General features: G+C 41.1%; 2 protein-coding genes across 2 annotated transcripts in view; one reads left to right on the top strand and one right to left on the bottom strand.

Moving 5' to 3' along the window:
- nop9 (NOP9 nucleolar protein) overlaps nucleotides 1-9,224 on the top strand; it is a 10,251-nt gene extending 1,027 nt beyond the window's left edge. The window contains exons 2-12 of the mRNA XM_006802731.3: nucleotides 502-727; nucleotides 2,835-3,071; nucleotides 3,236-3,445; nucleotides 5,336-5,443; nucleotides 7,471-7,612; nucleotides 7,703-7,895; nucleotides 7,986-8,126; nucleotides 8,299-8,418; nucleotides 8,541-8,753; nucleotides 8,854-8,959; nucleotides 9,056-9,224. Coding sequence (XP_006802794.2) covers nucleotides 511-727; nucleotides 2,835-3,071; nucleotides 3,236-3,445; nucleotides 5,336-5,443; nucleotides 7,471-7,612; nucleotides 7,703-7,895; nucleotides 7,986-8,126; nucleotides 8,299-8,418; nucleotides 8,541-8,753; nucleotides 8,854-8,959; nucleotides 9,056-9,210 — 1,842 coding nt within the window. The 5' untranslated portion in view covers nucleotides 502-510 and the 3' untranslated portion in view covers nucleotides 9,211-9,224. The remainder of the gene's footprint in view (nucleotides 1-501; nucleotides 728-2,834; nucleotides 3,072-3,235; nucleotides 3,446-5,335; nucleotides 5,444-7,470; nucleotides 7,613-7,702; nucleotides 7,896-7,985; nucleotides 8,127-8,298; nucleotides 8,419-8,540; nucleotides 8,754-8,853; nucleotides 8,960-9,055) is intronic.
- Nucleotides 9,225-18,272: 9,048 nt separating this feature from the next.
- Nucleotides 18,273-51,953, bottom strand: rem2 (RAS (RAD and GEM)-like GTP binding 2). Its single transcript, XM_006802730.3, has 5 exons — nucleotides 51,454-51,953; nucleotides 48,477-48,813; nucleotides 45,849-45,922; nucleotides 31,719-31,896; nucleotides 18,273-19,922 (listed from the first exon to the last, which is right to left on the bottom strand). Exons 1-5 carry the CDS (start codon nucleotides 51,463-51,465, stop codon nucleotides 19,594-19,596), a joined length of 930 nt encoding a protein of 309 aa, XP_006802793.1. The 5' UTR covers nucleotides 51,466-51,953; the 3' UTR covers nucleotides 18,273-19,593.
- Nucleotides 51,954-59,145: the final 7,192 nt, after the last annotated feature.

Raw genomic sequence — 59,145 nt, 5'->3', positions numbered from 1 at the left:
CGTTATCTTTAGCAGCTGATAATGAAATGTAACCTGTGTAAAACTGATTCTCTGCTAAGTTGTCTTTTATGTTTAGACACAGCGTTGGTTCAACCCTTAAGTTAGGTGTTTTTTGTTTTGTTTTTAATGCTTGAATAACTTGTAGGTCAGTGTTAAGTGTCTTCCTCTGAAAATGGTGAGGTACGAGGACAAATGATTACATAAGCAGCCAGTGTCCAAAAAAAACTTTGGAAGACCTTCAAAGAGCCTGAAGCCCAAAGAGCCTTCGCTCAAGAGCTCTTTAGAAATCACAAGAACATCTGGGTCTGTGGAAGCAAAATATAAAGAAATGAGGGTTTGATCAAGACTTGTGCACAGTACTATATATCTATTGAAGTATAATAATCTGTCTTACTGATAGCAAACATGCAGCAGTGTAATAAGATATGTTATGTAGTTAATTGGTTCACATCTGCTTTTAGAAACTAGCTTTATATTTCACTTGTATCCTCATGTTTAAAGGTTCAAGATATGCTGTCAAAAGCAGAAGAAAAGAAGCCACAGAAAGGCGGAGGAAAGAAGAGGAGGCATCCCGGAGAAGATGGAGGAGGAGAGAGGAAGAGGAGAGAAAGTCCAAAAGGAGAGAAGGGTCAGGGTGGCAAGAAGCGCTTGGACGCCCTCAGTGTGGGCTATTTCCGCCGTGTCGGAGAAAGGCTCAGTGAAGGCTTTGAAGATGATGAGGAGAAAGGTGAGAAAGGTCTTTTTTTCTGGGGATCTGAGTAAAGCACAGGACTGGAACTTTAAATAAGGGGTGCAGCAGAAGGTCACATTACACAGCATGATTCATAAACTTTATCTTTTGAACTTGGCTGCCATAGGGAACAGAAAATCACAGACTAGTGATATGTGGAGCATCCTCTGCTGGCTTTGCTTGGATGAGGTCTGCTGTAGCAGACTTAGACTGTAGAGAAGAAACACATAAGCTGACAATTCATTAAATGCATTTTTTCCCAGGAGTACATTTACTTATTCCATCTTCATAAATCGAATCATTTTTTCACATTTCTTAAACTGCGGGATATTGAGCTGGTCGGTCAAGTATCAGAGGGGGCTGTTAATCAGTTTTAGCTGCTTTGGTGTTAATGGCATTAACAACAGGTGCACTAGAGGGGGAACAATGAGACAAGCCCCAAAACAGGAATGTCTGTACAGGTGACATTTTTCACTAGTTTTGCTTTTGGCTAGGGTCAGTGTCACTGCTGGTAACATGAGGTGATACATGGGCCCTACAGAGGTTACACAGGTAGCCCAACTCCTACAGGATGTCACATCAATACGTGCCATTGCCAGAAGGTTTGCTGTGTCTCCCAGCACAGTGTCAGGAGCATGGAGTAGATTTCATGCGACAGGCAGTTACTCTAGGAGAGCTGGACAGGGCCATAGAAGGTCCTTAAACTATCAGCAGGACCGGCACCTGCTCCTTTGTGCAAGGAGGAACAGGTTGAGCACTGCCAGAGCTACAAAATGTAATTAATTATTATTTTTTGAGCTGTTTATGTATAGTAGATTGAATATTTGTGAGTTTTGAGCACATAATCTGTGCACTGTACACACATGAATTTGGCTGCTTTCCCCTTCAAGGTTGTGTCCTTAAAGTGACCTCAGCATTCATGCTACATTTACACTGGCTCACTTCTTGGAAGTTTTTTTAACCACTTCTACTAAGAGGTTCAGGTTACAGGGAGCCAAATCTTTGTGTAAGTACTGTCTTGGCTGGCCCAAAACCTCCTGTGTTTCCAGTGTTTACTCAGGATGGCACGCACCTCAACTGTTTATGCCAAATGTCCTGTCTCAGCATGTCACAGCCGAACTCCTCTGAACTCTGCTCCTTGCCACATTAGTTTGCTTTTTATTGGTTGATCTCACCTGGTTTACATCACCAGGATGTCCAAAAGAGGATAACAGGAAGTTGAGCCCCACGTGGAGCAAGAACAACTAAAGACAGCTCAAACTCCCCAGATTCACGGTACACTGGTGCCATGAATCAGGGCCCAAAACAAGAGAGGTTTGATTATTTAAATAACAAACTAGAAGATAATTGGTGGTGGGTTCAATAAGTTAATTGAATGTATTTTCACACAAAGCTTGGTCCAGACTGTGGAGGTCGCTCAGAAGCTGTGTTCTTGTGCTTTCTGACTGATTAATTTCTGCATTCCCACAAACGACCATCTGTTGGAGGAATTAGCTGACCACCATCAGTGCGAACATCTTCAGCTCTGCTCTGCCACAGAGCCGATGGTGAATGCGACACATAAATCACCTCCAGCCTTTCCAGCTGCTTATGTAGCGAAGCAGATGTCAGGTTTATTTACTAGCATTAGATCTGCTGTCATGTGTATATAATAAAGAAAAAGAGGAGAAAGAAGAGAGAAGCCTGAATTGGAAAATGGTTTCAATCTGTGATTGATCGCCCTGTCCGTTTTATTTTTATTTTTTAATCTCTATTTAATACAGTACCCACCACTACTTCATACCAAAGATGCCCACTGTGTTTTATGCTAATTAATTCATTGTGTTGACAAGTGATGTGTTGGTACTTTGTGTGTTTCTGAAGCAAAATCCTCCATTAAGTAATTGCTTTAAGAAAAACTGCCTGGAGCTGGATATAACCGTCTCTTGCACTGACCTCGACTTATTCACGTCATGCACTGATTTTAAATGACTGCTCATTGCACGTCCATTGCATCATTTTACCTTAAACATAACAAACAGGTTCCTCTCCCTCCTTCCATTATATTTCTGCTTTTAACTCCAGCAGCTTTCTTCTCTGTTTATACTCACCCCGTCTCTCACAGAGATGTTTGTGGAGAATGTCCTCACGGAAGTAAAAGGTAAAGCGGCCTTGGTGGCGACAGATCGGACCGGAAGCATCACTCTGCAGCGGCTGCTCCCGCTGTCCAGCCCCCAGCAGGTCGGGGAGGTGCTGGCTGAACTGGGTGGAGAATCGGGCTCCGAGTTTAAGGCGGTTTCTTGTGACCGGTGTGGAGGCCATGTCGTGGAGAGCGCAGTCAGACAGATGTCCAGGTGGATGGGTAAGTTCACACAAGTGTAAGTTTGCTTTACAAGTGAAATATCAATTCAGCTTCAGTTTAGTTTTATTTACACAGCTGTAAATGACAAAATCAGTAACTTCAAAGTGATTTATATTGTAAGGTAATGACCAACCTAACTCCTGGTGGGACTCTGTCCTTTTTAGAGTCCTCAGAGAAGGAATCATCTCCGCCCACAGAGGAGGAGGGAGAAGAAAGCTGTGGCCTGTTGGAGGCTCAGGTGTTGTCTTTCAGTCAGGTGGTGAGGGACAACGCTGCCGAGTTCATCAGACATGTTCACGGCTCACACGTGGTCCGCACGCTTTTACACGTGCTGGGAGGCTGCCTCGGACCACCTCGCACCGAAACCCGTCCAGGTAAATGCACGCAGACACACACTCACGCTTGTATGAAAAAATGAAGATTTTTAGTGGATACTTTTTCCCATTTAATTAATTAAACAAAACACTCAAAAACAACTACCCCTGAAGGTTATAGTTGTAGGGCGTCGTATTGAAAAAATAAAAAGTGTGTTGCACTGCTCGTTCACTTGATTTTATATTACACTTGATTTGGTTTCTTGAGATATTTTTTCAAGGTCAACTTTGATCTTGGGTGCAAACAGTGAAGGTCTGGATCAAATCCTTAGCCAACCTAGGTGCTCACGCCCCTCATTGCTGTCTATTTCCATAAAAAATTATGGGTAATATAAAATCTTTGCTGCTTTTCACACTTGGTGTGACCTTGACCTTGAGCTGATTTTCACAAAATTGAATCAGCTCGAGCTGTTATTGGTACCTACCATCACACAAACTTCAATACAAGAGCGGTAAATTTAGGTCAAAGTAATGAGTGATATCACAAACTAACCACCTCCTATCATCAGTTTAAATTTGCTCTTTACATAAATACATTTATATGCATATGCAACTGTACATACTGCAGCCCACCCGCAGTACATTAACGGCCTATCATGGGGCTCCAGCCCTCACTTTGGGAATCCCTGTACTAAAATGTGCAGCAACAGAGAACCGTGTTTGGTTGTTAGACCTCCAACAGTGACAAGCAACTTTATGCTGTTTTCTGAGCAGTTCCACAGCAGGATGCTCCTATCTTTTTTTCAGGCCATGTTAGGTGGGAAAACAAACAAACAAACAAACAAGCCGAAAAATATAAATGACTAAACTAACCGAGCACTCAAAGCACTTTTTATTATTCACCCTGTTAAACGCACATTTGTACAAGTGCTTTTTTCTGTGCCTAAACACCTTTACTTAACATTCACACACACACACTCACCCTCCAGCGGATACGCATGCAGACTGGAGGAGCCAGAGATCAAACCATTATATATTCTGGATAATCCTCTGGTCTGACTTCTAGATCATAATGATCATAATTTGGAAACAGGACTTCATGTTTAAGGTGTTCACATATGTCCTGCCAAAGGCCAGTTTTCCCATAGATTCTATAGAAACAGTCTTTTTGTAACCCAGGTACCCCTGTTAACCAATAAAATAATGGAGATTGAAAGCACTTAGCTGTTGGTAGGATTGTGTTTTCAGGCCTGGAAGCTACATCCATTATTTCACCCATGATGAGTAGAATAAGCCGGTGTCCATGTTTTTTTTGTTTTTTTTGTGATCTTTATGTTTTGTCCAATTAGCAGCACATAAAGTATGCCAAGTTAACCTCTAGATGTTCCACTTTGCAAGATACCCATGCAGGCACAGGCTGTTAAAACTGTAATACGACACCAAAGAACACGTGAAATACGATTATTCTCTGCCAGGTTCTGTAGCGATCCAGCTTGCTTTATTTGTTAGCTTTAGAGATAATGAGATCCCCAGGAAGCACAAGTCAAAAAGAATCTAAATACACATGCATAATGCGTGTATGCTAAGAGCTGACTGAGTTATGACTCAGAGAAAAAGAGCAAATTATGATACAAATTGCAGCAATTGGCTGAGAAGGCATGTAGAGTAGCTTAATTGGCAACACTGGCACTAGCTGACATTTTCTATACAGAGAAAGAGCTTTCGGTTCACCCTACGAAAAAAAGCAATTTCTCCCATTTGGCCCGATGTCTCACTTCAGTTTCTTTTTCTGCAAGATGTAACAGAAGAAAAATAAAGCTCTTGATCTGCTGGCTTTGTCAGTGCACTTTTCTTTTGAGACTATGTCAGGACCTTTATGCCAAGAGGTATATTCTTCTTCTTCTTCTTCTTCTTTGTGTTTTCTCTGTTCATATTCTTGTTTTTAACCAGGAGGAAAAGAGCGGAGCATCCCTCCTCAGCTGACAGACTTTGAAATTCCCACTTCCTTCTGGTATGAGCTTAAAGATCTTACAGAGACCTTGATGGAAAACATTAATTGTAAGTCATCTTTCATAAAATAATTGGTGGTTTTATTATTATTTTGGAATTTAACTGTTGTTGTATGATAGATGTTTTAAGTAGGTCATTAAAAAAAGAAAGCAGCAGTGTTGCCTCCCTCTTCCTGTGCTCTCCTGACTCTTGTAACATTTTTCTGGGAATCTGAAACCATAGAAGCTGTTTTTGAATGCAGGGGAGGATTTGGAGTAAAGTCAAAGGGGAATCGCCTAAAGGCAGTCTTGAACAGAACGCTGACCAGCATGTGTTTAGAATTTATGTGCTCAATTCAAATTCTTGCAGTCGTAATATCAAAACAAAATGAAATGGGCAGTAAATAAAGTGAGGGCAAATGCACACGCTGCAGAGAAGCCTAAGTGGCTTTTAGTAGAGCTCTGTGTCAGAAAGAAATGCTGTTTAGTCCAGTTTTTCCATTAGTTAACGTGCACACACACACACACACAGTCTCTGATTGAAACTATAGGCTTTAAACTGTAAGCCATTAATTTGACAGAGCAATGGTGGAATCTGGCACAGCAGACGCAGTTTAGCAGGCATTGTAACATAAATTGAATTAAAATGAGATATTAAATACAGTGTGGCTCCAATGCACGTTCAGTTTTCTGCGTTTGGTGAATTTATTTTTTTTAATGTCAGTGTGAGTTGAGTGATCAGAATTTTTTATTTGTCTATAATTTGAGGGAACAGAGTTGCAGTCGAAAGTTTGAACACATTCATGAGTTTCTGTCATTTATTTCACAATTTTCTGTCATTTGGCAAAAAACCCAAAGGTGGATAATTAAACATAACATGTATGGAATTGTGTAGTAAACATTATGTGTAACTTCCTGTAGACTTCAGCATTTCCCTTTAAATGTATTTCCTATGTTCCAGCTGTCACACCAGGCTAACAAATATAGCTGGTGTCAACAAATACAACATCTCTAATGGCTAAACAATAAAAACAAAAATATAGCTCAGTGCAAAATGACATTTATGTATCTCCTGAAAATCTGGGAAGGGTTATAAGGCCATTTCCAAGCAATTTAGAGTCCATCGCTCTGCAGGGAGAAGGATTATTCACAAGTGGAAAACATTCAAGGCATTCTTCCCAGGAGAGGATTCCCAGCAAATTCACCCCAAGTTTAGACTGCAATGCTCAAAGGAAATGCGAAAAAACAAAACGAACAACAAAACCCAGGAGCTACATTTCAGACACGACGGGCCACAGTTAAGATGTTAAATGTTAACATTCATGAGTGCACAGGTAGAAAAAGACTGAACAAGTATGGCTTGTTTGGAAGGATTGCCAAGACACAAAGCCTGTTCTCTCTAAAAAGAACAGGAGGTACCCACCAGGAGTGTTTTTGTTTTCTTTTGCAGCCTGCAGCTATTTTTTTAATCTGCAGTTCTTCGAATGACCACTTGAGGCTGTAATCCATCCTTTCTTTTCGAGGATAATTGCTTAATAGCTGCGATTAAATAAACCCTCCTGCATTAATTAAATTAGTCTGGTACAAAAAGCAATTTTATTTTCTAATTCTTCTCCTTCATAACTGTATGGAATTAGGTTTATTCTTATTCATTCATTTACCCATTGGGATATTTTAAAGAGAAATTATGAAAAAACTTCAGATGAGTGCTTGCTTCCAATTTTTTTTGACTGGTACTATTTCTTTAAAAATGTGGCCTCGATCACATTTTGCAGTTGTAGTGAAAGAAGAGTGTTTCAGTCTTATGATGGCCTCTCCTCTGGGTGGACCTACCTGTGGAAATGCTGCAAACATGCAACAGTGAATATTGTGTATTTTGTTAAGGCCGTTAGTACATAACACCTGCTTGTGTATGCAGTTTTACTCTTGTACTGCTGGTGGCAGTCACACACTTGCAAAGACGGGGAATACTACTACTACACAATGTTAAAGTATTTACACACAGTGTGTTTCAGTGTGGAAGCATCTTTTGTTTCGTTCATGACAGGGCACCTTTGTACTGGCAGGAAGTCTCAACGGTGCTTCTTCTCTTTGTAGTAAGTGTGACTGACGCTGTTGCCAGCGCAGTGTTCCAGACCATGCTGACTGTGTGTCACAGAAAACGGCCCAAACTCTGCAAACAGCTCCTCCGGCGCATCATGGAATACCTGACGAGTCGCAGCGCTGCTCCTGGAGTTAGGTAAGAGGCCAAAGTTTGCGTTTGTGAACCATTGAGTGTTTTTTCTTTCTTTATTTTTAAGAATGTTGTGTGACTTTTATTTCCCCGTAGTCCGCTTCTAGTCTTTCTGAAGGACCAGGCCTCCAGTCGCCTCATAGAGACCATCATACAGCTGTCCCACAAGCCACTTCTCCGCGGGCTCTACAAAAACCATCTCAAGGGCCAGCTGGTTGACCTCGCCCTCCATCCCATCGCCAACTTTCCCATCCAGAGGCTAACAGCAGCATCTGCCAAATACAAACTGGTAGGTCACACCTTGTGATTGAGAACGTGGGAGGGGTGATTTGCTGGAGATTTTCTCACTGGCTTCCTGGTGTCGTTCCTTTTTCCACAGTTCATGAGAATATTTGACGAGCTGGTGGAGGGAGTGGAGGCGATCTTGGCCGCAGGTCACATGGGTGTGATAGTTCAGCTGGCAGAGAGCTGCGCAGAAAGTGAAGAGAGGCAGGATGAGATGATGCAATGCCTCCTCAATGTAAGCTTAAAAGAGGGTTTGTTGTTGAAGTGCAGGCCCACGTGGGCCCTGAGTGATTAGAACAACCTTCTTTTCATTTATCCCTGTGTTATGATTGGTGTTGATGGAGCATAACAACTACTTCATGTTTGATTTGTGGATAATGAAGCCCTGTCGATGTGTTGCCTCCCAGGCTTTCCACTGCGCTGAGCCTGGCTCTAGACACGTCGCCTGCCTCCCTCTCTTCATGTCTCTGCTCACCTATGAGGTGTACTACCACTCTGACACTGCAGAGGGCAACATAAGCACGGAGGTAAACAGCTGGGAGGAAAAACATTTGTTTGATTGTAATTGTAGTCTTGGCGTTTCAGCTGGTCTAACAGTGCAGCGCTGCACCAAAATACATGTTTCATCAGTTGTCAGGGTTTTTTCTAGATCCCACTGACCTCCATATGTTACCACGGATCCCGGCTGGTCCAGGCACTGGCTAAATTCAAGGAGCGCTCACTCCTCCTCAGCAGCCTGCGCACTCTGAGCCCTTCGGACCTGGTCAGTATGGCTACTGACCCCTCAGGCAGCCACGTCCTCCAGGCCCTAATCACCACATCCAGTGACAAGGGCAGGGGGAAGATCCTAAAGAGACTTGAGGTATGTGATGCTTAATTCAGAAAGCAAAATGACTTCAAGTATTACATGTGTAAGTTTTAATGATCATTCTCTTTCCGTATCACGCTCTTTGTTGTTTCAGGGTCAGTACGTCCAGATGGCCTGCTCCAGGTTGGGCAGCCGGGTACTCGAAGCCGTGTGGAACAGCTCTTCAGTCGGTCAGAGGCAAAGTATCGCACAGGAACTAGGTAATAATGACAAACATTCTCTCTCAGAATCCCACTTTTCCTGTGACTCACTTCCCTATTCATGACTTCTGTTCCTGTCTCTCCTCCCCTTCTCAGTTCCAAGTGAAAGCCAGCTGAGGTCAGATCAGTTTGCTCGTCACGTGTGGGCCAAATTTGCTCTCTCCCACTTTGCACACAGAAGAGCCCACTGGCAGGAAATTCAGACGGGCGAGTCCAAGAAGCGGAAGCTTTTCAGTGACATTCTTGAATGACAAGTGCATATTTGTGAAGAATTGGTTTGTTGTGATTTTTTTTATGTAAATAAAAATAAAATCTGAAAACATCTGTGTGTGTGCTGAATTAAAGTTTAGTTTTACCCAATGTATGCTATGGATTGTATGAATCAGCCTGACCTGTAGGGGGCACTGTAGGATAATGTATCATTTTAGGATTCATCCCATGGATGAGGTCTTCAGTTAACTAGAGCAACATTAGTTTAAATGTGTGAGCACGCAAGGCCCTTTTTAACATATTTTTAGTGTGTTGCTTAGTGTTTTTGCTATGGTGTTGCTGAATAGTTACTGAATCCCCCTTATTTACACATAAACTAGGCACACAAATCATAAACAGGTAAAAGGGGTTTTGTTAGATTGGGGATGTAACAAAGAAAAGGAGTCAGATTCAAGGCATTTGTTAAAAAGCACCACCACCCACCAGTGAGTCTGACAATGAAATACATCTTAATCTTGAGCTCATCTAAATGTCATCTTTCCTCAGGATTCTTTCATGGAAATGCAAACAAATTCAGGCAGTTAGAAAATTGCTCAGTGCCTCAGCAGCGGGCAGGTTTTGTTGTTGGAGACACTTTTATTGATCATAAATTGATTTGAAGGAGGAAAGTCTTTATTTGGGAAGAGCTTCTCTTCTGAGAAGAATCACAGTCACATCTTTCACTTGTCCTTTTAATCCATCTTATGAAACAAAGACTCAAAATACAGATGATAAAAATGGGCTAATTATTAAGGCGTTTCCAAAAGTAGCCCAGTAAAGGAACTTGACTAAGTCACGATTTATGGCAGACTGATTTGTTGTGATGGGATTTCCGGCTCTTTTTAGAGCTCTTTTTGGTTCGGCTCACTAAAAAGAGCCGGCTCTTTCGGCTCCGAACCGGCTCTTCAGGTTGTTTTGTTGCTTTAATTAATTTATTATTAACAATAATATAAAATTATACACAAAAGGAATTACTAATGTAAAAAAGTGGTTTTATTTATATATGTTTATATATAAATATATGCGGTGGCCCCTAGAGACAAAACACGTACAAACTCCAAAAAGCACGTACAAACTCAAATTCATTTCTAGCATGAACTGAACTTCCAAAACAGAGCTGCCTAGATCACTTAAATTACACAATTGAAAGCATGAAAGCATATGTGTATTGTTTGTGTATTTATACACAAGCATTCATATATAGTCAAATAATAAAAAAATAAATAAATGTTCATTTACCTGGTATTGACCCTGTGCACGAGAAAATACTAACTTCCTTGTTTGAGACCGGATGTGGGGTTGTACATTTCCGGTAGCTTTACTTTGCGGTCAATCGCTACTGCAAAGATATACTCCAAAATCATGTCCCAAACTCGAAAACGGAAAGATTGCGTTAAGTTACAAAGAGCAGAAGGTGGGAACACTCACCACTGTTGTGTCATAAAAAATCTAATGATCAATTTTGACGTTTAAAGAGTTTAGATCGATCAGTTGTTTACATCACTCAACACAAGCAGAACTGCATCACTGCATGCAGAAGACACATCGTCCACATTCAGAAGCACATCTCTGTATAGTGACTGGTCTTATGATTTAAACAGGCAAATGTTCAGCATTCAAACTACAGGTGAAGAATAGTCAAACCAGATGTTTCCCCCATTGTGTCGATATCAGCTAGTCAAGTACACACCTACACAGCATGTTAACAAACCGTGAAAAAAAGCCACACAAAAAATGAATGATTGCTGGTAACGGTTTCTATACATTAGTATTTACGAAGGGTATGTTGTGACTTACCTTCAAAATTACAGCGGTCCCTCGCTAATAACGCGGTTCACCTTTCACCTCGCTGTTTCGCAGATTTTTTCGTGCAAGTTTGCAGGCTTATTTTTACATCACATTGTCCTGTGTCCTGATTGCTGCAGACGATCCCCTCCGTGACGTCTCCCCTGTACAATACAGAATCTCTGCATCGATCGCTAGCAGTGTGACTGAAGTGCAGTACTGTATGTCCACGATGTCCACGACATGTTTTGCACCGTCAAAAAATAAAATTGGCTACTTGATTTCACCTATCGCTGGTTATTTTTAGAACATAACACCCGCGATAAACGAGGGACAGCTGAGAAATATAACATTTGAATCCATTTTCTCTTTTGCCCTGAGGCACGGGGAAAAATATCAACAAGTCGATGAACATCATTTACAGATATATTGGGTAAATGCCTGAGACATCTATAGAAATGTAAATCGCCACTTGATTCATTCACTTGCTTAACTTGTTTTGGACCGTAAACCAGGCGCGAATAGGACACCGGAAACAAAGCTCCCCACAGGAGTTTCTGCACCGGAAGTAGCATATGCTAATGTGCACATAGTCAATTACCACACACCAAATCCGGTCGTTGGTACTTGCTGGCTTGTGTAGCCACTAGGTAACAAAAGTTCAACACTGCCCCTAGCATCCTGGAGCACTTCTGTTGTCTTTTGTACGTGTTTTGGAGTTTGTACGTGCTTTGTCTGTAGGGGCCACCGTAAATATACTTTTATTTATTCACTCCACATAAAATGTAATAAATAAATCATATAATACAAAAATCAACTATTCACATTTCATCTTTTAACTATTTAAATTTTCAGCTTTTTCCTTTTACAAATTTAAAGTGAAACAACACAAAGCACTGCAAACCACAACACAATTAAATATAAATTATAATATGAAAACAAAAAGAAGATGCATATTATCTGTCATATGGACCTGCATGAATAAATTTTCTGAATCCTTTATCATCCGCAACTGAAAATAGTTGTGGATGATTACTATACCTTTCTAATGTGATGTTGTTGTCCCTGGCTCTCTTTCTCTGTCTCTCCCTCCTGCTCTGTTCCTGTGCTACTGAGTGTAACTACCGCCCCTCCCCCTCTTCCCAGCTTAAAGCACAAGGCTCGCATGCTGAGTGAAGCGGAAAAAAAGTGCGAGAGAGAGGGTGAGAGAGAGAAAAAAAAAACACGGCTCGCGATAAGGAGCCGGCTCCCGTCGTTCACGTCAAAGACCCGACTCTAAGAGCCATTTCGTTCGTGACCGACCCATCACTACTGATTTGATATATCCAGATATTTTGATAGATCCTGTATACATCCATTTAGCAATCTAGGGTTGCACGCGTATATATATTTTGAGATGCGTATATTTGACTTCACAAATACATAAGTCACTTGAACCAAAGAGAGTGATATTACCAGCAGTAAAGACCTGGTTATATCATTAATGTGTATATTCTTTGTGCGCTTGTTAGCTTCTATGTTACTTTTTCCAACAGGCTAACATGTGTCGTATAACATCAAGCGAACTGTATTTCCAGATACTGTAGCAAAATGCTTTTTCAAAAATAAAACTATAAGAAAACTATTTTGCTTACGTAGCAAAAAAATACACAAAAATAACTAGCTAAGGTAATAGAGAAAACACTCGGAACCACAAATGCTAATAGTAGTGCTGCATTCATAGAGAGTATAAAACCATAAATAGTTTAAGAAAAAGATGCTAGTACTGAAGAAAAATTAAGCTAGCACTAGCATTAAGTATTAGCATAATTAGCATTAAGCGCCTCAAACCTGCATTTTATTTGGCCACCAGATGGCGATAGCTGTGGTTGTAAAAAGACTTCTGGTCCTATAGAAGTATATGAGAAAACAGGTTTCTGTAAACAGTTTCCTTTTGATTTTACCCTGTAACTCATTTTGTGTCATATGAAATAAAAAGTTGCTTTTATTTAATCAACGTTGGCCATACTGTGCTGTAAAATGGAGAATTAGCTGTGGTATGAAACCGCATGCTCATTGGCTAATGACCTGTCAATCACAAGCCGTTAGCCAATGAACGCGTGGTTTCACAGCCAGAGCAGCCCTTTTCATCACATCCATTTCTTTTGCAACCAAGATGGAGATGGTGGAAACGCTCACATTTCACATCGGGACTTCAGAAATCAGTGGGGGGAGATCACAGTAGCTATATCAGTCTTTTACGTCCACATGAATCCAAGTTCTATGGAGTTTGCTGTTATTAGTAGAGAAATAGTCCTGTGGATTTCAGTTAGCTAAAATTAAACCTAATCTTAGCACAATAATGCTAAGCTAAGTTTCAAATGCCCATGAAAGTAAAGACAACATTGAGAACAGATCTACTCAGCTCCTTTAACTTCCTAAGCCCCGAACTCTTCCACTGCATGCATTTTTATTTCTCTTTGATATTTGGGCATATTGGGACCCGATAAATGTAAAAACAAAGGATTACCTGATTTTTTTGTTTCTAAGAAAAATGAGAGCCACATATGAGGATATTCATTTAAAATTTTGATAGAACAGTAGCAGTATAATGTCCTCGTAAGTGGATATCAGGCCCTTGTAGAGCAAAATTGAGTATTCTGGTCTAGACAACCCAAAATGTGATCTCCACATATGTGGACGCCAGGTCCTAGGAGGTTAAAGTGAATGATTTATAGCAGTGATTGATAAATAAATAAACTTGCTCTAGTTCTACAGAGTGAATCTTTTTTAGGGTTGCCATATTTTGCAACACACGGCTTTGCTTACACGTTTTGACCTGCTATTAATCCACATTACTGAAAATGTGGGGAGCACTGTGTGGGGAATTCAGCGCATAATGAGGTTGTTATTACAATCCCCTGGCCTTATTGTTCACCGCAGCTTTGACCAAAACAGTTTTCACTACATCAGCGGGAGATAGTCAGGCTATCGTCTGGCTCATCCTCACTCCTTTTGTTGCGTTTTGGTTATCGTAGCTCTGCGAATGTATTATCGGCTCTGTGCACTCATGAGACAAAGCAGAAAAACAATGACCTTTGAGCTACAATGAGCCATTGCTCCTTGAAAATAAATCACATGAATTCCCCAGAGATGCAGCAATGCCACTTAGTGCCCTGCCATACCAGTGTTGCGGGCATCTCTGCAGCCTCCACATGTCCCAGTCCCGGTTACCATCATTACCCCCTTGCTTACATGCCCATACCAACATATCAGGGAAATATGCTCCTTATTAGTTATGCACAGCACTTACTGAAAATAGTCTATCTGTGGTGCAAAGTGAGGAGTAAGTTTGACAGCCTTTCTCTGGCACGCAGTAGGTGGTGTTTCGTCTTTTAAGCTCCCTGTCTTCCTTGCTCCCGAGAAGTATTCTTTTTCCCGAAAATCACAGTAAATGCCCACAGAATGAGTCAGCGACAGAAATACAGAGAGAGGGAGGATATCTGTCACGATTTAAGAGACTGATATACTGTCAGTGAAACAAATTCTATCATATTTTCCTTTTCTTTTTCGTTGAGAGATTCTGTACGGCTGTCAAATATCTGACAGCTATCTGACCTGTTTAAAATGCCATAAAATCTGTTCTGCGTCTTCTCTTCTGAGAGACACGTTGCACAGTCATTTTGAAGGGCCATCCAGCGTGTGCGCGTGCTTATCACCATCTATTTGCTTATTCAAAAAAAAAAAGAAACAGAAAAGTAAAAGGGAACACGCACAAAAAAAATCTCCCCTGTTTCTGAAAATCAACATAAATATAGGACATTTGAGATGCCAAAGGACTCTAGGACTCATCGTCTCCCTGACAACGGTCTCCAAGCAACCATTACTCCTCAAAGCCTTTCTCCAATCCCATCTCTGCCTCTGAGTCTCTCTCTCCTCAACCCCTCTCTGTGTCTTTGCCAGTTTGCCTTCCTCTCAAGTGTCCTCCCATGTATCCACTCCAGATAGTTATTGTACCAGTGTAAGAAAACACATCAGCCGTCCGATGTGATCGTGCGTGATTGGTTGTAGGCTTTGGCGCTCTTGCCTTTTGGCACGAGGCTTTTCTCTACACCTGCTAAATCTAGGGTGGAGCAGAAAGCGGGTAATGTTCAGATTCTTCATGGCATCTTTTTTTTTTTTAGGTTGTTCTGTCAAAAAAGCTTCTAGTACTGGTGAAGCAACTTAGTCCTAAAGGGGCACTATATGATCTGTAGTGATATCCATGCTGATTTTATTTTTGGAACTACATTACTTCAGTAAAACAGGCAGGGCATAGTTATTTTTAGCTGTGTTTTTGTTTTGAGGGAGAAACGAATACCCCGAAGATCACAACACTGTTTTTGTTTTCATCCCAGGCTTTCATCCCATGCATGAAAAATTTGTTCATGACGTAAAAGGCTCTGAAACTTTTCCTGACACAAAACTGGTTAAACCAGTAATAAAATGAGACTTATGCTGTTTTTTATTTTGTTGTTTTTTTCCGCCTTTCTTCGTACTTTATGTGGCATATTGCTCGCTAAATAAATCTTCCTCAGGGCACTCGTGGTTCTTTTATTGTTGTACAAGAAAAAGTCCCAGGCAGAACTGGAAACATTAACAATGCTTCAGTTCCAGCGATCATTTCATTGCAATGCGGCAATTAACAGCCATTTTTTATAAACTGGCGTTAGAGAAGATGAAATGTCTGCTGTGAAAACGGTCTATTTAACTTCATTTTCCCGTCATCATACGCTGCCCTCTGGAATTACGCTCTGTGAAATTAAATGTTCTTAGCAGTGCGAGTGGTACAGATGAAATTCCATTTACTTCCGTTTTACTGGGCTTAAAGCAGACATCTGAAAATCTGGCCACATAAATCCAAACTTTCTGCGTGGTGAGATACTATTAGGTGTTCAGTCAGTGAGGAGAAAAATCATGCAAGTTGGGTGAACCATAGAGCTGCAGTCAAAAAAATAAATATAACTGAATAGGTTGGAGCTGATTGTGAGATTGAGTTAGCAAGTGAGCAAAGTTGAAGTTAAAAAGTCCAAAAAGTATGGAGCCACTGAAGCCTATAAGGTTCAAATAGTATTTACAAGTTCTTTGCAGAACATCTTCATACGCTCATCGGCCGCTTTGCTCTGGACACCTGTTCAGCTGCTTATTAACACACATATGTAAACAGTCAATCTTACAGTAGCAACTCAGTGCATTCAGGCATGTAGACATTGTTAAGATGACCTGATGGAGCATGAGAATGTGAAAGAAATGTGTTTTACGTTACTTTGAACAGGCTGGTCTCAGTATTTCAGAAACTGCTGAACTGAACACACAACCATCTCTGAGGTTTACAGAGTCTGGAAAAGGGAAAATATCCAATAAGTGTCAGTTCTGTTTGTGAAAATGCCTTGTTGATGTTAAAGCAGAAGGTATTGCTGCTTCAAGTTGATAGGAACGCAACAGCTAATCAAATAACCCCTCGTTATAGCCAAGGTATACCGATCTCTGAGTACACAACATACCCACCCATATGGAAAAGATATATATAAATCTTATAAAGTTTTTATCTGTCTTGTATGAAACTTGTATGAAAAGCATACAAGAGTGAGAACACATATAAGATCCCTTGAAAAATTATATAAATGAAACTTGTATGTTTTGTATACTTACTAACGAAAGTAATGATGAATGATATATATGTGTATATATATATATATATATATATATATATATATATATATATATATATATACATAGTAAAAGGATATCCTAATAAAACAATAAGGTAGTGGCTAGGATTAACATTGTTAGGCAAAAGTAACTGTTAAAAAGTGTTGAATGAAATAGCTAGCTGTTAGTTATGGACATAGCTGTATTAGCCAAACCTGTTTAAAATCCTTAGTTACAGAGACACAGTTAAAATTAAGGAATAGATATGTAGCTTGGAATAGTGGCTAAAATGGTTAAAATGTCCAAATATCTGCACATTTGAAGAAAAATTCCACAAAACAACAAAATTGAACTCCTTTATATGTATTAGCAGTAAGCTAATGTATTTATTGAGCCACAACATCTGGCTTCAGCTGACTTGATTGAGGTCTTTGACCTTAAGCGCTGATGTTTTATCCACAGTTAGCGACACAGTTTGCACGAGTTACATTTAGAAAGACTTAAAGTTAGCTCAAAGCTACAGATAGCCTATATAGTGCTAAAAACAATGGTTAAACTAAAGGCAAATGGTGTGCTTTTGTTTATCTACTAACTCAACTACAAAACTACAAAACTTGTAACAATATTCACTTTCATATTAATAAAATCAATATAACATCATCTTGATGCATTCTCAATCATCCAGGAAAATAAATCTCCAAAAGTTGATTCTGTTCATCTGGACGTAGCGTATTCTGGGAGAATATTCCAGAATATTCCATATTCTGAATCGAGGAGGGGGCTTAAGGGTACATCTTTCGCCATCTTACAATGCTGTGATTGCAGCCATTCCCCAACTCTCTGTGAATGGTACTCATGGCCATTGATCAGTGGTCTTTGATCAGTGGGTTTTGGTCAGTGGTTGTTGATCAATGGTCATGAGAATTTGCATAATTATGATTAAGGAACTGACCTCACAGCCCTTTGTTCCTTCAGTGGGCTGGTTTCAGTCATTATGCAAATGTACTGTTTATAAGATTGGGGAATCCTGCAGTCAGCTGAGACTGAAGAAGTCACTTGGATGAGTGACGAAACGTTTCTCCCAGAATACGCTACGTCCAGATGAACAGAATCAACTTTTGGAGACAATATAACATCACTTTAAATGAGCATATTCAGAGCAGAGGGCTGTGGGAACAAAGGGGTACTTCAGTTGATCTGCAAGGTACTGCACAGGTTTGTAAGACTGAAAAGGCTAGGAGTGAGTGCTATAGAAGGATTTGTTTTTTGCACTCTCATCATTAAGCAGGTAATTTATCACTTCACACAAATTACAAGTGTTCTGTATATATGGTGAAGTTCGGGCAGTTCATATTGCTAAACCTTGGTTCATATTCCTTCCTCCGCTCTATTTTTAACCTAAGATTTTGTTACAGGCGCACAATGATGAGGCAGCATCTTTTTTGCTGCTTAGCCCTAAATGGAGCCAGTGTCCTGAGAATCCATCTCCCAGTCTGTCCAGAAAACCTGATGGTTTATTACACCATCCGTTAGTGTGACTGACAGCTGTAATGAGGCGCTCGTTTTCTAGTGGCGTCTTAAAAAACTGACGAAACACTCGGACTGGATGTCAAAGAAATCTTTATTTATTCTCAGTGGTAAAGACGAGAGTGCTCAGTAGACGATGACAAACGAGTGAGGAAGTGTCAGTGACGCCCCCACGCTTGATGAGATATCAGAACAACGTTTCCAGAACGTTCTTTTCTGGGTCACCTGTGTGGCCAGCCCCCACAGAATTCAGTCGAAACACACATAATAATAATAATAATAATGATTATAAGAATCATCATCATCATCATAATAATGATGCCGGTGGGTAAAAAAGGGAAGAGAAGGAATACATCAAAGAGCCACAGGTAGATTAGGTTTTCTTGTTTTGTCCTCCTGCGCTTCGAGAGTATCTCAGTGTTCTGTGACTCAGCTTCGATTGAAGAAGAGTTCAGTCTGGTTATCCCTGCCAACGGCTTAGTCCTTACAGCCGTCTTCACCTTTTCTCCTTTGCTTCACATCCTCCAGTAAAGGGTTCTTTGTGCTGATCACTTGTGGTGCGTTCAGCAAAGTTATGGCTTGGGTGCTGACGTTTTAAACCGTGTATAAAAGTCTCAAATGAACATGTGCCACAGGCAGTATCATCAAACACCACTTTAAATCAATATGGGGACAGAACAGTGGATGCAGTGTGGAAAGTGGCCAAAGATGCGTGGAGATGGAGCACTTTTATAAATAGTCTTGCCTTTGAGATGGCGTTGCTAGAGACACTAGCTAGATTGTGCATTAGCTATTGGCCACTGAGGTACAGAATCGTGTAACTGTAAAACCTACAGGATCATGTCTTAAATCGTCTACTCTGCATGCTATAAAACAGGGTCTATAACAGGTATACATTAGATCGCTATCAGTCTCTACGTTATCAGTGCGTGCTACTTGGGTGTGTGTTTATTTCTGACCCCAGTCTGTTTCTCATTTCATGACATTAAGCGTCAAATCGCCAGCTTGATCCAACTCTCGTGCTAATCTTCCCTCGCCGGCTCTCATCAGGTAATGAGTGCTCACTGACTCACCCAAGCCAGAGCAACAAATGGAGCTCACCTCCTTATCGTTGATTTTTTGTTCTCACGAAATGAGTTTCGGGCTATCTGTTCATTGTTTTCTCCCACTTTCTCCTCCCCTGACCTTCCTCTTCGGCGGCTAAATTTCTCTCCTTACACCTCTCTAATTTTCCCATTCCTGTGAGCCTGCTCCAGTCCTTTTCATGTTGTCCCTCCAGCCCGATCTCCTTTTACTCCTCAGTTTTTTAGCCCCCCACCCACCTCCATGTCTTTCAATTTGGTGTATGTCTGTGTTCATGTTGAGTGTGTCTATTTGCCTGCATTTATGTGTGTGGATGTGTGTCACAGTGCACTGAGGTCATGACAGGAGCGGGACTTCTGCCGAAGGATTTTGCTGCCCCTGTGGCGGCTCATCTCCCTGTAGCGGCCTCGATCCCGGTCCCTGTCTCGGCCGTACGATCGCGGCACAAGACCGGCCAGGAAGCGCTTGGCCCGGCTCGTCAGGCTCTCCCTGCGGCCAGCACCGGGGTCACCGTCCGTCCATCCGGGGCCCACGCAGTCTCCCCTCGCGGTCCGCACTGCTGCCTCCAGCAGCTCGTTGGTGCCGTGTTCTAATGAGGCAGAGAGCTCCAAGTAGAGGCAGTCAAACATCATGGCGCTGGACTGGGCCTCTGGTTGGAAACAGAGACATTTGGGAAGCATTTTATAACTAAGGATCTACATAATGTCAGCTGTAGATGGCATTTAGAGGCAGCAGTTTGAAATTTACGGACACTGGATTGTGAAAACAGCCCAGCTGCCGTGTGATGTGTATCACCACGAGGTAGTACTTGAGAGCTCACTCACTGCACTTTTGAAATCTCTATTAGCTTTCTAAGTGTTTGGAAGTCCTTTCACAGAAAATCGTGACCGGCTGTGTGAGATGGGAGGATTGGACTCTCCCCCATGTAATGTGCTTCTGAAACTGTGCCTGAAAGCTACGGCAGTAAAAGAGAAATAAAAGAGGAAGGGGAATTGTGGTGGGTTTTAGACTGCGCTATTTTATGCGTTTAAAAACAACATTATATTTCTCACTCATGAACATTGAGACTAGAAATCAAATTATTTCCTGTCACAATGTCCTGATGTGGTTTACCAGGGTAGCCCACAGAGTTCAAAAGCACTGCAACTTAAGAAAACACAAAGAAGAAATGTTTCAAAAGCATAGAAAACACAATGGAAAAAGAAAAAAAACAAAGTTGAAGCTTCTTTGAGGCAACAATAATGTGACAGAATGGCTACTAGAGTGTTACTGCAGTGTTATAAGAATAATGCATTTAAAACACACATTACCTGCATATTTTCCCCCCTCACACAGACACATCGTCGGCTTCTTTTAAACGTGTCTCAGTGAGGTCATTCGCATGTTTTCCCTTTCTGTCACTTCCGAAAGCTGTTCTGTCGTTACTCACTCCCCAAAAACACTTCCACTGTATTTTGTGAGTTTTTGCCATTCTTCTACTTGCTGATTTTTCTAAGGTTGCAGTGCGTTTAAACTCTCAGGGCCACCATAGTTTACTTGGGTTTTGGAGGTGGATTTTCTAACTTCTGCGTGAGCAGCCTCCAACCACCTATGGAGGTTGTGTGTTACTGTTAATGTTAAACGTCAGACTGTGACATCCTTGGGAACGTCCTCAACTGCTTAATGTTTCAGGGTTTCCTTGAACAGACTCAGGAATTAAACAATATTAAAACACATGACAGTTACTGCTCTTTTCTAAACTGTAGCTTCAAAACTCTCCCTGGAAAGCGCTTTGAGTGCTCAGGTAGAATAGAAAAGTGCTATATAAGAACGAATCTATCTACCATTTACCGAAACCGTTTCCAATTCCTTCTCTATGGCAGTCCTAAACCACTATGGATGTAATATATTTTTGTCCACTATAGTCTTCTGGCGCTGTTGTAGTTTATACGTGATACGTTCATTATGGTTGTTTTGGAAGAGGTTTTGTCTCTTTCGTTGACGATAGAGAACTTTGCGTTGAGGCTTCTAGTCATTCTAATCTCTGTCCGCAAAAACTTGATATACGTTACAGGCGTGCACAACTTAAAAGACTTGGAAGAAAAGTAAGCCAACCTGGGGTTAGGGTTATGTTGCTTTTCCCAAATTCTACAAAAATACTATAAAGTATGAAGTCATCATATACAAACACATCCAACTTCATGACAATGGATGAAACATCGTCAGTTGAGGAAGACTGTGATGCAGCTGAAATAAATTAGTACAATAAGAAACTTGCAGTACAAACAGCTCTCTATCATTTACAAATGTTGTTTTTTATCAAGAAATGTGCATTTCTTATTTGTAATTTTATCTGCCTCTTACAGCACCACAAAACTAAGGAATCTTAATTCTACCACAAGGCCCTGATTATTGTGCATTTGTAAAATCAGCATTCACAGGTGAGTCCACAAGGACACAGTGAGACAGTTGAGCCAAGATGGGGTTAAATGTGGCCGGGGGTGTATAAGCTTAAATCTCTTGGCAGCAGGGAAATGCTTTCTATCTCAGTGTGACTCTCGTGAATAAGGACAGGTGACTAAGCATGTTGTTGACAAGGCTCAGGATATCAGCTAAAAGCGCCGGTCTGTCCCTGGCCAAACAAGCCACAGTGATAAGGAAAGCTGACAGATACAGATCATTCTACAACAAATGGCTTTCTTTGTTAACTCAAATGGCACAACCACCGCTCTCCCTCAACTGTGCTTTAGCTTTTACTCCTGCTCTGCACAGAGCTAAAATCTGAGAGCTCACAAGCAGCCACACGCTGGAAAGGTCTTTTAAGTGTATTATTGGCACTCACAATAACTGTTTTTAAAAATACACCGCAGGAACTTAAAATGACGGCAGCGGGAAGAGGTCACAGCTGTAGAACAATTATGTTTGGGTTTTGTGAGGACATTTTAGAGTATTAGTTTAGAAAAAATGATGTCAAGAGCAAAATAATACTCAGATGAAGTGCTGATAAAAACTCAATTGTCTACTCACAATGGATGGAAAACAGCACAAAAAGTAAAGCAAATTCAGATAAGCTGAACCTTTCAATTATGTAATTTTATATTCAGTGTGCCAGAATGACTGAGGCTCTCCTGAGTAGTTCTGATTCTTCTATTAAATGCACGTTACAGTGAACTCTAATTGGAATATTTCTGAACAATAAAAGATTTATAGCTTTTTTTTAGACCAGTAATTGCATAAATACATAAATGTGCATTCCATTTTTTTTACTTATCCTTAGCTTATGTTTAATGCAATGTGTGTTCCATCTTTAGGTAATATCCCCAGGTATTTCTTAAATCTCAGACTCTATTACAATGGCTCTGTTTGGTTCACAGTTCAAAATAGTTCTCTTCTGTTTTATTGTAAACTGCTTCTCTCCTCTTCGTCTGTAACGTGCTGGTTTAGCGAGGTGCAGACAAAGACAGGCCATATCTAAAGGTGACCTCTTTACGTTCCGACTGGGTTCCACTCACAAACTGATGCTCTGAGTAGTACACTGTATTGCCAAAAGTATTCACTCAGCCATCCAAATAATTGAATTCAGGTGTTTCGATCACTTCTATGGCCACAGGTATATAAAATCAGAAACATATGGGAAAGAATGGGTTGTCCTCAGGAGCTCTGTGAATTCCAGCATAGTACCATGACAGGATGTGACCTGTGTGACAAGTCCAGCTGTTAGTGGTGTAACGCAGTGAAAGAGAGAACAACAGCAGCTCAGCCACAAAGTCATAGGCCAAGTAAAATTGCAGAGCGGGGTCAGCAGATGCTACAGACCTGCAAACGTCATGCTGCTTTCACATTAGCTCAACAACAGTGCACAGAGAGCTTGATAGAATGGCTTTCAGTGGCCGCATCCAAGCCTTACATCACCAAGCACCACTGCGTGTAAAGCATGCGGCCACTGGACCAGGGGAGGCGTGTTCTCTCGAGTGACGAATCACGCTTCTCTGTCTGCACGGCCCATGAATGAGTCTGGGTTTGGCGGTTGCCAGGAGAACAGTACTTGTCTGACTGATTGTGCCGAGTGTAAAGCTTGAAGCACGGGGGGATTATGGCAAGGGGTTGTTTTTCAGCCTCTTAGTTTCAGTGAAAGGAACTCTTAGTGTGACATTTCATGCTCCCAACTTTGTAAGTGGCTCCTTTCTATTCCAACACGAGTGCACATCAGTGCATAAATAAAGCAAGGGTCATAAAAACATGAGCGGATTTGGTATGAAGAACTTGACTGGCCTGCACTGAGTCTTGACCTCAACCTCATAGAACACCTTTAGGATGAATTAGAGCGGAGTCTGCAAACCAGGCCTTCTCGTCCAACAAGAATGGTCAAAAATGTCCATAAACATGACATCATACATCATAGGGTGACATCATATTAAACCCTATGCATTAAGCATAGCATCTCCCTCAAGCTGATATGCATGTGAAAGCAGACAAGCAAATATGTTTGTGTAGGTTTATGGGACCTTTTCCTAAAATAGCTGTGTACTTGAGATGACTAGATATGCTCTCTCTTTTACTTAAAAATATGCTAATGTCATTATTTGGAACTTTGGCGATGATTAAAAGGAGCCACCATTCTAGCAGTACAGTGGGGGAGCTAATTATTTTATCCCCTGCTGAATTTTTACGTTTGCTCTCATACAAAGAAATGAGCAGTGTCTAATTTTTATGGTAATTTCATTTTAATGGGGGATTGAGACGGAATATTAACCAAATTTCCAGGAAAAACGTACATAAAATGTCTAAACTGAGTTTCATATCATTTAGTAAAATAAATATTTGGGTCTTCATCATACTAGAAGATCGATCCACGACCCGTCATCAGTGTTCCAGCTGAGGGAACATTTTATGGACACTGCCCTGTCCCTTGGCCCCTCAATGCGGTGAAGTCATCCTGTACCGTTAGCAGGAAAAACACACCCAAAGCATAATGTTTCCACCTCCATGCTTGACTGTGGGGGTACTTGTGCTGCAGGGCAGGGGGTGGTGTTCTTTAAGTCCTCCTCAGCATTTCTCTTCCTCCAAACATAGCAGGCTGCATCAGTGCCAAAGAGCTTGATTTTACTTTCATCTGCAACGCAGCACTTTATCTAAATCATTTACATGTTCACTAGAAAACTTAGGACAGTCCTGTACATGTGCTTTCTTGAACAAGAGGACCTTGCAGGCGCTGCAAAATTACAATCCAATAATGGTGTAGTGTGTTGCCAGTGGTGTTCTTTGTGACTGTGGTCCCATCTGCCTTCAGATCATCAACAAGTTCCTCCTGTGTATTTTCTGGCTGATCAACTACCTTTCTTATGACCATCCTGACCCCACATGGCTAAATTTTACATGGAGCTTCAGACCAAGAGTGACTGATGGTCATTTTTTTATTTCTTCATTTTCAAATAATTGCACGAACAGTTGTCACTTTCTAACCAAGCTTCTTGCTGATGGTCTTGTAGTGTGTGCAGGAGACTTGTATGAAGGTCTACAATCTTGTGTGTCCACATCAGCATATCATTTGCATCTCATTGGTATTCTGTCTCTCTCCATTAAAAACTACAGTAAAATTAGAGACTGTTTTTCATTCCTTTGTGAGTAAAACTTAACAAATCCAGGAGCTGATCAAAAAATGATTCCCCTAACTGTACATCAAAGACAGAACATCAAAACAAAATCTGATCATCTTAATCCTGTAAGACCAAACCCATCAAAAAAAAAAAAAGCCAGAAAATTCAGATTTTTTGGAACTGAGATGTTTATTAACCCTTATAACAAATTCCACAAAAACTTTTTTGCTATATCATGTTGTGTATGATATATTTTTATTCTATATTTATTCTATATTTTTGTATCATTTGATCAATTGGGCATTTTTGGCAACTTTTTGCTAACAACAATGTTCATTTTAGACCAAAAAAATAGAGTTTTGGCCATTAGATTTTGAAATTATAGCAAGTATTGATCATGTTGATGAGACAGAGGTCTCAGAAGCTCATGTATCAAATATGATACAAAGGGCATTATAGGGTTAACCTTACTTCTTGTGGGACTTTTAATTAAATGGTCGATCAGTGGGTGAAACAAAGAAGTAGGTGACAAAAGATTTAATAAAGTATCCAAGAAGAAGAACAAAAACCAGACTGTAAAATAACAGAATTCTTCTATGTGGTCACATATGATCATCTCATGGTGACTTAAAGTTTTCTTCCAAAATTTTTCAGGGCTTTCAGTTGGATGGTGAGTTTGGTTTGTTTTCTTGGATATGGAAAATGAGTACATACCTGAAAATGAGTTCAAAACACTGATCCTATAATGCTTACATTATATTATGATATTATATTTCAAATTAAGGCCATTCCAATGCAACTTGTCAGTCTGGTTTTGGTGTGGCTGCTTTTGCAGAGCATGAACATATGCACACCAGTGTTACACGGGTATTGCATTAGGGAAAAACAGCTCCAGATTTGATCTGGGTCTAATAATCCAAGCACACAGCAGCTGTTGAACGTCTGCAGTGTCACCTAATAGTGGGTGAGGTAAGAGAGAGAGGAAATACAGCAAATCCCAGACCAGATTACCAGGACTTTTACTAATACCTACAACAGCTGATTGAATAACCTGTTAAAAAGGAGCTTGCAAAATTGAATTGAAGGGGGAGAGGGCTGAGAGGGGTACAACATGAGAGGATGAAGCAAAAGGAGAAGAGAGAATAAAAAGATGAGGTAAGAGCATTAAACGAGATAACAGAAGCAAAGGAGAGGTGACAGGAAAATAAGCAACAAAACAAAGGAAACGAGTGGAGGAGAAAAGCAGAAGAAGAGAAAAGGAAAGGAGGGAAATAAGAGGAGATGAATAGAAAAGCAAGAAAGATGATGAGAATAAATGAAGACAGAAGGTAAGAAGGAGAGAGGAGGGAGGAAGAATATGGAGAGGAGCTGAGACGACGAGATGAGACAAGGACAATAAAGATATCAAGAGCAGGGGAGGTAGGAGGGAACGAATAGGAAATAAAATGAGGACAGGAGAACAGAAAGGAGATGAAAAAGGGGGAAAAAAGAAGGGAGAGCAAAGAGGAAAGCAACCAAGATGAGAAAACATGGTGAGGAGATGAGACAAGGGATGGGGCTCTCTACCTATATCCTGACCATTAGAAAAGAAAAGACTGATGAAGAAAGACAACAGTGATGAAAAGAAGGAAATGTGACTCATAAAGCAAGAAGGAGATCCCGACAGGGAATGACATGCGAGACGGCAGATGATGTGAACATGCAGGAGAAGGGGAAGGAGACAGACGGAGACAGGAGGGGAAAGACAGAAAGAACGCCGACTAAGCAAACGGAGCCAGAGTGCATATTAATCAAAGGCCTGAGGAGCAAGGCCACACCAACACCATATTGAGCAAATGATAAATATGTTCCCAGAGTGACAGTGTGTGTATCACTGGGTGGTGAGGATAGAGAGGCAGAGAGAGATGTAGCAAGAGGGGGTAGGTGAGACATAGCAGCATAAAAGTGTCACTGTACATGCCATAAATAGACTTTATGACTTTAGCTCTCTCAGAAAGGCCTCAGGTACTTTTAGAAGGATGCTGGCTAGGCAAGCAGGTCGGAGATCTGCCTCTGTCAAGTTCACATGTCAGGAAAAAAACAAAAAAATTTACACGTGGCCTGTCCAGAGACAACATGAGAACATTGTTGTCATGCGCCCCGGGAACAGGGATGCATTTGCATATCGCTGACCACAATCCCCCCTTTTTTTGTTGTTGTTGTTTTTCTATGACAAAAGAATCTGCTGAGTAAAGGGATCTCTCATTATTCATTCCTACCCTCTCTACCGCCTCTTTCTACTCACATCATCAAGTGTACGCTGAAGCTGAGAGCCAACACGAGTTGACAGCAACGTGCATGCGCCAACGTGCACATTTTGCACTTGCTGCCTTGATTTAAGTTGCACAGCAAAAAAAGCAAAACAAACAAGAATTTCCCCTAAACTGTGTTTCCACTGATTTTGATTAACTATACAAAGCTTGAGGAAAACAAGAAATGCACAGCCTACTGTGTCTTGAAACTTAAACCATGCCAATAACAATATCCTTTATAGAAATTTATTAATTTATTTCTTTATGGTTTATTTAATATTAAAGCAGCAAATATCATATTTTGGCCACTAGGGGTCAGAAATGCTCCAAAACAAACCCCACCTTATAGCAACAGGTAGGTAAATTCTTGTTGCTTCTCACGCCAAAGCACAAACACAACACAGTGCTGATATAGTGCCGATCGTTAGGTTCTTTATGTGAGCAAGTACAGTCCAATATATGTACACAATACTCAGCCTATTAATCTTGATTAATAATACTTATATCATTGTGCAATATGGCACAAATATATGCTCTGGACTAGTAACTCAACAGCTTTGTCTTTACTTTTACCTGACCCTGACACATAAACAAACTCCAAGATCATCACTTTTTGCAGCAACTACTTCTCAACATAAAATGGGCACTCTGTCTTTTTCCAGCTGTAAACCATGACCATGACATGACCATGTATTTTGCTCAACTCTGTGATGTTGACTGTTAACCTTTTGGCTATAATAGATAGGTTAGTGTATGAATTCTTGAGTTTTAGGCATCGAAGAAATAAGTAACCATACATTTAGTGTGGATACTAAAACAAACTGTAATCTCAAGAGAATTTGTGCCAAACTTGAAGATTCCCTCATGAGGATGAGAGAGTTGGATTGCTCTAAGTCTTTAATTGTACATTGCCATATTTAATCACAAATATTCCTTTCATCTGATTTTACCAGTGTCAACATCCCTTAAACAAACCTAGTAAACATGCCTGCGTGCAGATGTTGGTGAACTGTGAGGCTGCATAAGCACAAGCAGACCCACACTCATCATGCATGGGCCCCAAGTGGATGTGGCCATAGTGCCTCTGTTTGCTGGGTATTTGTTAAACTTCTGAACTCAGAAAAAAAGCATTAAACTTTCTGACAAAAACATATTCAAGTTTTGAAAGAGTCTGTCCATCTATAGATCATGAAGTTATCTATCTAGCACATCAGCATATCATTTGCATTTCATTTAAAACATGTTCATGGCCCTACTTTACTTTTTCTTTTGTCCCCAACAGGTCCTTAAAATAATATCAGGGTCCACATATTTACTTTGACTCTGTTGTTATGTGATATGAGTACATGTTATCTAGCCTAGCTTTATTATAGGTGGTTCGAAAAGGTTTTATTTATTCACTGGGTTCCACTTAAATGATCTATGTAAATTTACAGTAATAAAACCAATCCAAAGAGTTAAAAGTAAATGCACGGTAGAGCTGCAGAGATGAGTTGGCTTTTTTAGGACAGTTTGGTAGGACGAGCAATCATTCCACATTACAGTAAGTCACTGGATGTTCACATGAAAATTGCTTTAGCATTAAAAGCTGAGTCGACTAAGGGCTAACATGCACTCTGTCCAGACTTTGATTCAGACTCACAATTTAAGCTTTCATTTTATCTGCTAGTGAAGCTGATCTCTGATCAACGACAGTTCGTCCAGATTACAAATGAGACAATTTAGCTTTTACGCCTGTCACAGCCAGAAGCAGCGGCTTGTGGGGGTCTTTTAAAAACTTCTGAATAGTCACAAAAGAGCAGAATTCAATAACACTGGCAGGCCGTTAGTAATTTTTAAATGAATGCTACCTAATAACAAAAATGTCAGAGATGCACACTCACAATATTGATGTGTGGCAAAACTGGCACATGGATGTAGCACAAACAGTATAACCTCTGCTGAAATGTGCCCAATCTGATTGTGTAAGAACTCAGAGTGGTTCTTTTGAAGGGCAAAATAAGCCGCACTCAGCGCACGCGCCGCTCCACTATGCATTTCACACATCACCCCAAATTGAGGCTCTCTTTCATACGCACAGCATTCTCGTACATTTGCCCTTCCCTGCGTCACTCCTCTCCTTCCCGTTCCTCTTATCAAAGCCCTCTCTTTGAAACCGCCTCGCTGACATCAAGCAGCGAGAAGATAGAGCGAGATGAGGGAGTCTGCTTGTTAGCACGTTTAATATGTGGATGTAAATGCAGCCAGTTGTGAATATATGATGAGGACAAATGTACGTAAAGATGGTAAGAGCAGCTGTGCCCTGTAAAAGGGAGATTATCCAATCAGAGATATGCCTTCTGGAAAACAAAAAACAAAAAATCAAGCAGCGCCGAGGGACACGGAGTTAAATATATAAATGAATATAAATTGAAACTGCAGAGATGACAGTGAGGGCTTAAGATCACAGCCATATATGACACAATTACAAATTTAGATCAAGGTCAAACTGGGCTGTCACTCTTTCTCTCTTTTTTTTCAGCTACCGCCACTCTCCACCCAGCTCCTGTTTGAAACATTAATGAAATCCGGGTAATGGGTTTGCCTGGCAGAGCTTCATAAAAATTCACCCATAAAAGTCCAGCCAAATTATAACCTGCCCGTGGTCTGATCTGTGTTCAGTGGATTGTCTCCAAATGAATTCAGTGTAGAATTGCTTGTTTCTCCTTCACTGAATTTATTTAGCTTCAGCGCCGAACGCCAAAAATATACAAAAGCGTGCGAAGCTCGCTGCCCAGCAGGGTTGTTTAGCAAAGAAAAGTTAACTCTAAGATCTGTGGGATTTATGCTGCTTTTTTAACTCAATAAATAACAGGAAATTATGGTTTCTTGACTTGATTTGGCTACCTGTGTATACAGAGGTGAGTAATCAACCACCAAGGAAATCTTGTGTTTGGTCAACTTTTCTTATTTGATTTTTATACTATACAGTCATTCTGTTCATCACTCTCAAAAAGCCTAATCACGCCCACTATGATTGAGTTTGGTAGAATAATACAACATTTTTGTTTTTTAAAAAGCCAACTGGGGTAAGCAGCTTTCATAGTTACTCCATATTAACATCTCATCAATTTGTAGCAACAGATATCCTCATGGGAACTTTGTCTACCACAGAGCATTAATCCCTGGATATTGTAAACAGTGAAGAAATTGATTTTGCTGATCAAAGATAGATCCCCAAAGACGGCTTCTAATGGAGATGATGTCAGCCTTGAGGAAGATTTATGGTAAAACAGCGTGCAGAGAGAGACAGATGAGCCAAGGCAGAGAAGAGGGTAAACAGAAGGGACTGATGAGTAATTGTACAAAGCACACACTATTCTCTGGGGAAAATGTGTGCCTATTAACTAAACATTTTCATTTTGGGCTTTTAGGCATTCTTATCTATTATAACCAGCACGAAAGCATCGGTACTGACCAGATCCTGTTGTGTGTTTAGGATGTTACATTTGGGGAGGAATAAAGGTAAGTGGACAGAGGGTGCATTACAATTTTTCATTTGTTTCTTTTCTTGCGTCATTCACCCAGAAATATCATTTCCAATAAGCCCCTACATGATAAACATTACAAATGAGGCAGAGTCCATGGGAAAGTTGTGTCACGCTCAGATATGTCAACTGCAGAGATTAAAGGTTTAAAAACTGGGAAACAGCAATGACAAAGAAGGCTTCTGTGATTTTTGCAGCGCTGATGTGAGGACTTGCATATTTGTCTGCGCTCACCACTGACGCTTTAAACTTTAATCAGATTTAGTCTCGCAATAAAAACAGTAAACCTCTGCAACACACTTCATTTGTGAGAGAAGCTACTGCAGGAAAATGTCTGATTAATTTGTTTGTTGTGCATTTTTAAATCATCATTCCCCTGCGAATGCAATGTTAGGTTCTCTGTTTCAGTTCACAAAATTTGTATACAAGATGGGATTTAGTTAGATTAATCACTAAATACAAAATGAATAAAAAGTGCAGCATGAAAGTATGGAGGTCCACAGATGCCAAAATGAATAAAATAAATTATTAAATAATTAATTGAATGTGTCATTAATGATTAAAATGGGAATTAATTAATTAATTAGACATATAAATAATTAATTACATGGGCTTTCAAATAATTTAAAACATTTAAATTATTTTATTAAATTATTTAATGGTGTATTCATTTAATTCATGTTGCCACTTGTGGCCCTCCATACTACTGGCTTTTGCTAATATAATAAATGAGTCATCATGAATGCACTGGTGTAAATGCATTTCTTTACATTTCCCTTGATGATTACAGCTAAAATTCTAGTCATGTGTTGAAAGTGTCTTCTTTTAAAATCCAGAGAAGGGACTAATGTTATTGCAGTAATGTGTATTCACATTACCACAACCCCATGCTAACAGTTTCAGCACTGAGGCAGTCTAAAAATCTGCTCCCTGTTACAGTTGGTACAGGGGTGACTGGGAGGTTACTGGGAAGAATGTGAGAATTTATCATGGGTCTTTCTTTTTTTATATACAGGTTATACTACGCACCAGCATCCATCCTTCTACCTACCCTCGGAGCTGATTTCACGGGACCGCACTAGGTCACTCTTGTTGCCCACAAGGATGATTGGGGTTTGTGGCTGGGACTCCCTGAGAAGGAGGCGGAGCTGGGCGGTGCGGTGAAAACTTCGCCTGTCTGTCACTGAGAAGACCAGGATACACACATCGCACTGCAGTGTGGAGAGGTCCTGTGAATTGCAAACACACACATGTATTATACAAACACCTTGGTGGAGCAGACCGGTGTGCACACGTAAAAAGAGAGCTCAGGTGACAGCAGAGCAGGTGTGGAATGTCAGGTGTCTACTAACCATTACAGAAGATCGTGTTGCATGCCACCAACAAATTGATCATTTGTCCTTCAACTGCTTTTTAAAATTGCCTCTCCAGTGCCTGCTGGTGTGTTTGTTCAACGCCATGGGATGCTATTTCCAAGTACTCAAATTTTTATCACTGTCCCACGAGAGGACTCAGAAGGGATCTTTGCTCAACTTGACTATGCGCCTGTCACGCTTCACTTTGAATTGCCTGACCCTCTTAAAAGTGAGCACCAACATCCCGTCGGGGCTTCCTGTCACAGAGGCTCAATTAGCCCGAGTGGCTCTTGCAGAAACAGCAGCTTGTAACTGCCTGGGACCATGTTTTCCCTCTATTGCTTTTCCTCTCGATTCAGCTGGCTGCGTTTACATTGGACTGAAGGTGGTCCGTGGGTGCAAAATTGGTCATGGCAAGCTAACTGAAAAAAATCGTGTCCAGCAAGCAATCGTGGCTCAGTCCCTCCCAGCTGATCACTTGCTGACCCAGTCTAGCATGCTTTCAAAATAATGTCTTGTCTGCTGTTGCAGCAGTCACACAGCTATTGTTGGGTGAGTGATATTAGACAGTCAAGATTAAGGAAACTGAACTGTCTGTGGCTAAAACGTGCTTTTACATTTAAGTTTGACCTTGTGGTCAGGGAGATTAGACTTTCATTAAAGCCATGATAAATGGACTGGTTCTTATATAGCGCTTTTCTACTTTACTTGAACAATCAAAGCCCTTTATAAAACATGCCTTATGTAGACCAACACTTTTTTCTATGCTTTCTGTCTAACACTCCAGTGAACGCATCGGAGAAACTTGGAGTTAGTATCTTTCCCGATGGTATTTGGCATGCAGACTGCAGCAGCCAAGAATCAAACCACCAACCTTCCTGTTACTAGATGACCTGCTCTACCTTCTGAGTTGCATATGGCCAAGAGGTAATAAATGAGCACAAGGTATGTGAAGGGTATCTTCCTTTGGTGAAAAACCCAAAGAGGTGTGTTGTGGAAGTTTTCCATTTAAATAAAGCCTGCAGACGAGCGGTGAACGGTAGCTAACATTCTTTAATCCAAACACACAAAGAACAGACAAACCAAGTTGGTGGAGAGCCTACATGACCGTACATAATACATAAGTAAAAGAAATTCCTATACAGGTGTTACCAAATAGCTGCGTTAATAAATAATCTGGATCCAGATTTGGTGGCCCATTGACTTACAGTACTTTCATCAGAGCTATGTTATGATAAACCGCTGTACACTAACAGCACCCACGGCAAACATTAAAGCTAGAACCTAGTTCGTTTTTCTGCTGTTTGTTGTTAAAGAGACAAGTATTCACTGCAGGAGACCAACTATAAAACTAAAAAGATCTGCCAAGTGACAAGATGTACAAGCTGAAACTTTTCCTGGTTTGGAAAAATAAAGCCAAACTGAAAAAACTGCAGTTCCTTGAAGAACCACTTGAGGCTGGCTTCAATATAAAGTCAGTCCCAGAGCAGCCCGTTCTCACTCCCGAGACGTAACATGCCGACGTTTTGTCACGTCCCGCTGCGTTCCTGTGGAACGCAAAAGGAGACCTTCGGCGTTCTTATGGTACGCGGCGGGTTATGGCTGAAATCCAGTGCAATGACGCTCCCACGGTAATAGACGTTCCAGCCCTGTATTCCAGCCCTAAACCTAACCTTATCCCTAGCCCTAACCATAACCTTATTCGTGACCTTAACCATGACTTTAATGACGTTAAATAGTGTGTTTCTAAGCGATTTGAAGAAAAAGAGCGCACATGTGTAGATTGAGTCCAGACGGTTCTCATATTTCCTCATTTTTCCGAGGTCGTCATTTAGGAACGTGGTGGGTAGCCAAAAACGTAATATGTTGACGATTTGTCACCTAGCGTAAAATGTTACGCTTTGGGAGTGAGAACGTGTTGCCCAGAGACAGTATAACCTCCATGACTGCTAAAAAAAATGCATATGATGTGGAGGGGTGGGTCTGACTGTGATACTACACAGTCTTTGGCAAACAACTTGTGATTGACAAGTCATGCAGTTGCGTGTTTCATACCCAGGATAATGCTCAATTTTGACACATGGTGTAAACGAGACTTGGCTTTTTTTTTATTCAGTATGACCCAAATCAACTGACTGACCTCAAGAACTCAGCAGTTAAATGTTTACAGAAGTTAAGAGATAAAGCGGTTTCCCCATAGACTTTGATAGGACCAAAGGTCTTTTTGCACTAATAGCTATTGCCATCGGGCAACTGCTATTAGTGCATAGGAACATATTTGCATCCATATCTAACTGCTACCTTCATGACAATGACAACGTGACACTGAGGTTTTGTGGGTTCAGCAAAGCTTCTCCACAATAGCGTGCACATGGAAATATAGATTTGTGAATGGGTCCGTGGGGTCAAAACGGTTAAAACGAAAGACATTTCATCTTATGTTGAACAAACTGAATCAATACAAACCATTTTTCTCGCAAAGACAGAAACGTGAAACCAAACCACACAGTGTAATGTCAGGCCTCGTTCTCGAGGCTACATGTCGATAATACAGGAACCATTTTGAAAATAGAACCATAAAGTGGAAAGTACAAAGTTTTAAATCCAGTCTTTGGGAAACACAGACTATGCATGCAGTCTTTAGCAATAAAGGAATACAAGTGCAGTGCATTTCTATTCCCATTTTGTGGCTCAATAGCAGAGAATTAAGTTTATATAACATTCTTTAGCTTGGAGCTTTTCTCTTGACTTTACTGTAAACTAAAGGAATTATATTTGATGGTTGGTTTAATCCAAAACCTTAAATCTATAGCATTCCATCAGCAGACATAATCTATTCATAGTTCAGCTGAAAATAGGACACAACCACAAAAGACTGGATCAATAAAAAAGAACTTATTTCGAGCAGATGATCCAATCTGCCTGCTGAATTGGGACCGCATACAGTCTGCTTGTGTGAGCGTGCCCATGCCCCTGCCCTACATCTACAGCTCCCAAGGTAAACATCCCAGCCCTCCAGAGAGTTTCAGACGGCTGAAAAATTCAAACAATCTGAAGCGGCCAAGAACTGCCCGATCAGACCCCGGAGCAGGAAATTCATGGGGAGCACCTTGGCAGGCTATCTGTTTGACAGCGCACAGCAAAAGACAAGCAGAGGAAAAGGAAGGAGGGGGACGGGAGCCACCGGCCACCTGTCACTGATGGATTGGGGGGGATCAGGAGGAAGAATGAAAACAAGACAGAGAAAGAATCAGGGACAAATCTTTGCGAGAAAAGCCATACAAAAATAGAGTAGACATCGATTAGATGGGCAATGAACCGATCCAGGAAGAAGGCTGTGACCAAGTAAATACACCTCTCTATCAAACGGAGGCAAAGCAACTCGGGACTGCGCCAACTCTCTCCCTCTCTTGATTAAGCAGCTTCTCTCTGTTCACGGAGAGCAGGCCATCTGTCAATACCAACTCCTCCCATGCACACACAAATACAAAAGCCAGGCACGCGTGCACATACAATCATCCACAACATTCACACAGTACTAATAGAGCATTCAGGGAAATTTAATGGAATTATTAAGATTAAAAACAGGGACTCGTCTGGCTGAATTGAACAACATTTTGCCAAAATGTGAAAATCCAACAAACCAATGCAACTGAAGAGGAGGAAATCAAATGCAGAGAGCCAGCAGGATGAATGCAAACAGTGTAAACACCAGGGTGAAGTCAAACAAGAAAATAACAAGGGCAGGGAAGGGAATAAAAGAAGGAATTAAAAACCCAAATATCCACAAAAAGAACTAACCTTTAAAATAAACCAGGAATTGAAATGAAAGCAAGACAGACAAAAAGCAGCGATATTCAGACAGGTGCAACACAGGAGGCACAGCTAAATGCTCAGAAACACAAAAGAAGTGTTCGTCAGTCCTGGGACCACTTCGGGGTTTTTTTTAGGGAAACCTAAAGTTTCAAAAGTCTGGAGGACTTCTCAGTAGAGTTGAAAGAAGTCAGAGTAGTAGATTTGTTTTGGAATAACACATATTCAATATTCACATATCCCTGGATCTGATCCATAAGTTTGACTATCTAGGAATAATTATGTATACATAGATATGTCTGAATTTTCCCTGCACTGGGGCTGAGCTTCTCATACTCAGATGATTACACAGTCATACGTCCCCGATTAAAATAAAGGAACAATATTTGTTTCCAAAGCTACAGCTGTGATACTGGCTCTATATTGAAATTATGAATAAAGAACGGCTTTTTTTTTCTGTGGGTGAATGTAGCTTTGGGCTAAATCCGCAAACGACTCCTCCTCCTCATGCTGTTACCCATCATTTATGACTGTGCATCACTTTCTCTCTTATTGATAGCCTCAGTTTCATGATGCTTAGTTTTAGTGCTGACTTTTAGGGGCCATAAAAACAGCATAAACATAAAGCTTTAGTTAGAATCTGTTCTAAATGACAAAGAAAAGGCTTTCTAAGACTTAACGTCTCCACATTTCCTGTTCCTGGCAAAGATAATATTGATGGAGCTGCGCTGGAGTACATCTCATTGAAACTTCAAACACTTGATTTTGAACTGGTGGAAACTATTTGAGAAGCTTGAAGTGTGTAACAAAGTTTCTGCACTATTCTCTGAATCAAAATCAGCACTTTTTAAAGACTCATATAGGTGGTGAACAAGGAGGATGATGAAAACTGCAACATTAAGAACAGTAACTTAAGACAAATGTGATAGATCATGTTCTCATTCGCGGAATGAAAATAAGTGAAGATTGAAAATGTGGGAACACTGAGTTGTTGAAGACAGTGTCATTTCTGCAACAATCACCAGGGTGATGTTTATCTTACGTTAAAAAGAAATAAAATAAACCTCCAAATCTCCTCCGAGAGTAAATATTTAAAATGTGTCTGCTTTTGTCTTATAAGATGTCTTGTTAGTGCAATGATTAATTCAACAGTATGAGTCAGGTAAACCTCGTGAAAGTAGACCAAAGCATTTCTTTTCCACTTTGGACCAGCAACCCTCTCCTCCAACGCAGCAGCATTGAAATGAAGCAAGTTTGCAGACGAAGGATCAAAGATCGGATCAAAGCCTGTCCTCAGGCCTGATCCAGCACCGAGTCGTGACTCTGAAGCTGAACGAATCATTCGTCGGCTTCAACTTAGCAGGTACATTCAAAGTACACTGTAATGCATTCACTGTATTATAGAGAAGAAAAGCTAGTTTTCCCCAGGAACCACATGTCCTGAACACTGTGGGTTGGTTTTTTTTGTGTGTGTGTCAGGTTGTGTATGTGGATTAGTTCTGAGAACAGATAAAATGATGGAGAGTGATTTTACCAAAAGAGTCCGAAAAATTGTAATGAAGGGAATATAATTGAGTAAATCAGTTAGAAACAGTCAAATAGAAGGGTTCAATGGTGTTTCATAGGGCAGAGCGTAGAGTGTTTTGCTCATCATAGCAAAGATCTTCTGCAACTGCTGCTGATGTCAGACAGACAGCCTGCCCAGGACTTACCACCTCAGCAAATTCTGCCCCAGAGCAGAATGTCTGATTTACAGATGTGTTTTTCTAAGAAATTGTTTGTACAGAGGAGCAGCAGATATAATTTGTGCAGACCAAGAATAGCTTTAAGGAGATACAGCCTGAGAGACAGGGCAGCTTGTAATCCTTGATTCAATTATGAACTCTGCATCATATCAAAAAGTGCCTGAAGATAATCGTGACCATTGGTCCAAAAGTAGAAGTTTAATCACAAGCTGACTTTGTGACAGGACAAAAGTAGTAAATCCAAATATTAAATAGAGGGCTACTGAAAGGACTAGTTAAAGTTCAGATCTGAATCCTCATTGTGATGTTGTGGGGGATTTAAAATGAGTTGACGTTGCAGCTGAAATAATTTGGGGTGGACGACTGGTCATAAATTTACTTTTCAGCACAGAAGGCTCTTACTGTTCAAGCACAACACTTTTATCTGTATGTTTCAAAGACGATCAAATGTGCGTTTTAAAGGACTATTTTCTTTACACGACTCTGTCATTAAACTGGAAAGATTACCGATTTTCATGCGATGTTGTGGGTTTTTTTTAGCTTTTTTATAAAAACAACTAAATTCCACACAAGCACACACACATAGATTAGCATGCACTCTAAAAACCACTCACATGCTGGCTAGTGCCACGCACTACATCAGTATCCATTAACAGTGAGGACAATGAATCACTTATCAGGCATGATTTGCATAACATGTTGTGGCTCTGTGAGCACTCAGACTATTATCCCCTCCAGTTGTGTTTTTTTTTTTAAAAAAATAGGCTGAATCAGAGCATTTGGCCCTTTTTTGAGAGGATGTGTGAGCATCCTCTCACTGCTTCAAACACACATCCTGAATGACTGCAAGCTGTATGCATTGCAGCACAAAATACATAAGCAAAGCTACTTTAGGGCCTTTACATGGAAACAAAAGGGTCAAGCACATCCCCACACAATTTGCACAAACATACACAGACATATATTCCATATATAGGCGTATATTCCTATATACGCCTATATATAGGCGTATATAGCCTCCATTCATCTTTATGAAAAGTAATCACATGCACTTTCCACACGCCTGCCTCTTTGGCCTGTGCTGTATTTGTCTGACTGACTGGCTGTCAGAGCAAAATGAAAGAGCAGGAAGATCAATAAAGATGCGAAGGTGATGAATGGAGGAACAGAAAATGACAAGGAAAAGGACAAAGGAGGAAGGCGGAGCAAATGCAAGAAGAGAGGACAGAGGAGCACCTTGCTCTGTGGTAGTCAAAATCTGATAATAGGATGATGAAGCTTAGTGCAGATGGAACGCTGAGTTAGTGGGTTCACTCTTTCTCTTTTACGTACTTACTGCTGCACAAAGACAACCCTAAGGAAACATATATCTGAGTCCATCTGGCCTGCACTGAGTAAGTCACACACACGCCTGCACACACATACCCATTCCATAATCCAACCATGAATGACCACAGCTTGCTGAATAAAGCTGGCATCACAGCACAGACTTAGTACACCATAAAGACCGTTAGTGCACCATGGAGACTATTGCACGCCACCTCAGACACACACAAGTGCACAAGCACAACATACACAAAAGGATAAAGTAGTAATGGGTGTCCCTGCATGACCTAGTTTCAAGCTGAAATATGTCAGTGTGTGGAACCAGCTCCCTGCAGAACTGTCTATTAGTAAATCCCTGAATCCCTGCCCAGATGCTGCTCTGTTCTTGACCCATGACCTCTATGTACATTGAGGATAAAAGAGGATTTCTTTCCAGAACACAATAAAGTATTAATAATATTAGAATTGTTCCATGACCATAGAATTATAAGGTTTGATCTGACTTTTGGGCTTAGAAAAACCTCACTAACATTAGATTGTTCTTTGCCATTATTACTCTTATTTTATCATTTTAAAAAAGAACGTTGCCCGACGTATGTACAAGCTATGCAGTGTTAACACTCATAACATGGTTGAAGGCTATTTCTCCCATCTTTCCTTATTCTTTTCTTCTTTGCCAATACTGAGAGACACTGACATAACAAAGAAGCTGAGGGTAATAAGTCAGTCCATCTGAAACAAGCCAGGTCAGCAAATTTTTACCATTAGCTTAGGGTGACCAACTGTCCTCTTTTCCCCGGACATGTGCACTTTTCACATTCTGTCCGGGGCGTCCGGGGGGATTTTCGAGGACCCATGTGTGTGACGTCATCCCCGAACTGCTGCTTTGTGAGCGCTTGTTCTGCGCTCAAGGACGGGACTGACAGCGCACAGCAACACGCCTAATGATGTTCAAACGATCCCAAAGCACAAGTGCATCTTTTCAGACGAACTGCAAAAGAAATTTCCCTCGTACTGACCATAGCTGGACTGGCCATCGGGCATACCAGGCATTTGCCCGGTGGGCCGATGGTGATTTTTCGTTTTTACGGCCGATGGTTTTGTTGTTGTTGTTTTGTAATGGTATAAACAATGAAAGGTGGTGGATTGGCCAGATGCTGGCCGGTGTGTAAAAATAACTCAGTTATTTGGTGGTGTCTATGGCGGAGCTTCCACAGAGGCCAGCAGGTGGGAAAGGGGAGGCAGGAGGAGGAGAGACCCGAGGCGGCCGCCGGTACGAGTGTCAGGTGAACTGAACTTCAGGTGATGTTATGACCTGCAGTCTATCTGGGTTAGATATAAACCAAGTTTAGGCGGAGTTTATTTTCATTGTGCTGACTTTTTACAGTCAGTTACAATTAGGGTTGCCAACCGTCCCTTAAAAAACTGAATCGTCCCGTATTTAGAAACAAAAGTACACGTCCCGTATTGAGGTGAAAAGGGACGCACTTTGTCCCGTAATACAGTGAGAATCAAAAGTAGTCTATAAGTTTTAATGTAATTAACGCTTTGTTTGAAAACATAATTCCCAGCCCCGCTCCTGCTTTGTGACCAATGAGCTGACAGCACACTTATGACAATTCGAGTATGACAATTCAGATTACCGCTCATCTCATTGGTTGAGGAAAGGTCGCTTGCGGAGAAAATACCGGAAGACAACAGATGACCACAACAAAAAGCATGGCCAACAGGGAAACAAACGCCGACACTGCGGTGCAAGTCTCAGACGACAGTACACCTGAAGCTGGGCAAACACTGTGCGATTTTCAAACTGCACGATTGGCTCGCATGGGTTATAAGTTCGTAGTTCACGATGCAGGGTCTCACACTATACCGCCCGATGCTCTGATGCGACCTGAGTGCTCACACTGTGCCTCCATAAAATGAAGGTTATAACAGAAAATCTGTCGCTCGCGCTCCCTCTCTGTCTTTCACTCACACAGACACACACCACCATCAACTTTGCTAAATTGCTAATGAAAAACACTGATCAGGCAGCTGTGATTGAGCAGCAATGTACATCCAACTATTTTCACGGTTGTTGTGGTCGTGATAATTTGGTGATGCCACATCGAAAAGGCTCGGATGAACTTTCCAAAGTTCTACAAGTTGTGCCTCCATCGCTTGTGTCCAGATCACACGCTGCACAGCCGTGCTGCTCGTCTTTTTCACCGACGTTTACGTGTTTGCGCGTGAGCAGTGTGAGCGGCTGCGGTGACACCCTCACGAGCGATTGATGATCGGGAGCTGGTCGTGAGGTGTTAATCGCTTCTCGTTACCCCACATATACTACACGATGCACGATGAAGGCCAAAATCGGGCCGATCACCAAATTGGTCGCACGGCTCAAAATGGGCCAAAAATCGCACAGTGTAAGCCCAGCATTAGACCAGCAATGTTTGTTCCTCTCAGAGAAAGAAAAAAAGGCTGCAAAAGTACAGGGAAGAATGGGAAAAGGAAAACACCTGGCTGGAAAAGTGCACGATAACACCTATAAAGCGCACTGCACTGTGTGCCGGCGCACTTTTTCCATAGGCGTGCTTCTAATGGTGGGCACGTGAAGAACATGAGGGGCGTGAAAGCTCGGGGAACCCTTAACCAATTCTTGTCCACCAGGCCACGGCAGAAGCAGATATGGTATGTAAACACTGGTTTGTTTGTTTTTAAACCCTCTGGTTAAGGTTAAAATGGGCATGTGCAGTGAATATCAGCGCTATGTGGCCAGAAGTGTGATAATATAATTTATTTTGTGTAATAAACAACTGCAAGGATAGATGATTACAACAAATAGATGAGTGATACATAAAAGTAATACATAGATGAATAATGATGATGAGTTATGATGCGTAATCATGGAACAAGTGGGTTTACAAACGGGAGCAAAAGCTGAAATAATGCCTCTACTGAAGCCATTTGCACTAAATGCACTAAATGTGCACTGTTACAAGAATATTTTTCTTTCTGTTGTTTTCTATTAATTTATATAATTTTAAGTTAAGCAGGAGTTCTTTTAAAGAAAGATTTACTTTTATTCTCAAAAGTTAAGCATGACAATCTTCCGTTTAAGAAAGAGACCTGTTTTATTGTGTTAATGTTGTCATTTTGAGCTAAAAATAAATGGCTAAATGATTTTTGTTTCCCATGTGTTGATATCACAAAGAATACGCATCTACTTAAATCAAATTCAAGTCAAATGGTTAAAAAAATAATTTCACACACAAAAAAATAGCTAAAAAAATTCACCACACTGGGAAGGGTGAAGACAACTGGGTCACTATCACTGATAGTGATATGATATCGGTTTGGATATGTGGTGAGAGGGAAACATGACGATGAAACCAGGAGATGTCCTTACTGAATCATCAGAGCTAAACAGGTGATGGAGAAACAGGTTTACCTTTAAGGTGGCATGAATGAGTTGAAGGGAAGTTATGAACTGTTTCTGAGAGACAAATAACACCAGGATCCTTTTCTAAGTAGCTGACAGCTGGTAACTGTGCAGGGGCGGGTCTAGCAAAGTTTTGCCAGGGGGCCAGATTGGGCATTAACAGGGAAAAGGGGGCACAAAGAAATACCTTTCTTTTTTATTCTCATTTAAAATGTCTCACTTTTAAAAAATAATTATCTGAATCTTACAACCAAAGTTTTTATCTGATGTAAAATGTATAGAAATCATACATATACCAACAAGACTGGACATCACTGTCACAACAGTGTTCATTTACATTCAAAGGCTTTATGGCTTTTCCTATAATACCTGGTGGGCCGGTCAAAATGCCCTGGTCAATTTTTTGTCCCAGTCCAGCCCTCATACCGACCCAGTACTGGTAATCTTTTTTATGCAGATGAAGCGTTATTTCTGTGCCATTATTTAATTCCAGAGGTTTTGAAGTTATTTTTTTGCACTTGTTGACTTGTAAAAGCCTATATGACATATTTTATTTCACAATTAATTAACCGTACCGAGAAGGCATCGTTTAAATATGTTAAATATGTTTTTTTAAGCAAGTTCTTCATGATTGAGCTAAGTGTCCTCTTTTTTGGAAATCAAAATGTGGTCACCCTACATTAGCTACCATGCTAGATAGCTACCGATGTCAAATTATGCTGGTGTTTACTAGGTACAGTGACTAGAAACAACAAATGGGCTAATTGATAGCTGAAGTAGTTAGCAGAGTTAGCAGCCGGGTTAGCGGAGCGCTAATGCTAAACAACATGCTTTTTGTTGATGTCGTGTTCATATACTTATGACCAACAGTATAATTCTTATATAGAGTAAATCACTCAGTAAAGACTGACTTGGCTGCATTCAAAATACGTTTCCAAAATGTTGCTCAGCCATATGATACCATTAGCCCTTCCACAGTTAATCTGTCGATCCATTTTAATTTCTAATAGTGCTTTCTCTAGTTGACATTGATCTCTTAAATATAATACACAAAACTGTGACTTCAACCTTTATTTTTGTTTACACACTTATCTGCACAAGCAAAATGAGCAGTAGCTCCCACCGGAGACTAAAACAAACAGAACTGCTTAGGTATAATAGCTTATATGGATTTGGGCAAGAAATGGGGAACCGTAAATAGTGCAGAACGACTCTCTTAAGACTAAACAACAGCAAAACAAGAAAGGGAAAAATGTCCAGGGAGTTGCTTCCCTGGACAGAATTCAACACTGAAGTCTGTCTCTGCTCCAAGAATTGGCTGGTTGAACTGTTTTTCTTCCTTCCTAATTGAGATAAGAAACGTGGTCAAGCAGCAATTATCTTCTTCCAAATTGCATCCTGACTTGCTTTAACATAATAAACAATCCTACCCTTAGGTGCAGCAGCAAATTCTCCTCACTCCAATGCTGATAAACACGCATACTGTGCATCATTGCCCTACATTCTTCCAGGCCTGAGGCTGCACATTTTGGTTGCTTACAATAAATATAAAGATTTTAAGCTATCAAATAACAATGGAAACTTCAGGACTCACTTAGTGAAAAGGTGTCCACTTGGTCTTTGACACAGAGACCCTACAAGCTTAAATCAATGACCAATCTCAGGCTTAGAGTGGAGGACAACATAGGCTGGCTAGGTCAACGCCAAGTGTGCCAGTGTTTCTATTTCTGGCACATCGTGACTTATTTAAACCATCCTATCCCTATAACGTCATCAACACTCACAACGTCCCAGCGTCTGGCCAAGCAGACTCTCAGCCTTCTGTGGCTGTGTTCGCTGGTGTTGTTTTACACATTTGACCAGGCCGATGCAGAGTGTGCATTCACGCACGCGGGTGCAGTCTGTACATATTTACAGGTTCTTTTGCCCTTACGGTGTGCTCTACCTGTGATTTGTTGTGCAACGCTCCCTGCAGTTCGGGGAAAATTGCAGCTCAGTTGTGAGTCGAACCAAGAAGTACTTGAAGGAGCAATCTATGGGTGTAAATGCCACCTTTTCACATTTTTTTTGGCAGTTTGCATTGCTGGGAAAGGAAGAGGATGGGGCCAGGCCAGAGAACGGATGAAGCCCCAAAGCCAGCAGGGTTGAATGCTGACTATTCCAGCATCATTTCATGCGTGAGCGAGTGAGTGATTAATTCAGCCACATTTGAGTGCGTATGTGTGTGTGTGTCTGTGCATGTTGCTATGGTAACTTGGGTATAGGATGGGTTGCCCCACGGAGAACACTTGCGGCTCACTACAAGACCAGAAGCCTTGCCTCTTGGGATGGTGAGTGCTCGGCGGTTAATGTTGTGCTAGTTCAATGCCCGGCCACGCGTTAGACATCTGGATGACATCTGTTTCTGCACCTGATTGTTTGTATGTGGGACACTCTGCCTTTAGACACTGTGTGCATATATATTGTATCTAGTGGCATTACTGCAAAACAACGACAAAACAAAACACTAGCATAAACGCGATGCTGAACAGGGTCGCTGCCCCTCGCCCCACCAAGTGCAGACGGCCCTGGAGTCTTTCCAAGCTCCCCGCTGTACTGCTTCTGTTGCTTCAGCATTAATGCCCTGCCTCGTATAAACACGCACATAATAACAAATATAATTAACTCTCAGCGAGATTTAACCAGCAGAATGAGGCGAGCAAGCACGAAAAAAAGCCACCGAAAGAACAGACGAGGGCGCGCTGGCATTCAAACACAACGACTGCAAGGCAACAACACTGGAGGTGAGAAAGGGGGAGCAGGAAAGGTGAAGAAGTGAGCACCCCTGCTGTGGATGCTCCTGAGTTAAATGTGACTAATTCAACCTTAAGAAACGAGAAAGCCCAGTGGACATCTGGAATAGGATGATCTACCCTACATACTAATTAGAGGGCTCTACTGTTCCATCACATTATTAGCAGCCATTAATAACTGCACGCCTTTTGGTTTTGCATAATGCGCTCTGTGTCAAAAGGATCTTTTTTTTGACAAGCTGGCTGCTGGTGCTCAAGTTTCTCCAGCTACGACAATCACCACCACCAGGTCACATTAACCTGCGCGCACTGTTCAACTGTAAAGACAGATGATGCGTAGCAGGAGCAATTTTAGCCTGCGAAGAAGTCGTCTTTTTTCAGCAGATTTGAATAGAAACATATGTTGTTAACTACTGAGTGATTCCCACTTTTGAGAGAGAGAACGTCAAAGAGATCAAGTACAGTGAACGCTCCTCCAGGATTCCCTCTACAGTGGAGGACACACACAAACGCACAAGTAGGTGTAAAAGCAAAAGTATGAATGCACTCTCTTTACACCTCTTTACACGTGAAATCAGACAAATGGCTTTCCCTGTTCTTCAGTACAGGCAAAGATTATAAAGAGTGGGAAGAGAAAGAGGGCATTGAGTGAGAAGGGACACAGAACTGGTTTAAATGTGTAAAAAAGAAGACGGAGAGAGGACGAAGCTGTCAGTCACTCACCTGTTTCCAGTTGTCAAAAATGATGACTTTGCTGTCTTCGTCGTCCACTGTCACCGTATACTCGTAGCCCTCACCTGCAAACAAAACGCCCTCGTCACACATAAGAAAGGACAATGCAGCTCATGTTAAGAATAAATAGGGGGTCTGACAAGTTGTAAAAGAAAATCATAACAGGAATTGTGGCGATAAAAAGAATGAATCACAATATTCACTACTTAAGTAGATTGTCTGCATATTCTGCCTCAAGACACTGATGAACCAGTTTAAGTCTTAAAAACTGTCCTTGACCTACTCGAGAGTTCTTACATCATTAACCGTGAAGATTACAGCAAAGCATTTAAAGACTGGGCTTTGGAGCTAAATGATGTGTTTATGAAGGCGGTATAATGCAGATGTTTTAATGCTTTTTTGCTCCAGTTTAAATGATGATGGTGATATTCCGCATTTTCTTAACTGTCAAGGAATCCCATGAAACAAATGTTTTAAGCCCATATGTTAAAGCCCAGTCTAACTGCTCTGCCTTATCGGTCCAAGCCTCTTTGCTCTTACCGAAGAAGGAAATCTTTTAAAACAGCTCGTCAAAAGTAGATTTTCCCCATTTCCTATAAGTCAAGGTCAATTTTTACCAAATGCTACTTGAAATGAGATTTATTATTTTGGGAATTAAATGTTTTCAGTTGCATATTAATAGACATTTTTGAATATTCACAGCAGAAGGGCAGCGTATATGAGACAGTGAAGATTGAGTCCATATAGAGCACAAGTGTCGAACTCCAGGCCTTGAGGGCCGGTGTCCTGCAGGTTTTAGATGTGTCCTTGATCCAAAACAGCTGATTTAAAGGCTAAATTACCTCCTCAACATGTCTTGAAGTTCTCCAGATGCCTGGTAATGAACTAATCATTTGATTCAGGTGTGTTGACACAGGGTGATATCTAAAACCTGCAGGACACCGGCCCTTGAGGCCTGGAGTTCGACACCCCTGATATAGAGAAATAACACATCACGTGTCACTATTTTGAATCGCAGACTTAATTTTCCATCATCTGATCTCAAAAGGCAATTTTTTTGAGTAATGGACATTGAATCTTATGATACATTTAAAATACAGGCACGTCTAGAATCACTGCGGTGACGCTACCTTCCAGCAACCACATGAAACTCACGAATCCCCTCCTTCTAATTGTACGTGTTTTAATTGTTACCTCTCAACAGCTGCAAAATCAAATTACTTTGAAAATCCGATGATTCTTTTTGATACACAAAAACAGCCAGATGGAGCTACTGTACGTGCCCATTTAAATATCGTGAATTCATTTAGGCGTAACAAACTCAAGCCTCCTATCGTTACACCATTAGCAGAAACACTTCTTTAAAATACACAGTAAGTGTGGAAAACTCGGGATCAATGAGATTTCTGCTCTTAGGGACAACAAATCTCCCAGTGTAAATCAATGCTGTCTTTGGAAAGTAATTACTTTGCGTATTGTCTGGTAAGGTGTTACTCCACTCACAGATGCTATGGTTCTGAACATCTGTTCAAAACTACTAAAAAAGTGCTAATTGAATAGGTGTTGTGTCTTTTTTTTTCTTTCCACACTTTGCAATTTTAATGTGTGAATAATTGAAAGGTTTAGTGCACCACTTAAATTCCCCGGCATGATAAGAATGGCATTGGGGAAACATGTAAAGGCTCCTTGTCTGAGAGGGGTTTTGTTTCTCCCCCTGTATGATGCATAAATCCAAATGTACAATGTTGGCAGCAATGAATACCACATGATGATGTCAAGGATACGTCAGCTTTATGCATGATGGAGAGCGTTCGTCTCTCAATGACAGTGACTTATCGATTGGCCGAGACAAGAGCTGATTATCCCCGGTGTTAAACTGATCTTTGCCACAGACAGACCTGCTGACTGATAGAGGGGGAGGGAGGGTCGGGGCAGTTTTAATGAGCTTTAATGGTAGACGTGTATACCTTAAGTAGAAATATACCCAATGACACGAAGACCAATAAACCAGAAGATCCCATTTGCCTGGCTGAGGTCACAGAGACCTTTTACATGTCTCTTTATTATATGTAAAGCTACAGCTAGTAGCTGGTTATCCTAGCTTAGACTAAAAAACAAAATAGGTGGAAACAGCTGGTACAGATTAGTGCAGAATCCCTTGGTCCCACCTACCAATCTGCACAATGTCTGCATGCTAAATATAAAAGCATTTGCTTAGCTGGGCAAAAAGAACAGGAACAAAGGGAAACCTGTAAACCTCTAATGGAGGTGAGAAATTCAGGATCAGAATTATAAACCTGAACATAGTTTTACTCTTTGGTTTTATACTTAATGGAAACTAAAAAGGTAGAGCCTTCATGCATAAGCGCTACTGATGTACACCAGTCTTTTTTAGACATTTGGACACTACATGATTTAGGTAGTCATGATATGTTAATGGCAAAACAAATGTGCTCAAAGAGTGGTTGAGTGAATTTTGTGGTTGGATGAGCGTGCCTTACTGTTTTCTAAAGTTAAACCTTGGTTAAACCTAGTTAAAAATTAAGTGGAAACAAACTATGAATATAGGTGAACATGCATGCATGAAGACATTCCATCAATCTCTGTCCAGGTCATTACCACATGCTTGTGTCTCAGAGTCTATAGAGAGGGATCTGTCTGACTGCCCGGCCAGAGATAAGGCCAGCGACGACTTGCCCACGCCATTCTGTCCCAGTAGCACTATCCTCAGTGCCCCGCCATGGCTGTGGTAAGATGACTGGGCAGCAGCCGATTGGCTGAAGGACTCATCCCGAGGCACCGCTGTGTCACTGATAGGCAACGTGGTAGGCTCCTCCAAGCCCGGGATCCAATCACAGTCCTCGGATACGGCCTCTTCCCTTCGCAGCTGGTGCTTGACAGGCAGGGGTGTGCTCCCTCGTCGAAGCGGGGGTGCCGTCGTTAGAAACATACTGTACTAGAGTGAAATAGAGACAAGATAAGAAAGACTGTCACTGGCCATGGCGGGAGGTGTTGCTGGCACGAGTGCATTCCCAGATTTTTAAAGTTCAAAGCAGACAGCTGATCTACCTGTAACGCTGCCTATTCTTGTCCATGTTATCACAGGAGAATGTGGGAGGGGGAGGGGGAGGGTACTTCCACTGTGTGCGTATGTGTGTAAAAAATAAAAGGAGAAGGAGGGAGGTGATAACAGCAGAGGTGAGACAGATGAATGGCAGTGTGAGAGAAAGATGCTGATGAAGACACAGAGCATGTCAAAGGGAAAATTAAGAGAGGAGGAGGGAGATGTTGAGGTGGGGAGTGGTGATATGAGGGCAGTAGGAGCTGCTGACAGAAAAGTGACAGCAGGTTGATAAGGATGCAGAGAATGAGGTGGAGACCAGAGAACAACAAGAAGCGTGCATGTAACACGGAAACATTTAGCAAGGATAGACAAAAAGAGACTGCAGCTGTGCGTAATAAGTGCACTCAGGTGGCTATATGCTGCACGGTGAGTGTGTGCACAGCGGGAATTCACATGCAAACAGGTCAAAAACATAAAGTCTGCATCTTTATTCTTAGTCTTTTAAAAATGGAAATCTATAATTGGGGGCTTCCAGTTTTATATAGAACAATGGCTTTGCTGAGAAAGCTGTGAGTGTTTCTGCACGAGCACAATAGTGCATGTGTGTGTGTGGGAGTGTGTGTTTTGCAGCCACAGCAGGTCAACCACAGAAGACCCGCATTAATATTAATACAGCAATTAATCTAGGTCCACAGCAGCACCAAGCATTGGTGGCTCTGTTTCTCTCTGTGGCACAGCCAAGTACAGTACTGGCACTTAATTAAAGGGGACTGACACAATAATAGGAGCACACTCGAATACATTACAATGCAGTTTACAGCTACTGTTGTGTTACTGAGCTGAGCACGTCACAGGCTGACAGGACACAAGCTACAAGTTATAAACTTGCGTGTTGAATTAGATTTGGGTAGGTTGCTATATTGTAGCAAACTAAAAAGGTACAGCAGAAAGGTTATATTGTAGCATATAGTATAGAATAGTATAGTAAGTATACTATAGTTTATATTAATATAGTATAGTATATAGTACACTATAGCATACAGCACACACACCAAACTTAATATTTAATGGTTTTTTAAATGAATAATGAAAGTTAATGGAAGAAACCCAGTTTCTATTTGGTTCCACAGATATCACGATGTATCAGAGAACTGTTGTCCTGTGAATGTGATACCATCACTATTGTGACATTCACAGGACTAACGTTGTTAGTTACTCTGTACATACCATTTGTAGTGTTTTTGTATAGTGTTGCATGGAGATGTCTTTGTTTTTAAGAAGTCCACCTACTACTGATGAAACTGAGATATTTTAAGAAAGAAAGTGTAATTTCAAAAATGTGTATTCAGTCTGTCTGCTGTTGTCACAAAGCAATGCTGACAAGAAAATGAAAGAAAGCTGTTGCACAGCTCCTTGACTGTAATATGTGTGGTATGACTGGTATAATGTAAAATGATGTTTTTGCCAGTAAGGAGGCTGTAGACCAGACCTCTGGCTTGGATGAAATGTAACAGTTTGGACAGCCAGCCTCATGATAGGATCCTCTGACTGCTAACATGACGCTTTTCCTGGTGTAAAATAGAGCACAGAGTGTAACAGTGCAGTCCTTTGAAGTGCACTATAGCGTAATTGCAGTGTTGTTAATATTGTATAGTGTTTTTACAATAAAATGCAGTTAAGGTGTGGCTGATTGTGACACTTGAGTATGTAGCTCTCTCATGCACATACAGACACATCACTCAGAGTCTGTCGCTCAGGTAACAGCCAAAGGATCTAATCAATTAATCACGCCTTTATTGTCTGCTGCGCTCAGGGGAGCTTTCCTACGCAGAGACCGTGACCACGGATCGCGCCAGCGTGTCAGGGGTTAATCTCTCTCTCGCCAGGCTGTCTAGAAACTGGGGCAAACAGCAGTGCATAATACAAAATTAATACTACAGGCTATGTTTTTAGTCTCTCTTCCTCGCAGCCCAATCACACAGACACTGCTGTTTCTTTCCAGCCCAGTTAGTCTTTTTTACTTTCGAGTCTTACGAGCAGTAAACACGAGCCGTGTTTACTGTACAGCTGGTCCATAATTGTGCTCAGCATCTATGGAGTAACCTGTGGGATTAAGTGCTCCACTATATGGACGGATCGAAGGCGTTTAAGAAGTGTAACACTTGCCGATGGTTTACAGAACACACAGATATCCTGTCACAGCAAACGCCGAAACACCTAACAGCAAGTGGGGTTTAGACCGGGTGAGAAAATCTGGTTCATTAATATTCAGTCTTTAAGTCACCAATGAGCAGTCAAAGTTCGCGTGATAGTGAATGAAATTAAGAGCCTAAATAATTATAATAATAAAACAATTATCTAATAAAAGTGGGGGGGAAAAGGATTCCTGCACATAGAAAGTGCAGCTGTGAGAAACCAAAGTGTGCTGCAGAAAAAAAAACGCAGGCAGTGTTGTAGCAGCGTACCTGGAGTGTGTGGCTGGCTATTGTGCGGAGCGCACGAGGCTGTAGTGGAACATCTGCGTCCCCTTACCTGGTCAGCCATGGTTATCGGTGAGTCTTCTCTTTGCAGAACGAGGCTCAAGTCATCTGTGCTGCTTGCAGACCCGGCATCACATTAACCACGGCTTTAACGCACGGCACACAAAAGGCACGCGCGACTCATTTAACGTGATGTTATTCTCCCCTTCTCCGCCGAGTAAAACCTCCCCCCTCCTCCTCCTCCTCCTCCCTGCCTCGCTCCTTCCGCTCGCTAGAAATGAGAGGTGCGGCGCGTGGAGCGCCGGGATGGGAAGAAGCAGGCTGCCAGGTGGAAGAAGACTCTATACCTGCGTCTCCGCTCGGCATAGGAGGCGACTTTCTATGTGAAGGAGATGAGGACGGACAGCCCCCGGCACCGAAACGCATCCCCTCACGTCCACTGTGAAGAGTTCCAGGGGACAGCAGTTTGTGCGCTCCTCCCTCCACCTCCAGTTAATACCTGCATGTATCTCTCTCTCTCTCTCAGTGTGTGTGTGTGTGTGTGTGTGTGTGTGTGTGTGGGAGTGTGTGTGTGTGTGTGTGTGTGTGGGAGTGCGCCCTCGAGTGACTGCAGAGTGATCTTGGGTTGGAGGTAAAGGGAGTGATGAGTACGGGGTGGTGTGCCCCTCCCTCTTTCCTCCAGCGCAAATATGTTTCTAATGCTTTCAAAAAGCTTGTTAAGTTCTTTTTAATAACTGTGTGTGTGTCAGACACCAGGGTTTGAGCTGCTCCCGTGGAAAAAACATCATTCAGTTTTGACAACTGTTAGCAGTTTCTGTGTCTGTGAGGCGGAGTGGCCGCCAGGGGGAGGCAGAGAGACATCTCGTGGATGGGGAAAAAAGGCGCTGCCGCTGAACGCTCGTACAGAGGAATCAGGGTGTTGCCAAAAAGTGATTTCCGGTGTTTCAATTTTTTTAATGTATAATATTCTTGCTATATTTTTGCCAATATTGATAAATAGTCTGGGATCATCGAGATTTAAGGAGGAGTTATAAAAAAAACAAGCAAATGACCTGTTTTGCAAGTATCTTTACGTACCTGCTGCTACATTATAATCAATCCAGCTCTTTTTGACCACTTAAAATATCTTTATGTAACTATAATGTTATATTTTTTGCAATTTTACTGCTGCCGTCTTTGCCCCACCTCTCTTGAAAAAAACATTTTTAATCAAGCAGAGTTTTGTGTTCATAAATAATGGGTATATAAAAGTCGCTTTGCCAAAAAGTGATCGCAGAAATGCTCTTTTTGGCCTAAAACAGCTTGATATCATTCACAGGAGATATGTTTGATGTGTGTTTCACAGATTATAGGTCAACACGTAATTTAAAACCGTTTAAATACAGACAATCTTTTTTTTCTTTTCTTTTTCTTTTTCACACAACAAGTGCCAAAAAATGATTTCCAGTATTTGCCGAAAACTCAGTTGTGGTAATTAAGCTGTATAAATGACTTGTTGGCCTATAATCTGGCAAAAATATTTCAAACATATCTCTCATTAATGATATCAAGTCATTTTATACCCAAAGGAATATTATCACAAGGTAGAAATTCCAATCAGCTTAAAAAAAGTCATTTTCAAGAGAAACCTGGGTATGAAAAGTTATAACAAATATAACATAAGATTTCTATAAACATATTTTAAGGAACTACAATGAGTATGTGGGTACAATAATGTAAAGTCATAAAGAGACTTGCAAAACAGGTCATTTCTTTGTTTATATATAAGCTCTTTGTAAATCCTGTTCACTGCAATCTATTTGAAAATACAAGTGAAGATACTAGACATTAAAAACACATAGGAATTTCTGAAGTCACTTTGTTGGAACAGCATCACAGAGAAATAAATAGCAGTAGATGGCCTTCATACATAAAAAAACAGAGCTCATTTCAGGAGGGGATTTCAATTTCAGCATAAGTAGAGTTTAACAAGCCCAATTCCACAAAAGCTGGGCTGCTCTCTGCTTTGAGGTCTGTTTTGATTTTATGGAGCTGCTCGAGGTGAAAAAGATGAGCACTACTTTTGCATTACCTAGAAACACTTTTGCATCCTCCGACAATATGTTTTATAAACCAATTCCTTTGGAGCAGATGGTGTGCGAGGCCATTCCAGTTGTGGTGCCACTTAAGGAAAAGACTGGATATGGAAAGGAGAAATGGCACATTTAGTGCTCATAACTCACTTTAAATGGCTGATGTCTGACAGTATCTAACTGGTCGCTGTGACGACAGCTGTAGCTGCTCTTCCCACTTTTACTGGTGAAGCACTGACTGGATGTATGAATATTGTTTGTCTTTTACTGGCTGCTGTGACCGATCTATAGTGCTGTGGCTATATATGTCCAGTTGTATTAAGCTTACATTTTTAGCCTTGGGTGTGTCTACTACAAAGTACCTTCAATACAAGCTCAACCAGCTCACTGGTCACAGACACACACGCACACACACACACGCACTAGCGGTTCATGTCCAGTACATTGGGCTACACTCAAAAACAAACACACGTCAGCCATAATCGTAGCTGAAAGTCTGCAGTCAAGGTCTCAGAGACAGCAGCGATCGGTGAGAGATCTCCCTACATTCTTAATACAGCAGTACAGACTTGTGGTCAGCCATGCAGCTTTGGTTGCATTGATTCACACTGCAAACAAGACCAGTAGAAGACTAATTCAATACATGATGTTTCTGTTACACAACTCAGTCCTCTCCCATGCCAGGTGAAGACATTATCGTGAGGTAAAACAACCATTTTTGAGACGTATGGCAAACTTATGAAAGGTGACACAAAAGCAGCCCTTAAAACTATTTCCTGTCACATTATTCTGTTGCTGAAATAAACAATAAAATGAAGGTTTCTGGGAAAACTTCACCTGCTTCCAAGGCACACGGATAAGCATAAGGGTCTAAAGAGGTCGCAGCTCCTGCAACACTTTTAGCAGAAAGAACAGATATTTGACCAACGGGCTTTGGCATGAGGCCTTCATTAACACGAATTATATCACAGACAGCACTTTAAAGAACTTACTTGTTTGAGTAGAGAGAGAAATAAATCCCAACTGGAACATTTTTAAATGTGTAGAGTGTACCTATCCATCAATCCAGTTAATAAATATTAAGCCAGCCCTGAAATTGAGGTAGTCTGGATGAAAACATACAGTCTCAGTCTCATGATCACAAGTGTCTAAAATCACACACTTTATAAACATTTGTGAAGGAATGAGTTGCTTTAAAGAGCTCACTGAGTTCGAGTGTGGTACTGTAACAGGATGTCTTCATTGCAAATTTCTTCCCTCCTACATAAAGTGGAAATGTTTAGGAAGCGCAGCGATTCAGCAAAGATGTTGCAGACCACATTAAGATACACAGCAGGGTCTCCGTAAGTCTGTAACTTTTTAATACACTACGTGCTGAGGCATAAAGTGCATAAAACCAAATGCTCGGCTGCTGCTCTAAACCTCCTCTGCCTTTAACATCAGCACAAAAGCGATGTGCCAGCAGCTTCACAGCATGGGTTTCCACGGCTGAGCAGCTCATGTGGGTGTAATGTGTAGGTGGCGCAGTACTTTTGTCCATATAGTGCATATGATTCTTGATTCTTAAAGATGTGAATATTATCCATTCCACGTGAGCCCCATACTATCATGAATGCTGTATTTACACTACACCTTGATTTAAAAGAAAAAAGCAGATGGTGTTCTTTACCCACAGGATGTAGTGTGAATGATTTCGCCTCAGTCCATCTTAAATGAGTTTGGGCTCTGAGTGAATCGCAGGCATGCGATTTTTTTCTTTCCATGGTAGAGTTTTGGACTGTGTGTGTGAATGCAGCAATGAAGTGTGTTTCAGATTGTGCTTTTCAGAAGAAGCCAGAGCCAAAGAAACCATGTCCACTACTGAGGTGTGTCCGTTTTCAATGTGCCCAAAGTCCCTAATAATATGACCACAGCTCCTGCAGGTGTAATGTGTAGATTGCCCAGTACTGTTGTCCCAATAATGTGCGTGCTTTTTAGCTCTGTCCCTTGCATACAGAAATATTATTTATCATAGATGATGAAATTACTAAATTCTTTGCAGTTTTTTTTTTTATTAGAAAAATAACACATGTCTGAGATTGTTGAACAAATGTACACTCATAATGTTGCAAACCCCTGTCTTACTGAATGACTCTCTTGGATGGTCTTTTTTTATTCCCAGTTATGTTACTGATTAATATAAACAGTTAGCTGAAAACATAAATAGTAAAATAGTTGTGATATATTACACCAAGTTCTTATTTTTTTCTTCTTTTTTTAGAGTAAGCTTTGTGGTCATTAAATTCAAAATCAAAGTGTATTTTTTAAAGTGTAATAAAATTCTCAGTTTCAACATTTCCTATGTTGTCTGAAGGTCTCTGTTCAATGCTTGGAGTGCTCTTTTGATTTCTGGTATAATTTCACATAAGCTGCAGGTTTGAGTGTTTGTAGAAGTACTCACAGCCAGAGGTAGAAGCATCCACAAAAATCAGTGACCGTCTACAATTTTAGACAATTATTTAAGCTATGGTGCTTTTATGTTGTAAAAGCGAAGCTCTCAATTTACCGGTTGATCTACGCCCCTACCCTCACCTATGGTCACGAGCTGTGGGTAGTGACCAAAAGAACGAGATCGCGGATACAAGTGGCGGAAATGGGCTTCCTCCGAAGGGTGGCTGGCCTCTCTCTTAGAAATAGGGTGAGAAGTTTGGCCATTCAGGAGGGGCTCAGAGTAGAGCCGCTGCTCCTCCACATTGAAAGAAGCCAGTTGAGGTGGCATCTGACAAGGATGCCCCCTGGGCGCCTCCTGGGTGAGGTTTTCCAGGCATGTCCCACCGGGGCAGACCCAGGACACGCTGGAGAGATTATATCTCTCAGCTGGCCTGGGAATGCCATGGTATTCCCCCGGATAAGCTGGAGGAGGTGGCTGGGGAGAGGGAGGTCTGGGCTTCTCTGCTTGGGCTGCTGCCCCCAATAATGTGAGTGCTTAATCAGCATTCACACTAAAAATCAGCTTCCCATAATGCTGCGTTTCTCCTCGCCACAGTCTGTCCCTGAGTTCAGACTATTTTACAATTCAGTGCACTTTGCTGCTAACAGTGACTGGAACGAGCTGCAAGGCAAGTTTGGGGAAACAACTCTCTCACTGTGGAGTTATATAAGAATTTTATTTCACAGACTAAAACGGTTAGTCTGGTTTTTTTTTGGCTTGTCTGTTTTTAAATAAAGCAACCTTGACTACAGCACGAACAGTAATGCTTGTTACTGTTGCTTTTTTTGTTGGAGTTCTTGTGGCAGAGGTAAATTGTATGCTGTTAGTATCCATGTCAGAATTTTCCCTCCACTACTCGACACGAGACATTTTAATGCCTTCTGTTGACCCATGCAAACCCAGTTTTTCCTGGTTTTTCATTTTCATTTTCATACCGCTCTTTTAAACCTGTCATCAATCGGTATCTTCCTTTTTGCAAACCGCACTGAAAATCCTTTTATGGCTCAGACTTCTACTCTTGCAGATACAGAGATTTTTATCCAATTTTGGTTCCTTCTGAAAGTGCACCTGACTCATATCTACCGTCTTTAATATAAAAGGAACCCAGCCTTGCAAATGTACTCTGCTTCTTCCTCCGTGCAGATAGAGAAAGATTAGAGATCAAACTTACAAGCCAGGTAAAGCCAGTGAAAGGCAATTTGGCGGTAATGTTAAGATGTCATTTTCTCTGGATCTTTTTTTCCCTCAAAGCTTTCAAAGAGTTACAATGTCATAACTTAATGCCATAAATCTTGTCCATGGGCAGTGCCCATGCTCATTAATTAATAAGTTGAGCAATTCAGATTTATTGAAACATGTTCAAGCAATAGAAATATAAAAAAAAAACAGACTTTGTTATTTCTAATGAGCTTGAAAGTCAGTATTTGGTATGACAGCATTTATTCTTCAACACAACCTGAACTCTCTCAGGCCGATTTCTTGTAATTTCTATCACTAGTCTTCAGAAATAGTTCTCTGGGCTTCTTGAAGGACATTCAAAGCTCTTCTTTGGATGTTGGCTCCTTTTGTTCTGTTCTCTGTCACCATGATCCAACACTGCTTCAATAATGTTGACATGTGGGATCTGAGCAGGCCGATCCATGACTGATAGTGTTTCATTGTGTATTTTTCTATCCATGTATGTTTTTACTGCATTGGCAGTGTGTTTGGGATCATTGCCATGCAAATAAAACACTTTCCAGATGGCACTGCATGGAAAGTGCATGACTGAAATGCAGCTTTAAACCATCACAGAGCCTCCACTGTTTTACAGTGTTGTACATCTTTTCTGACCTCTTCCATCCATATTGACTTAAACCAACAATTTCACAATTAGATTCATCACTCCATGAGACCTGCTGCCACTGATTTGTAGACTAGATTTTGTGTAATTTGGCAGCCCATGATTTTTCCTGTTTCTTTGAGACATTCAGATACTGTTCACCTGCTGTAGTGTTTTAGGCCTGCCACTTCTTCTTTTGTCTTCTACCTGTCCAGTTTCCTTAACTTTTTTAAAGACACGCTGCACACGATGGTGAGATGTGCCAAGTTTTAAGGTCATAGCTCTGGTTCATGTCTTGAGGTGCCCTTTGTATGCTTGAATGATTCAAAGGTCAGTGTTAATGGGGTTAAGAGACATATGTCGGTTATTGGAGCATCCTTTTCAGTTTTGGCTTGGTACTTTTGTCATAATCCTATTGATAAAAAGAGGGAAAGGACTGATCAACATGTCTAAACTGTGTGATTACAATAATAACAGCGATCTAATTATTATCATTTAAACACCTCAAACGCAGCTCTTGCTTCAGCAAGATGCAATCTTCTAAACCTCGTAGGATTTAGAGCTATGCTAATTAATATGCAAATTAATTACTACATCACTATGACCAAAGGACATAATGCGAGCAAAACTCTGTTAAACATGTGTTAAGCTAGTTGTCAAACAAACACAAATGCAGTGGGTAGTGGACTTGTAGTCAAGACCGCCTAAACCAAGACCAAGACAAGATGTAAAAGTGGTCTCGAGACTGGTCTGGCTAGCTTCTGAGCCCAGCAGCATTAAACAACTAAAATGTCAAAGTTAACTGTATTTTCAAGTTCTTGCATCATATTACGTCAGTCACGCTTAATATTCAAGGCATTACCAAATGATTTGCTTTGATCAAGTGTTTGGACACCAGCAGACAAAACTTGCAGCAGGCCATGGCTCAGTGAGGCTGGCCGATTATCTTGACTGGTTATGCTGTGAGGAACAAAAGCAAAACTAAAAGCAGTGAAAATTAGACTTACATTCACCAGACACACAGAATAAAAGGTTAAGTTGCTCTGTACCCTCTGGAAATTTGCATCAGTAACTTCCAACTAACATAACTTTTAAAGTGCTAATCAGCAGCGTGAGGTAAATAAGACTGATCACCTTGTTGCACTGCAATGTTCTACAGGGAAACCTTGGTCCTGGGTTCATGTGGTTGTTATTCTGGCACTTTCTACCCACCTAAACATCGCAAAAAAGGCTCCGTAAGCTCAAAACACAATAAAGAACACGTAGGTGTGATGCTGAGCCAGCCTCCAAACTCCACATGCCCCAAATCTATTTGAGCATCTGTGATGCCCAATGCCTGCTGTATGGAGGTCCCACCCCACTCCTCACATGACCCGAATG

Source organism: Neolamprologus brichardi, chromosome 18 (assembly GCF_056152115.1).
Source record: "Neolamprologus brichardi isolate AB-2024 chromosome 18, ASM5615211v1, whole genome shotgun sequence".
Taxonomy (NCBI): Eukaryota; Metazoa; Chordata; class Actinopteri; order Cichliformes; family Cichlidae; genus Neolamprologus; species Neolamprologus brichardi.
Note: the sequence above shows the minus strand (reverse complement) of the source record. Positions and strands in the feature narration are given on the sequence as shown.

Coding starts and splice junctions, on each gene's coding strand:
- rem2 (XM_006802730.3), bottom strand. Junction 45,923..48,476: donor CTCTGAGACACAAGCATGTG/GTAATGACCTGG, acceptor TTTTGTTTGCAG/GTGAGGGCTACGAGTATACG. Junction 19,923..31,718: donor CCGTGAAATCAGCTCCGAGG/GTAGGTAGAAGG, acceptor GTTTCCAACCAG/AGGCCCAGTCCAGCGCCATG.